This window comes from Spea bombifrons, chromosome 5 (genome assembly GCF_027358695.1).
Source record: "Spea bombifrons isolate aSpeBom1 chromosome 5, aSpeBom1.2.pri, whole genome shotgun sequence".
Taxonomy (NCBI): domain Eukaryota; kingdom Metazoa; phylum Chordata; class Amphibia; order Anura; family Pelobatidae; genus Spea; species Spea bombifrons.
In genome coordinates, this window is record NC_071091.1 from 47,422,708 (window position 1) to 47,494,796 (window position 72,089).

The 72,089-nt window shown below is 40.5% G+C and overlaps 2 protein-coding genes across 4 annotated transcripts; both read right to left on the minus strand.

Moving 5' to 3' along the window:
* Nucleotides 1-8,510: 8,510 nt before the first annotated feature.
* On the minus strand, nt 8,511-47,498 carry TEX10 (testis expressed 10). Of its 3 annotated transcripts, none has more exons than XM_053466096.1 (15): nt 47,454-47,498; nt 47,067-47,267; nt 45,019-45,710; nt 43,557-43,791; nt 39,383-39,492; nt 38,545-38,780; nt 37,816-37,951; nt 34,106-34,281; nt 31,780-31,957; nt 18,578-18,666; nt 18,133-18,266; nt 16,890-16,970; nt 14,585-14,763; nt 13,508-13,718; nt 8,511-9,248 (listed from the first exon to the last, which is right to left on the minus strand). In XM_053466096.1, the coding sequence occupies exons 2-15, from the start codon at nt 47,244-47,246 to the stop codon at nt 9,135-9,137; spliced, it is 2,751 nt and encodes a 916-aa protein (XP_053322071.1). In that variant the 5' UTR covers nt 47,247-47,267; nt 47,454-47,498; the 3' UTR covers nt 8,511-9,134. The 3 variants fall into 3 exon arrangements, with proteins under 3 accessions (XP_053322071.1, XP_053322068.1, XP_053322070.1); XM_053466093.1 differs by having other exon boundaries at nt 37,816-37,954; XM_053466095.1 differs by having other exon boundaries at nt 37,816-37,954; nt 47,444-47,476.
* A 3,605-nt stretch (nt 47,499-51,103) lies between these two features.
* On the minus strand, nt 51,104-57,579 carry LRRC14B (leucine rich repeat containing 14B). Its single transcript, XM_053466099.1, has 2 exons — nt 56,656-57,579; nt 51,104-52,327 (listed from the first exon to the last, which is right to left on the minus strand). The coding sequence occupies exons 1-2, from the start codon at nt 57,558-57,560 to the stop codon at nt 51,682-51,684; spliced, it is 1,551 nt and encodes a 516-aa protein (XP_053322074.1). The 5' UTR covers nt 57,561-57,579; the 3' UTR covers nt 51,104-51,681.
* Between the last annotated feature and the right edge of the window lie 14,510 nt (nt 57,580-72,089).

The following is a 72,089-nucleotide window of genomic DNA, read 5'->3' on the forward strand; positions in this document are numbered from 1 at the left end:
AGACATGGAACATATGTCCAGGGTTAGAAGTGGGGTACACCCTCTTCTCTATTATATTCAGAAAGGAGGAAGTACCTTGACTGAAAGCTAATCCTTGGGTAGAGAGAGAGAGAACAATTATTAAGAGAACTAAAACTAGTCACTGACACTTTAGAGCAGGTGTTAAGGAGAGGAGCTCTCATTACAATCTAGAGGAGGAGCTCCCATGTCTAATATTAAGGCAGCTTCCCTTGGATACCTAACCCACAGCGCTGCGTAGCGCATGCTCCCCATCCCCTAATTGGCCCCACCTTGAAGGCTCTTGGTCATGCAATGCGGGCGGGGGGTCTTGTGTCTGTCCCTTCCCCCTTGCTTCCCATCACCGGCAATCCGGACTTCGCACCGGGTAGGGATATTGCTCGCCTGGCGCCCTTAGCGCTTGCTGAAGTCTCTGTTTTACGGGTGTGCCATGTGACACGCGGCTTGGCTCTTAAACCCTTGGCGGAGCTGACGGGGAATGTGCATAACTCCTTTTTGACCCTTTTCCTCTACCACCAACTTAAGCATTTTCTTTCCTCGTCCGGGGCTCTAGCTGGTGGTGCATGCTCTCCCACCGCTTTTGAACGATTGTGTCTTGAATCCCGGGAGCCCCCTCACTTGCTCTCTGTTCTATACGCCCTTCTTCTTGCGCCGGTGGTCATTACTAAACCTTACTACTTCAGCCTCTGGGAGAGTGATCTGGGACTGGCCCTTTCTATGGAGGATTGGGAGAGGATGCTCATGATTGTACATAAAGGGACTGTGTCCAGTAGGGTGCAGGAAACCCTTTTCAAAATTGCTACCCGGTGGTATAAGGTTCCCCTTGATTTGCATAGATTCCTGCCCCAGATCTCTCCACTTTGCTGGCGTTGTAACTCCCATCCTGGCTCCCTTTTCCACATTTGGTGGGATTGCCCTGTTATTAAGCCCTTTTGGAATGCGGTGGCTGCGGTAATTCGGGAAGTGTCAGACCCTACATTCATGGCCACTCCGGCCTCTATCCTGTTGCATTATAACAAGATTCCGTACCATACATATAAGGGATCTATCACATTCCATTTGATTAATGCTGCGCTCACCACCCTTCCGAGATCCTGGAAGTCCGTCAACCCCCCTTCTCTTGATGCCTGGTTCAATAGGGTAGAATTTATTTACCAGATGGAGGTCCTTTCAGGTGCCTCTAGGGGGCGGGATCATACGGTGGAGCTCAAGTGGTTCTACTGGCGCTCCTATATTTCCTCTCTGGAGGATCGCTCTGTTCCTCCTCTGCTGTAGGTATACGTTGGCAGGTTCCTTATCCCCCCTCAGGTCTCTGTTCATGAGCCATTTCATTGTTTTCTTATCCTTATTTTGATTTTGTGCCACTCACGGTCTGGTTTGGTTTATTTTTATTTCTATGTTAGACCACTTTGGTCTCCGTTGATGTCCGCTTCGTACGACCATTGCGTAGCTCTATGCCTTTGACACATGTTTTTATGTTTATGTCTGCTCATGGTGCTCAGCTGCTATTTGATACTCTCCCGAAACATCTTATTCGGATTGCATCTGTAACGATGGCTGCTGATTCTGCTGTATTTCTTGTTGATGTACTCTGTACCTTTTACCACTGTGCCTTACTATTACTGTGACATTGTGCATTGTCATGTTTCACTTTCAATAAACGGAGAATTGACAAAAAAATAATATTAAGGCAGCTGTGGGTCAGGTTCCCTTAAATACTAACGGAATTCCACTATGGCTTGATGACAGAACACATGCATTAGATGCGATATATCCTACACCTATACCTGCACATAAAGAAGCTTTAGATTGAGTACCCCATTTAAAAGGTTTCATGTGGCTTCTTTATCAAACATTAGCATTAGCACATTCTTTGAATCCCTCATAGATTTAGAAAAACAGATTGAAGAACTTCCTACTGGGAATGTAGTGAAAAAGTCCCAGAAATAATAAAAAAAAATACCTATAGTCTTGTAGGTAAAGATTTAACTGGTGAAGGGACATCCAGTAATAGACAGAAGAAAGAAGGAAAAAAATGGTAGTTTCTTTACTAGACAGTCTGACTCATGGAGACACAGTATCAGGCTCCAAAAGTAGACACTCTGAGGAAGCCTATTTAGTAGGTAAAACGCGTATGTGCTATTTTTATTGACCTTTTAATGGTTTTTAACCAGAAAGCTGAAAATAAATAAGTTTTTTTAAAAACCATTCTTTTCTGCTCCTGGTGCCAGCCACATATTATACTACTGTGACTTTCTTCTCGTCTATGCGCAACCACTATCCCCTGTGACCTCCACAGTATCAGGCTCCATTCAGGCTGCAGAGCTGCTTCTCTCTTGTTTCCCCCGTCTCGCTAGAGTTTCCCCTGTCTCGCCAAAGTTTCCCCTTTGCTGTAATCCATTCCTGGATTTCCATATGATCTGCTCTGTGCTTCTGATTCCTTATTTCCGGTTTTGCCCTTTGCTTCAGCTCTGTTTCCTTTATAAGGTGTGCCCCACCCATTTGTTATGTTTGTCTCAGTCTGCAGTCTAAAGGTATGTCCTTCTTGGTTCTGTGTTTAGGTTCCATGTTTAGTTTTAGCTTATTCGTAATTCAGTAGGCAGGCTTTAGTGTTACTTTGGAGTACTTTGGTGTAGTGGTGGCCTAAGCATACTATGGCCATAACATGTGACTAAATCTTCAATTGTTATCACATACTCCTAGGCTAGTTCCTGTATTTTTGTTTGTCTGTCTCTTATGTACCTTTGCCCTCTTTTCCCTGAATCATCTGGATCTCGGTTCCTCTGTCCTCTCCCTATGTTCCCGTTAAGATTTCCTATCCTTGCTTAAAGGAGGAGCATCTGAGGATCTTGGCTCCCCACTCCATCCCCTGTGTTCCTTGCCTTGTTCCCTTTTCTTTGTTGTGTCCTGTACAATGTATGTATTGTCTGGCTATGTTTCTTGCTCGGTCTCCCTGTCCCTTGCTTGCTCTGCCCCCCTTGCTTGCGATGTTCTGCTGTTACTCTGCTTAGCTTCCCTACTCCCAGCCTGAAGCATCCTGTACATTCGTCTATTATGCTATGTCCAACTCCGCTACTGCGCAATAACGCCTGAGCACCATCTGTGGGCGCTCTGGGTCATTACAGTTGTCTGTATGGATCCCGTTCGTGACACACAGTTCACAGTACAAAGATAAATGCCTGACAATCAGCATAGAAGGGAAGTTCTTCCATCTAGACCACCAACTGAGGAAATAAGGAGACAGGAATCCCAAGATCGTTATGGTTTGTGCCCATTCATTCATATCCTTGATAGATATGGGCAGACTTCCCAAGATGTGAGACCAAGGTAGAGATACCAAATTGGTAGCCTAATATGAGAAAAACAGTATCATGTATGATGGATCATTGTAAACCTTGGTTGTTAGTTAATAATCCTAACCATCAAAAAAGAAACACTTATTGTTTAGAGCAATTCCTAATAAACCTTTTGATCTAAATTATCTTGATCATATTGATTCACTGCCACCTTCTCAAAGTTATGGAAATGTTTTAGTATGTGTTGAAGAACACAAGTTGTCTCAATTTACACCTGGACCGTGGAATGCTGAGAAAACCCAATAATGGGCCCATTCCTTAGGTATCAAATGGGAATTTAGCATCCTCAAAGTAGTGGGTTTTGAAAAGGAAACATACCAAAATAAAATGACTAACCAAGCTGTTGTATTCTTGTCCCACACAGTGGTTCCCATTGTTACGTGAGATATAATTAGGTATTAATAATATTTCTGCTTCAAATTCAGGTAAAACACCTTTTGAACTGACATATGGCGTTTCAATGAATGCCAATTTTATTAACTCTTCTATTTCTGCACCAGGGAGACCTTTTTACAGAAATTGAGGGGCGCTTTGTCTCACACTGCAAACGGACCAGGTGTCACAAATGCGTGGACTTCACAGGTAAGCCAGTTTGCCAAGGAGAGGGTACAAACTACTAAGCCCTTACAACCACATTGAAAGCCTCCAGCAGAAATTAAAACTATTATTAAACTGACTTTCATTATAGTTGATAAACAAGGCCTTCATAGAACTGTAAACATGTTGCTTTATCTTGTGGTATTCAGCATGAAGCAGAAAACACCTCTCATTTACTCTCAATGGCTGACCATGATAAAAGTGGTGATGCAACAAGGCTGTCAGCAAGACACTCCGTCTAAATATCAGTCATGTCTCACAGAAGATGGACACACATTCCATTGATATACTGGTTTGCACTAATATTCCTTCTCTGAACCAAAAACATTTCTGTGGGTTCTATAATAAGACCCCAGTAACTCTTAGGAGACTGGGTTACTTTCTTCTTGTATTTTTCTTTTGTTGTTGTTAACTACTCTATATGTTACAGCTGTCCACATTCAGTTGCATTTCATTACACAACACCCTGGGACCCTTCTGGCATGGAATCAGACCCAAGTTCATTTAGGTATTCAGAGAGCTAGACACGTACAGTCACTGGCCACTTTACTAGTACTGGGTGCACCTTACTAGTACTGGGTTGGACCCCCTTTTGCCTTCAGAACTGCCTTCATTCTTCGTGGCATACGTTTTACAAGGTGCTGAATACATTCCTCAGATTTTGGTCCATATGGACATGATGGCATCCCGCAGTTGCTGCAGATTTGTCGGCTGCACATCCATGATGCAAATCTCCCGTTCCACCACATCACGAAGGTGAAGATGATGTGAGCTTTGTGACATGGTGTATTATTATTAAGTAGCCATAAGAAGATGGGTACACTGTGGTCATAAAGGGGTGGACATGGTCACCAACAATACTCAGGTAGGCTGTCATGTTTAAACAATGCTTAATTGGTACTAAGAGGCCCAAAGTGTGCCAAAAAATGTCCCCCAAACCATTACACCACCATCACCAGCCTGAACCGTTGATACAAGGCAGGGTGGATCCATGCTTTCATGCTGTTTACGCCAAAGTCTGACCCTGCCATGTGAATGGCGTAGCTGGAATCAAGACTCATCAGACCAGGCAATGTTCTTCCAGTCTTCCACTGTCCAATTTTGGTTAGCCTGTGCGAATTGTATCCTCAGTTTCCTGTTCTTAGCTGACAGGAGTTGCACCCTGTGTGGTCTTCTGCTGCTGTAGCCCATCTGCTTTAAGGTTCGATGTGTTGTGTGTTCAGAGATGGTATTCTGCATACCTTGGTTGTAAGGATTGGTTATTTGACTTCCTGTCATCTCAAAGCCATATTGCTTTTTAAGTGGTCTAATTCTTCTATATCTGGTTAGATTGGCTAAACTGTGGTAATGTATTTGTTTAACTTGTAATAAAATACTCTTCCAAAATTATGAAGCACTTCCCTCAAATCTGAAATTGGATTAAGATATTGTTGAGATAGCGAATAGTTTGAATTCTAAGTCTCGATAGCTATAACACTCTTTCTGATGTCTTTCTTTTATCTGTTTGATCATTAATACAATAATTCTGAGAAATACCAGGTCCAATTGTTCTCGCAGTAGGTGTATAGATTTGTTACACCGGTCAACCATAACATTATGACCCACTGACAGGTGAAGTGAATACCATAATATTGGTATCGTTTTCTTTTATCTCACATGGATGGCTGGGGGGTGTGCGTCGCTTACCTGGAGAACACAAGGCACCAGGATGCATCCATGGAGCCCCCACCTTGCAATTTACAGGAGTTGGTGTCAGATGCCACTGTGCACCTTCAGAGATCTAGTTAAGGGGGGGGCAAAGGGGGACCTATGTAGTATTAGGCAGGTGGTCATAATGTTATGGCGTTTTATTCCAATAATTCCCAATTTACACTTTTTCCGTGTCCAATGATAGAATTAAAAGTCGGGTATTTTTCTTTTGTGTAATGTCTTAGAAGGTAATTGTCTTGTGAAGGTTAGTGTTATCCTTTTGTGTGTTATTAATAAAAATTTTAATTATTGCCTTATTTTTGTAAAAGTTTGAAAACGGCACACTAAGGTCTGAGAGATAATGTAATAAAGATGTGTGCTCTTTATCCCCCAGATTTAGTGGTGCCAGTTATTCTTTTTTATTGTTAATCCCTTTACTGCCCCTGTTGTCTCTGGGATGCAGATTAAGGCGGCGGTTTGTATCCCATTATCTTGTTTTATGTTAATGTATGTTTTGCTGGATACATCCAGCCGTCTGTGTCTAAAATAAATCAGTTCTCCTCTTGTTGTATCTAAAGACTAGTCTTGCCTGGTTATTTGGGTGCTGGATAGCGATATCTCCTAACTTTGCTTGGGTATATTGCCCAGGATATCACAAAATCAGCCCAAATCACAAATCTGATCAGAACAATCGATTATATACTTACATCACCGAGAGGCTAGCACGTCATCTGTCTGGAATCATTAGCTGGGGAAGCACCGGCGACCAGTCAGAGAACCTCGTCAGGACCAACACTGTACAGGTGTGCACTCCTATACAGGTAATCGAGGCTTCTGACTAATCGGGATCCTCCCCTTGCTTTTATACACAAATTTACGTGTATTGGCCTCGTGTTGTTTACTGCACGAGTCACAATCTTGCGAGTGGCCAACTCCCAAGGATACGAGCCATACAGTTACAAGACGCTTCAGACAATACGGGCAGTATGCCTGGTACTTGCTATTTTTTGTTCTGATTATATTTTCGGATATCTTGTCCTTGCTTTCTAATAAAACAGCTTGTTCTTGCACAAATAACACAAATAATTCTATGATTTGTACATTAGGTTACAAAGAACCATTCGTAAAATTTATCTATATAAAAATCAGTTTCCAGGCCCTCCTGAGAACTTTGAGCTACAGGTACAGCAGGCAACCATGCAGGTTAATGGAGCCCAGCTCTACTGTGCTCAGTCAAATTTAATATAAAAAAATTAAAATGTCCAAAAATTGTAAAAATAAATAAATAACATTTTTATCAGCAAGCCCTAAAATAGTCACTGTATCTTTTCAAAAAGCCTGTCATGAAGAGTTAAAAATACGTCGAAATATTCATCTCGATGTAAACAGGATTATACGCAATCCATTTCCGATCTGACTCAACGTCTCACAGCTTTGGAACTAGCTAATAAGACTTTGTGGTCTGAAGATACTTACCGCCAACTTACTGCTGTTAAGTCAGATATACTCCATCTTCAACTACAGCGTACGGAATACATGCTCCGCAGACTTCAGCAAACCTATTACGCTAAAGGTAATAAAGCGGACTCTTTGCTTGCTAGGAGGCGCACTACCTTCAGGTTCCTGATGGTCGACGGCTCTATAACCCTAAAGATATCGGGGACAGTTTCGCGGACTATTATGACTCTCTCTATAACTTGCACTCCCATCCACATACTGCCCAGCCGTCGCAAGCCTCCATTTCCGCCTTTTTAAATTCGCTTCCTATCCCTGCTCTGCCAAGAACACAGTGGGACTCTCTTGTTGCTCCTCCGTCGATTGAAGAGATAGAGGCGGTCCTCCAAGGGCTCAAGCCTCACAAAGCACCTGGGCCAGACGCCCTTCCAAATTCGTATTATCAGAAATTCTGCATTCTACCCTCGTCCCCTTTCCTTATGTCTCCCCTGTTGTGTCCTTCCCTTATGTGTGTCCTTGTCATCTCTCTGTCTTGTGTGGTGTTTTTTCGTATATTTGTGCCTATATCTTAATTTGTTTATTATTTTTCTGCTCATGTGTCATTATGCAATGCAGTACTGAGAGTGTTAGGGAACTCCGGTTCCGTTTGTTTGGGTTTTCATTTTTATTGTTATATCTGCGATCTCTGTACACATCGCTTATCATTTCTCTGCTTGGTCTATTGTAAAACTTAAAAAAAACAAAAAAAAAAAACCAGCATTTTAAACACTGGGGTGTCTAGTTTTCAAAAAAAATTTGTAGGTTTTTTTTCATTAGATATTGTAGATGAGTCAAATATTTATCAAATGAAAGCAATAAAAAGTTTGAAGCCTTGAGCATTTAAAAAGTTCTCAATCTTTTTGGCATAATATAATCCTAGGACTGAACTCTCTTCTCAAGTGCCAAATATATAAAAATACTTGTCCTGTCCTGACATAGAAAAATGTCTTATATTTAGACCAAAAATTCCATTATGTTTTTTTTACACCACAAAAAAATATATAATTAAAATCACATCCACATCATTGGATACAAATGCATACATCACATTTATCTGTAAGCAATGGTGTATTCTATAACAGTTATATTACATGCATCTGGTTGAAAACCATTTGGGGGTTTCTGGGTTTTTTCTTCTTCCATTGTGAGAACTGATGCATTAGTGTTCTGAATGTATTCTTCCTGCTTTATAATGTTAAAAATCATCTTTGTCATCAGTACATGCGGTATTTGACAAAACCATTTACCAAGCCCAGAATACCAGGAGTCTCATTTCTTATTTATTGAAAATACAGAAACAGACATACTAAAACATTATTGTGTATTTTGTTCTGTTTATGGGGAGACAGGTTAAACTTGTTTTTTATTTTTGCTTTAGTACAAAATATGTAGGACCTATTCTCATATGGTTAATGTATTGTATTGTGGCATATTTCCCAAACAACTAAACTTTAATTGGTTTATCACCATTTAAAAAAAATACCACCTTAAAAACAAAGTTATAAAACAAACACTATTCTATTAGATAAAACACTGCTTTCCAATTATTAAACGAAGGGGGGGGGGAACAAATCAGGATCATATCTACAGTGACATTAAGATAATTCTGTACCTATAAAGTTTGACATTTTAAATGATAGTGACAGGAGATTTTTCTGAAATCTGTATTTTGTTAATGTCTTAATCTTAACACAATGTGAAATATTAATACATGTAGTTTCATGGTCTATAGCAGTTCTAACCACTGCACTGATAAATGGTATTTATAGTGTTAATGTCAGCATATTGTTTATTCGGTGAGATTTATTATAGAAAATGTAGGATGTTGCACTCAAACCATTATAAAAGCAATCAACACAACCATCACCAAATAAATAAAATACTTTGCATCCTTTTGTTACAAGTTGATAAGCAATGTGATTTGCTTTACATAATTAAACACTGTGCCAGTCTTTCATGTCGTTTTATTAAAGCCCACTTTCAGTATGCAATTCCAAATGCAGATGACTCCGGAGGATGCTTTGAAAGGTACACATTAAAGCAATACTGAAGATCTGTCAGCCATTGCTCTTGAATTTCACAACTCTTTAGATTCTACAATTGCAAGAAAATACAAAACAGTGTTAGAAGAATAAAAATAGTTATATAAACTGTAATATCTTGTGTCTGCTGAGAATTCCTAAATTGTACTGAAAACATTTTACTTTTTTTCCACAACCACTAGGGCACAATAGCATATCCTAAATATTTACATTTCTGAGCCGATACATGGGAGTCCATGCTGTTTAATGGTAACAAGGAGTATACTGTGTGGACCAGCCAGTACAACTGTGCTTGGGACAAAATTTCTTCTGAAGGTGTCAATGCCAGAAACACTAACTATACACCGATCCTGATAAATCTTGTTATCATGGCACCTGTCAGTGGATGGGTCATGGGCAGCCAAGAGTCATTGATGCAGTTGGGGGGAGGGGGTTTCACAGGGGTAAAGGATGGCCCCGTGTATTCAAATGAGCAAATGTAATGCTGGTTCTGATAGAAAGGTGGCAGATCACTAACAGTGCATTCAGGAATACATGTGTGTGTGTGTGTGTATATATATATATATATATGTTACATATATATATGTAACATTTAATTTAAAACATAAGGAAATTGTAATTGTATTGGGAATGGTAAAAGAACTTAACTTTAGAAGAGTAGATTTTTTACTTGGGGGTTTATTTGCACTGGCAGTACTGAAATCTGCCTCTTCCTCCAGGCAGTTGTAAAATCAAAATAAGTTTCCCTCTCAAACACGCTCTCAGTGAAAAAGCCAATGAGAGAAAATACGCAACCAATAAAAACTTTGGGGAGGGACTAAATAATGCTGCCAGAGGATACACAAGGAGAAGAAATTTGCAGGTAGGAGTTTATATAGGAGACGATATAGACATAATAAGGTGAAGCCTTATAGACATCAAGTCTATAAGGTTTCACAAAGGTATTAAGTGAAGACCAAGCAGCTGCATATCTGAGCTGAGTAGGTTTGCCACCCGTCAATAAATTATAGCTCCATATTAGGCGAAGAACCCCCTAGATTAGTACTCTCCCCCCCCCCAGCTGCAGGACCAATAAACACAATGCCATCTAAACGTTCTGGGGGCCCCATGGGGAATCACATTGCAGACAGCAATGTGATTTACCACAAAGTCCTTAAGAGTAGCGTGTTTATAGGGGGAGGGGCAAGCAGAGAGGCCGCTTACCCTGGGCCAGTCTTCAGGACCTTGCCGAGGCAGGTATAAGATTGTGATCTCCCCAACCAGCCCTGATCACAATCTTATACCTGCCTCGGCAAGGTCCCTCTAACCGGCCCAACATCAGACCTTGGCTTCCGTGCTTCCACGGCAGGATGGAAAAAGGGGTATAAGGGCTGCGTGTGTGTGTGTGTATAATATATATATATATATATATATATATATATATATATATATATATATATATATATATATATATATATATATATATATATATATATATATATATATATATATATATATATATATATATATATATATGTTTGTAAGCTGGTGTGTGTAAGGGCAGTGTAGGTACCTGTGTGTTTGTAAGCTGGTAGGTGTGTGTGTAAAGGCAGGGGTGTACGAGTGCAGTGTGTGTGTGGACAGGCTTGTGTAAGGGCAGTGTGTGTGTGTGTGTGTGTGTGTGTGTGTGTTTATGGGCAGGCGTATGTCATTCCTGGGACAGGACCAATGGGTATCTGAATTTGACAAGCTTGTACAACAGGAGGTAGAGCTGGACAACAGATATCAGGCTCTGCAGTAGTTGTGGGAGAGCCTCTGGATTGTCGTGGGAGAGCCTCACCGATTTTTTTGAATTCGGCAGTGAAGGGGACTCTGATCTGGAGGACATTGGAGAATACAGAGAGGCTATGCTTAGTCTCGGAGAAGTTTCAGAGCTGAGACCTGATCTGGACTACCGGTTTATGAAAGAGTGGCAGCTGGAAAGGGCATACCGACAGCTGCTAGACCGCGTTTGGCAGACTGCCCCAGAGCCAGAGGATATTACAGCACCAGCAGAAGCGCTGGCATCAGGGCAGAGTACTGCTGGGCTCTGCCCACTTCTCTCTGTGGCTCCAGACACTGTGGCAGTGGATGGGACTGCGGTCTCCACTGGCACAGTGCCAGCAGAAGCACATGCATTGATCTTTCAGCTAAGGATGTAAACTCAGAAGGGGTGGATGGGACTGCGGATAACCACTCCCCAGCAGAAGTGCTGGCATTAAGGCAGAGTGCCACTGGTCTCTGCTCACCCCTCCTTCTTGCCCCCAGTCTGACCATGGAACTCCCGCAGTGCCCGCTGAGTATTGACAACAGGAGAGGAAGGACGGCCCCTCTCTACCCCTGTAGAAGAGCTTTCTCCTGGTCAGAGTGCAGCTGGCCTCTGCCCTCCCTCACCCGAGGTCCCTCCACCAGAGGATGGTATAAAACAACCACTGGAGCTCAGATCCCCAAACCTGGATTGAAGGGGCCCCCGCCACCCTGTCGTCTCCTCAGTGGCAGAGAAGACTCCAGAGAGAAGGTGCAGTTGGCAATTCTCTCCAGCGGCAGTTATTTTTTTCCAGGAGAGGCAGAGGTCAGGCAGGTGAGTACTGCCCTTGGAGGGGCAGATTGTTTAGAGCAACAGTTTAGGGAGGGCATTGATGGACCAAATGAACTGACTGACCATGGAGTCAACCTGATTGGGGTCTCCTCCTGGGTCAGTCCCATTCAGAAGGGGGGGGGAATGTGATGGAACCCTTCATCACTGTGGCCCCTGGAGAGGCCCGAGAGCCACCCTCCTCCCTGCCGACTATGGGCCCTGGCCTTGTAAAGGGTGTGTGTGTGTGTGTGTAGGTACAGGGGGTCAGTTTCTAGTGATTTTCCATATTTCCTAAATATTAGAGGCTCTGGGGACTGTGGAGCGCTGATATTGATTTGCGATTAGTCCTGTACTTTGCCAACACAGCTCATGTCTTGTAATAACTTTTCCCTGCGTCTCCCCATGTTTTCAGATACCCCCATAAGTATATTATCTCATCACTTGAGATAATAGGAGATTATTTCTGGCAGACAGCCAGACTGCAACCAGTTTCAGGGTAAAACTAGAGGGTCAGAGGTTCAGATTTAATGCAATGATGTTTTACTTACGGTGGTAGATAAATGGAACAGCCTCTCTTAAGAAGTTGTAGGGACTAATACAGTGATGGAATTTAACCCCTTCACGCCCGGTGACTTACCAGATACGTCATACCGAAGTGGTTCTGTCACCTACCTGGTACATCATGCCAAACAAATGCCCCCACATGTCACAATTGTGGTGATCGCAGGGGCACTGCTGCTGTCTGCCCAGGTATCTGAGCAGACCAGCAGAGCCACCCTGAGACCCCCCCCCCCAAGCCTTTGATAGCTCTTACACAGGCAGCTTCAGGCTGCCTGACTGCTCCAAGCATTAAAAAAAATTAAAATAACAGAACTGACCTGGAAATCAAGTGTGCTTCCAGGTCAATTGCTGTGAGTTAAGAATCTGCTGCAGCTGAAACTGCAAGCAATCAAAAATAGGCTGATGATGATCACATCAATCCTGGTTAATAGGAGGGATCTGATCATTATGGCAGCCACTGAATGAACCTGCCCTAATAAGAGAGAGGGGTCATCTAAGGTAGTAATAAAAAACAAAAAACACAAGTTAATAAAACATGAAATACTAATGACGATTTTAGGCAATAACTACCATTTTAGGTCATAATTATGACATTTTAGGTCGCTCATTATTGATTGTTCAGTGGCCTAAATTTTACGCTTACAAGTCATCTGATAGCTATACATTTAAAAAAATAAATATATTATATAAAAATATAATATATATATATATATATTATATTTAACCTAATAAAATTCTATGTGACCACTGACACTATACAGTACTGTAACCTAACATCTACCTATAACTATTCACCAACAGGATCCTAGTGTTAGCCCTTGCTATCAGCTAACCCCTGTGCATTGTGCTTTCAGGGAATATATAGTTTATGGGGTTCTTTTGTTGTGTATGTGTAGTTTTGCCCCCAAAAGTATGAGGTGAACCAGGTTCAGCTGTTAGAAAAAGTTGAAACCTCTTTGCAAGCATGATTTGAGGTGGCTTGTGACTTTGTAACGCTCACATACCACACATCGCTTTCACAAACAAATAACAGGATATAAAAAGCAAAGGCACTAAATGTTCTTAGATACACCACTGGAGGATTACTAAGAATGTAAGTTGTTATAATTTGACTTGCTTAAATTCTGAAAATAAATGAGGGAAAAAAAACATACCATAACATCTTGAAGAGTTTGTTGCACAAGGAAAGCATTGGCCATCATATAACTCCTCAGCTGTGCATTTTGCAGTAGGAGTCGCAGCAACTGAGCAATAACTGGCAGCTCTTCTTGACAAGCCCTGCTTACTTGAAGACTCTGTAACATCAGTTTCAGCACATTCGGAAGCATAGATAGTAAAGTAATACATGCTCCCCATAAAGCATCTCTGTAAAAACAAGATAATTGATAATACATTTCCAAAATGAATTACAATTTGACAAGGTCAAAAAGTCTCCAAAAAACAAAGTAACTTAAAACGCGGGAGTAATGGGCAGGTTACTTTCCCTGACAGCCCTTTTATTGAAACTACTTATTTGTAGAGAGAGAGCCCGATGGCCGCAAACAATCATGTTAAACATGCCTCTTAAAATATCCCCCAGATAGGTACAGAGAGAAGTCATTCTATTTTTCTCATTAACACTGCCTGACACTTAAAGACTGCATTTAAAAAGTTTGAGATACTACAATTGTCTAGGGGACCTGTATCATCCTCTGTGGCAGCCGGTGGACATCTGCTTGATGCATGCAGACAACCTCCACACATCGCACAGATGTCCACAGGCTGTCGGGGGCAGAGTGGCATATCGGGGGGGGGGGCAGAGTGGCATATCTGTAGGGGTATAAAGCATATCTAGGGGCCAGTGCGACACAACTATAAGGTGCATTATGAATTAAGGGGGACCTTAAAATGGCTATTGGTTGACTAACTGCATAATAGATACCAAAAATGTTACAATGCATGTATTCCTGTTCATTAGATAAAATAGCGTTTTACCATTCCACTAATGTGTATTGTTTCTTTAAAAATATTTTTTTCTTTAAAACTGCACCAAACTATAAATCAGGCCAATACGGTATGTTAGTAGATCGAGAAAGGTCCTTGTTTTCCATAAAAAGCCTAAGTGACACCAAACTTTTGCACAGTAGTATATATATATCTGATATAAAAGAATATACTTGCTTAGCTGTTGCACCCCAAAATATGTTAATTAGGATACGATTTAAGGACACAATTCCCAATCTTATTCTTACCTTTTCTGCATGTGCTCAGCATCTTTTTCCTTTGTGAGCAGGAAGTTGAAAATGCTGTAGCAACAGGAAGCTAAGAATTTGTTCAGATTTTCATTAGGAATGCAGCACTGCTCATGCAAAGTATTTATGGCACACAGTATAGATCCAACAGTGCTGTCAGGTATTACTACCAATCCCCCCTGTTAATAAAACACACAAAAAACAATAGCTAAAACAAAGCATGTATCAGAAATATATCAAAGCAAGATACATATAAACAAAAAAGCATGCAGATAGTGTGTTTACACATGCAAGAGTGGTTGTTATAGAAATACATAAACATATAAAAACCAATTAGGGTTGGAAGCTGACCAAAGTATAAAGACATTTTTATATTTAACAGAAATTGTATTTGACGCTATGCTTAACAACTATGCCAAGTATTGAAATCATTATGTCATGTTTCATTAGATTTGGTATGATGCGCATCATCAGATTTGGTATGATGCGCATCATCAGATTTGGTATGCTGGGACTGCTAAACAAAAGTATATATTTTTCAAAGTTGACATACTATAGTATTTGACTGGGGGCATTTTAACACAATGTCTGTCCTGAACATTGCAGTAAAATTTAATTTTTCCATTTTTAACAAACCAATTCTATTCATCAAACAGTATTTCACTTATTTGTTTCCCCTGGGTATGTGAAATTACCCCCCCCCCCGAGTACAGGAATACCCCGTATGCATGGGTAAGGCAAGTCTCTTCAGCCCTGTGGGTTAAAATTGGAACATGCACATTAGGTTTTCAAGCATGGAATTTTGATAGATCAGTTTATTGGGTCTAGGTCTCATTTGAGACATGGTAGAGGTCCCATATTTCATTTTACCCCCATAAAACCATGTATTTCCACAAACTAGACAGCTCAGGGAATCTGCCCCATGCAGCCGATTCCACTGCTGCAGATACTCACAATTGACCTAGAAGCACCCTCAACTCTCAGGTCAGTGCTGTTAATTTTTTATTTTATTTTTTTACTCTTTCAATGCTGATGCTCCATAGGAGCACAATATTGACTGATATTTATTCACAAGCTTGTTATAAATATTAACCCGCATACAATGCTGTGATCGTGTCATACACAATTGTGGCATCGAAGGGGTTAACACTGCATGATTGCTCTTAATGAGTGTGGGTCAGCAAGGGAGGGTTGGGGGCTAGTCTTCACACTCATATGGAAACCGAATAAGCCTTGGCCCCCTGTCCCTGAAGCTGCCTCTGGCAGCTGGGACACAATCGCCGGTAAACCTTGTGGGGCTCGTTTTTGCTGCTGGTGGTCTGCCTGGGTTAAGAAATTATTGTTCTTTTAAAACTAGTGTTTTTCCTCTGATTTCATTTAGGGATTGTGTTATAAAAGTACTGCATATCTCCAAGACACAGCTGGAATTAATTTCTTTAAGATAGAACAGAGTACTTCAGTTTATTTAAATTTAAAAACCAATTTTAACTTGTTATATGCCATCTGTAAAAGCAGCATGATTCACTCACCTGCATTCTTGTCCCTGTTAAAGTTTCTACATAATATCAGCTTCCAATGTTTAGGTACAATATATTAACAGGGTGTGATTACTATGCAACAATGATAAACATGGATTCTCCCCGAGATATACCATATTGGCTCGAATATAGGCCGCACTTTTTCCCCCACTTTAAGTCTTTAAAGTGGGGGTGCGGTCTGTATTCGAGGTCTAGCGGCCGACGCCCGAGAACATGCAGTCCCGGGCACCTGGCAGGCGGGTGCCGGCAGGGGAGGTTGTCTAAACCCATCGTGCGGACGGTCGCCGGCTGCAGCGATGCGGGTAAACAGCCGCTGCCCCCAAGACTTAACAGAGCAGACTCCCGGGTGTCTTGCGGGGCCGACGGGGATGTGCCGGCATCGGAAGTTGTATACGCGTATTGCGCAGACGTCCCCCGCCGGCCCCGCAAGACACCCGGGAGTCTGCTCTGGTAAGTCGGGGGGGGGGGCAGTGTGGCAGCATATCTCGGGGGGGCAGTGTGGCAGCATATCTCGGGGGGGCAGTGTGGCAGCATATCTCGGGGGGGCAGTGGCAGCATGTTTTTTTGGTGCTTTTTTAAAGAAAAAAACTTTTTCTTTAAAAAAAAACAAACTTTTAGGGTGCGGCCTATATACGGGGGCGGCCTTTATCCGAGCCAATGCGGTAATAGATCAATTTTGATTATCCTGTTAAATAGTTACAAAAACCCAGACTCAAAAATAAAACAAGACTATTGCTAAGAGAGTTTAAAGAAAACGAATGTCTTACCAGATGTTTATTGATAGCATTCTGGAGGATATCAAAACACTGCCGCCTTGCTCTTACCGACGCCAAACTATGACATATTGCCTGCAAAAGAGAATGTACAATGTACAAACACTGCTACTGGGAAATGTAACAAAAATATAAATAGCAGCTATAAAAGTGGAATGAAAGGTAGTAGTAGCCAATGTAGCATCATTAAAGGCAAATATCTATTAATGGAAAGCTGAAACACAAATCAAATGAATGTCAATGTAATACACAAATTCGCATTTCTAAGAGACAAGTTAAACCATCTCATACACTGAGACACTACATTATTCAATACATTGGCTTTATTATTCAGCACAATATGCAGAAAAAGTATACAACCTTTATTTTCTGGTGTTAGTCTAAAATAATTTCCATAGTCTCCAAAATGTAAGCTACAAAGAAACCAGGAAATGCTGGAAATGCTTGAATTTTCAGAAAGCAGAGAGAGTGCAGCTTATGTATTATATATATATATATATATACATACACACACACATACATATATATATATATATATATATATATATATATATATATATACATACACACATATATATATATACACATATATATATATACATACACACACACACGTCTATGTTCACTGCTGCCATGAAGGTGAAGCTTTTAGGTACCCGGGTAGACTGTAAAAAAGCAATTTTATTGTATCGCTGCAAACTATTTCTTTAAAAAAAGTTTGCTGGCGCAAACAATGAAAAGAATACTTCTGAACTTTCTTTGGCTAGATGGATTCAGTCTGCTATATCATTGGCCTACGAACCATGGATGAAAACTGCACTTTAGGGTATCAGAGCTCACTCCAGAGGATGCATTGCCACATCATGGGCCGAGGCAGCCAATCCATAGGAAGGACAGATTTGTAAAGCAGGAACTATTGCCAATGTGTACCATATCAACATGGTTCTTCAGGCTTGTTCCACACTTGTGAGGCAACATTTCTTACCGTAAACGTATCTTACTATTTATTCTGTTATTTTAGAGGTAGTCTTGCTACTACACAGTAAATAAGGGGAGGGGGTTCTGTCTTATAGCCAATTCATTGCAGGCACCTCTATAATCCGCTCAAGGGGATGAGTAGATTATACCAATTTGTAAGGCTGCTGCATGGAAAGAAAAACACATTTACGGTAAAGCATCTTTTTCCAAAATCACACTATACCTCGTGTGAGCTTCTCCTCATTACAAAATATATTACCTTTGTAACAGCCCAATGATGAACGAATTGCGACTGGTCAGTCAAATAAAGACATATACGTGAAACGCGTGTCCTGCTAAGACGATTACATACTTTGCTGTTTTGAATCCATGCCAATTTCTCTCCTGAAAAACCTAAACACAAAAACATTAAAGACAAAAGGAAACCTTTAAGTTGTCATTAATGTCAATTCATCGAGTTTGCTATTGTAATAATTACCTATGCCAGTTATGTAATTGAACAGAATGATAAGATAAGCAGTACCAACACTTAAGTTTTATTGTTGTCAATTTTAAACAGGATCATAAAATACCATATAGTTTTAAATTTCACATAGCCATAATAGATTAAGATTGATCAGATAGATTAGTAGAAGTGGTAGGTAAGGACATTGAAATCTTATTCTGATAATGCATGGACATTTATATTCGAATAAATACTTTACCTATTAATGTTGAGAACAAAAAACTGAAATAGTCTGTATCATTCATTGAGCTTTCTTGCGTGACTTGTGTCCAATGAGCAAAAGGGGACCTGTAATAATAATAATAAAATCTTAAGACCTTTTTTTTTACATTTCTTGATCATGTTTTTACACTCAGTGCGCTCAAGTTAAGTATTGAAAATAGGCACACACTTCCACACTGCTCATTCACAATTAGGGTGACCACAATTTATTTCTGCCATTCAGGGACACTATGAAGCGCATGAGATCACACACACAGGTGTGTGTGTATACACGTTAGACATGCATTTTTAACATAATATTTACTTATTTCTTTAAAGTGAAGACTACAATTGAAATATGATTTCAAAATAACAGCTGAACTGGCAGTTTCTTTATGAGCCCCTGTTGCCAATATATATCATCCCATTGCTGCCAATACATATATAAATATTAGACCATGCTGCCAATATATATATATATATATATAAATATTAGATCCTACTGCCGATACATTTTATATTGAAAAAATTGGACCCTACGCAAGCATTTCCTTGGGCACCGCTCCACAGCATGCAATCACTCCCTCCGCTTCCGCACCAAAACATAGGTATAGATCAAATAAACACACAAAACAGCACTTGCATGTATAGATCAACTGAATAAGACATACAAACCCTGTATTTGTAGGTATCAGGGGCGTACCTAGAGTATTTGGCACCCGGGGCGGATCCTGTAAGTGGCACCCCCCCCCCCAAATATAAAAGTTTAAATAACATTTAACAAGCATAATAGTGCTTTCTTTAATAACCCTAACAAATGAGTGACAAACATTACAAATTAAGTACTGGCTAAGCAGCTAAAGACACTATAAACTAAAAATTCTGATATTATAATCAGGAGTCACCATAACATTGTTCTCTTTTTATTTAAGCATTTGCATATATAGTGGTGTTGCCATGTCGACTCATGATTATATATACCATATGAACCAGACACTGACTGTGGTATAGCATGACACATATCACTATATACTGAGCCAGGCAGTGACGGTGGTACAGCATAATGCCTATCACTCTATACTGAGACAGACATTGACGGTGGTGCAGCTTAAGTAATTTCATTATATATTGAGGCAAACATTACAGTGAAACAGCATAACTCCTATCACTATACACTGAGCCAGATACTACAGTGGAACAGCATAACACCTATCACTGTAACTGAGCCAGATATTGATGGTGGTACAGCATAACCGCTATCTTTATATACTGAGCTAGACACTTATAGTAGTACAACATAACTATCATTATACACTGAGGCAGACATTGACAGTTGTGCAGCACAACTGCTATCATTATATACTGAGACACGCGCTGACAGTAGTACAACATAACTGTTTCCATTATATACTGAGGCACGCGCTGACGGTGGTACAACATAACTGTTAATATATACCGAGGCCCACATTGCCGGTGATACAGTATAACACCTATCACTTTATACTGAGCACACATTGACGGTGGGGCAGCGTAATCCATATCACTATACATTGAGCCTGACATTTACAATAATGCAGCATAACCCATATCACTATATACAAAGCCATTGATGTGGTGTAGGCCTACCACTTCAGTGTCTGGCTTAGTATATAGGGGTAGGGGTTATGCTGCATTATTGTAAATGTCTAGATCGATGTATAGTGATAGGGATTATGTTGTACTGCCCTCAACTGCAGATCAGGGGAAGACTGTGAGAGTCAGTACAGCCTTCCCTTCTTCTGACTGCACCGTGACATTGGGAGGTCCTCTCCCCGTAATCATCCCCAAAGTCCATTTGTCCCCTACGTCACTAAACCACAACTCTCTTTTAATTACTCCCTGTAGTTCAGGTATAGATCAAATAAACAACACATGGAAACAGCACGTGCAACTGAATAAGACATAAATATCCTGTATTTACAGGTATACATAAATAATGTATGGAAACATAGCATTGCAGGTATAAATCAACAGAACACACAAACCCAGCATTGCAGGTATAGATCAACTGGAAATCACTCAGCACTGAAGGTATAGATCAAATAAACAACACATGGAAACAGCACCCCAGGTATTGATCAACTGAATAAGACATACAAATCCTGTATTTGCTGGTAAACATAAATAATGTATAGAAACATAGCATAGCAGATATAGACCAACACATTAACACACAAACCCAGCTTTGCAGGTATTGATCAATTGGAATTCACATAAAAACTCAGCATTAAAGTTATAGATAAAACACCCTAAATTACAGGCATAGATCACAGATTGCACACCCCAAAGCCAGCGTCCACATTGCCCACATAGAACCTGACCAGCACCCTGCGGTGGGGGTGCAAGGCCTCTGTCTCCCAGCTCTGCCACTGTATGGAACAGTATAGAGTGATGGGAGTTATGATGTACTTTAGAGCATAATTATAATGAAAAAGACATTGGAAATGGTACAGCATAACACCCATCACTCTCACACATTTACCAATCAACACTTACAATCCACAGATTCCACACATACCAATCCACAGATTCCACACATACCACACATACCAATCCACAGATTCCACACATACCAATCCACAGATTCCACACATACCAATCCACAGATTCCACACATACCAATCCACACATATACCAATCCACAGATTCCACACATACCATACCACAGATTCCACACATACCATACCACAGATTCCACACATACCAATCCACACATATACCAATCCACAGATTCCACACATACCATACCACAGATTCCACACATACCAATCCACACATATACCAATCCACAGATTCCACACATATACCATCCACACATTCCACACATACCAATCCACTCTCACTGTCACTCAGTCTTAATGAATGATTTCCTACCTTCTTTTCTACTTCTTTTCTTCTTACAGCAGTCTTGTCTTTTTACAGCAGTCTTCCTCTTCGCTCCTCTTCTACTGTCTTTTTCCGGGTCAGAGGGCACTGTGGGCGCGGCTTCAGTGCCGCCGGGGTTTGTTGTCAGATCCCGGCGGCACTGAAGCCGCGCCCACAGTGCCCTCTGCACAGCAGCAGTTGGCGCGCGGATCGCAAGGGAGCAGAATCGGAGGTCTTTAACAGACCTCCGGCTCCCTTGAGTGATTTTAAGCCGGTTCAAGGGAACCGGCTTAAAATCACTCAAGGGAGCCGGAGGTCTGTTAAAGACCTCCGATACCGCTCTCTTGCGAGCCTGCTCCTCCAGCGGCGGACATTACTGTCCGTCTCTGGAGGGGTGCCGGGTGCCGGCAAGTTGGCACCCCCTGATGAGCGGCACCCGGTGCGGACCGCCCCCCCCGCCCCCCGCTAGGTACGCTACTGGTAGGTATACATATATAATGTATGGAAACAGAGCATAGCAGGTATAGATCAACACATTTACACACAAACTCAGCTTTGCAGTTATAGATCAATTGAAATTCTCATGTGAACTCAGCACCGAAGGCATAGAAACAGACGTACAAATCATCGATTTGGAGGTATACAATAATAATGTATGGAAACATAGCACTGCGGGTATAGATCAACACAACACACAAGCCCAGCATTGCAGGTACAGATCAACTCAAAATCACATGTAAACTCAGCACTAAGGGCATAGATTGAATAAACACATGGAAACAGCACTGCAGGTATTGATCAACTCAACAAGACATACAAATCCTGTACTTGCAGGTATACATAATGTATGGAAACATAGCATAGATATGGATCTACAGAATAACACAAACCCAGCTTGGCAGGTATAGATCAAATGGAATTCACATAAACTCAGCATTAAAAGGTATAGATAAAACCACCTAAATTAGAGGCATAAATCACAGGTTGCACACCTCAAAGCCTGGCGTCCACACTACCCACATAGAACCTGACCAGCACCCAGATAACACACTTTGGCACCCTACTTGTGCCCTCTTTGCTTTCCCACAAATCAATTATACATCTATGATGCACACACTTTTACAGACACTTACGAATTCACACAAATCATCCACATATTAATTCACTCTCACTCGCACAATTCATCCACACATTAATTTATTCTCTCACTCACACAATTCATCCACACATTCATTCACTCACAATTCATCCACACATTCATTCATTCCCACATAATAATTCAATCATACTCACTATGTATTTCAATATACTTACTACCCTCTTTTTCACTATGTACCCTCTCTCCCTCTTTGTAGTTCACTTACCTTCCAGAAGTCCTGCGGTGGGAGCATGAGGCCTCTATCTCCCTGCTCTTCCGCGGTGCGCGTTGCTTCACTGCTGAGCGCCTGAATATGAAGTCATATTCCGGTGCTCAGCATGACATGCCGGCACTGCCACCGAGCTAGAGGCCTCGCGGAAGAGACTGAAGGGCGCCGAGCGGTTGCTGAAAACTTCATGAGCGACCGCTTGGCGCACATCTCTCTCTTCAGCGCCAAAACAACGTTTTCCCGGATTGAGGCTCATTTTCTTCTCAGGGTTAAATGTTGTCACATTTTTATAAGCAAGGCTTTCTGTAGTCTGCATGCATGTGTATATCTATGCGTGTGGATTAATAGGTAGGTGTGCTAACGTAGAGGTACATATGTTCGTTTATGGATGGTAGATGTGTTTTGCGAGATATGGGTTCTTGCACTTGATGCAAGATAAAATGGAAATTTTTTTGATTGTGTTGCATGTGTGTAGTTCAGCCCCAACGGGGTAATATAGAATCAAGTTATTTACTGCTCATTTAATAGGCAACGTAAACATTTAATGATCTCACTACTCTTCAGATACAATGTGATAAGGTAATTGTTTAAAAAAAAATCCATACATACCATCCAAAGAAAAACACATCACACAAATTTGCTTCAAAACATCTGCCCAGTGAAATGTGAATGACTGGTAACATTCATATAGAACAGGGCTTGACAAATTTGTTTTAAATCTAGGAGCCAGCTAAAAAAAAAGTTAGGAGCCAGGACTTTTTTTTGCCCCAGCCCTCACACTTTGCCCTGCACTCAGTCTCACACTTTGCCCCAGCACTCAGCAATCACAGTCCTGCCCAGACATACCCAGGTTCCAGCATGTACTGGCTGACTTGGCATGATGGGAGTACATGCTGAAACCTGGCTTGCTGCCCTCCCTTGTGTATTGATGCTGCACATCACTCAGAGCCCCCTGTGCCATGCCCCTCCCCCCCACTTACACAACCATGCCATCACACACACTCATTCATACACCCTCCTTCACCCCCTTACCTGCACTGCAGATCTCTCACATGCATACTTCCATAGGGGCCCTGCTGATTCTCTCTCTGTACGAACTTCTCTTGTCCCGCCCACTGGGAGGAGGAATGGAGCAGTCATGTGATGTGAGAAGAATTCATGTGACTCCTCTGGTTTCCTGCTTCCTGTGGCCAGCACAAGAGACGCTGCTTGCACAGTAAGACACAAAGTTAAGCAGTGCGGCCCTATTTTCAGCCGTTTTTTTTTTATTCCGGCATTTTGCCGAAGATGTGTTTCGCCACCGGTTTGGCTCACATACACCTAGGCGCAGGACAAAAATATCAGTCGCCACGATGACCTGGCGCCTGGGATTTGTCGAGCCCTGATATAGACTAAAACAGAGCAAACCCATATGGATTAAGGAATTGTCTCACATGAAGTTGCTTCAAGAATGACAGTTAATCACAGAGGTACATTGATATGGAACAGTACTACAAAATCAGAAAACAAAACTAATAAACCCCCAGCCACCCAAATCGACAGATTGTCAGGGTGAATCACTAGCATTAAACACAAGCCTCTTTATGTTTGATCTACTCCTGTACATAGATTTAAATGTATTCGTTGATCTAAGGAAACCATATGGCTATAAACTTTTGGTATTTGTCTCTATATTTGCTCCTCAGCATTAAAGAGTGTTTGGTCTACTCCTTAGCATTCAAATAAGAGGTTTCAATATAACATCATCTAATAAGGCATTCACTCTGAACCAGGTGGGTAATATAAGTAGGTCCCATACCTGGCACAAATAATGTTAAAGTTATTAAACAATGGCATACAAGGAGATAGGAAGTGGGTAGTTCATACTGGGCTGCTCAAACCCACAAAGTGGCAGAGATGATACAGTGAGAGGATAGCAACCGAGACATAACCTGTTTGTGCATTCACATCATAGCTGAGAACAGGCAAGTAGTCCAAGTATTTTCAATGGAGGACCAGATCTTCCAATGAGGAAGTTTATTCCACTCTTTAACGCAAGACTTATAGTAAGTAGTACATTACATTTATTAATAGAGTGCCAACAGTATAGCATTACAGAGTCAGTAAAGTAATTTAAAATCACAAACCGTATACAAACTGGTACAAAAGAAGAAGAGGGCCCTGCTCTCGTGAGCTTACAATCTAGTTGGTGGTTGAGGGGGAAGTGAACAGTAGGAAAAGACTGCTTGGATAGGGATAAATTGATCGAGTCAGGATGATCTGTAGAGGTTGTTGGTCATTCCGATGGCTTGATTAGAATGATTGTTAGGAAGAAAGGTTGGGGGGGAGGTTCAGGAAGCCTGACAGAACGGGGTAAGGAATACTAGAGTGGAAGGAGGTAATGATGGTAGAAGAGAGACACAGTTTATAAGAGGAACAAAGGAGGAGTCTATTAGCGGTGTAATTGAATAACAGGGTAGAGATGTAGAGGGTGCAGAGCTGGGGCTCTGTAGGTCAGGGTAATATCTTAGGCAGGGTAAGGATAACTATAAAATCTGGGGTTTTCCCTTCTTCCAAAAAAATAAATAAAAAATCCTACGACCAGCCTCTGAAAGTACTACCATATTTGCTCGAGACATATTTATAAGACGACCCCCCCCAAATTTGAATATTAATGTAGAAAAAAAAAAAAAAGACCTGAAGACTAACCTATGAGAAAAGTTATTCGTAAATATGTATTCACATGTAAACTATTTTTTCATATTAAAAAAAAAAATCTGATTGAGAAAAATGCATCTTTTTTAAATTTTTGATTTGCCAACCTGCCCCCCAGTTATGCCCTATACCTCCCTACTTGCCAATCTGCCCCCTGATATGCCTCACCCCCCTTACCGATGCATCCCTAGACTTGTCTCCACTGCTCCAGACTCCCTTGTGTCAGGTGAGGGCAGCCTGTGGATGTCTGCACGATGCGCACAGGCAAACTTCGCCGCTACGCGGGACTTCTGTCTGGCCTTCTATGGCTAAGCACCGGAAGGTCACCGGCTGCCAGAGAGGAGGACCCAGGTCCCCTGCAGCTCTGCGGGGGAACTAGATCTTAGTCTTTTACTCAGACCTCTATTTGAGGTCTGATTAGAAGATGACCTCGAATATAAGACAAGGGGTATTTTTCAGAGCAAAAAACCTTGTCTTATAAATCGAGCAAATACGGTATAATTGTCAAAATGTTAATCCTTCCAAACCAAGAGACATTCAAGGAATCCCATCTTTTCAATTTCCACTCCACTCGAAATACACTTAAAATATGATTTCCACAAAGTTAGATAATCTGTCAATCAATATCATTTCTGAGGTACCAGAAGGGAGACGTGTGGATAAGAGATAAAAATAATGGATCATCAGCATGCGTTTCCAGTTTGTAAGGTCTGGGTCGGCCTGCATAGACAAAAGGAGGGGCTTCAAAGCAAGAAATGGTTCAGAGACATAGGCATTCAACTGAACTCTAGCAGTTGGCTGGGAGTAAAGACTCTCGATCAAGCAAAGCATACACCCCCCCCCACACACACACACAGTCCAAGGAACCGAGGACCAAACACTTTCTCAGCATCAAGAGAGTAAAACAGCCTATTCCCTTAACCTGCTGCTTCAACTAAAATATCCAGAGTTCGTAATACATTATCATTGGCCTCTCTACCACCAACAAATCCCACCAGATCCTTATGAATGAGTCAAGGTAAGAGCAATTTGAAGCATAAGGCCAAAAATCTTGAAAATCATTTAAGCTCTGCATTTAGCAGAGAAATAGCCCACAGATACCACAAAAGACTGTCTCTCCCCTGCTTAGACAACATGGCAAGTGTGGCCTCCTAGGCAGCATCAAGGTACACCCCTCCCCATCCCTCAATGCTTTACAAAACTATGGTGTAATGATTTCCTTAAATGCCTTGTAATATGCAAGGCAAAATCATCAGGGCACAGGAGCACTCCCGCCAGTTTTTGTTTTATCACCCTAGCAAGCTCCTCCACAATAATCTTCAATTTCCTTAGCGTTTAAAGTCAATACACTGCAATATCTTCTCCTGTCTGTTGGGAATTGGACTGAGACAGATATTATACAGCCTCTCATAATAGAGGTGGAAACCCTCCGCAATTTTTGGTGTGAATAAGAGAGCTTGCCATCTAAAATCTTATGAACACAAGATTCCAGTCTAACTTGCCTCAGTGTCTCTCCAGGATTATGGTCATGTTCATTGAAAATGCTATATTAGATCAATAAAGCTTGGGCTTGTGAGCGCAACAATATATTACTATTCTGATCTCTGTTAAATCCTGAAACACTGAGCCAGATTTAGATCAGGCGCACAAAGCTTCTTCAATCTATCATCTTGGCCATGAGCTGCACGCTTTGTTTTCTGCTGGATTAAAAAACCCTTAACGCATTTGTGTGCCTACGCAGTATTAGCAGCTTTTACCTCCTCATTCTCATGAACATTGAAAAACTTCAGCCACAGCCACGCATTCATCTTCCACGTAAATGCTCTAGGCATGCAAGAAGGGAAAGTCTGACCATATTGCTGGATCGCTGTGTCAACTAGTGTACGAGTGGTATGAAATAAAAATATAATCAATACTTGAATATCTTCTATGTGTGTGGGAATACAATGTGTAATTCTTATGTTGGGAATGGGGCACCCTCCAGCAGTCCACCAGAGATCCTCAACATTCTACATCGGCACCTCAGCAGAGCATTTGTCTCGCCTGCTGGGATGCCAATCTTGGGTTCTAAAGGGACATTGAGATTGCCAGCCATGATTACCACCCACTCAGAGAAGGTAAAAAGCTTTGCCATTAAAAGCCTAAATGGCAAACGCTGATAAGCAATAGGTAAACTCAAATGCAATGGCATAGGTTGATTGTAGTATACAGTCATTTAAAACACAAATCATCCCTCTGGATCAATTAAGTGACCCTGAACATGGAAAGATGTTAGCACAGAAATACAGCTGTACCCTCTTGTTTAGCCTCAGGGGTTATTGTCAAAGAAATCATCAGATAAAATTGTGATTAGATAGTCTAGGATAGTCTCTTGGATGCATGCAATAACATGTCAAACATAATGCCAAATAGGGCTGCAACAACTAATCGATAAAATTGATAATAAATCGATAATGAAATTCGTTGCCAACGAATTTCATTATCGATTAGTTGAATCGATTATTATCGATTATAAAATGAGGATTTTTTCAGAGCAAACACTCTGAAAATACCCCTCATTATATAATCCGTTTAGTATGACTCACAGCAGCAGCTCCTACTTACCAGTCCCTCCCTGTAATCACTGTGACAACTGGCCCCGCCCCTTCCTTCTCCCAGAAGGCCAGAACCACATGGCTGTGACACTCGTCTAACTGTAAGTATAAAATTAATATTTGGGCTGCTGAAAGTTAGGGGAGGTGGGGGTTAATTTAGGGGCAGCTATGGTTAATGGAGTGTTTAGGGTTAATTTAGGAGCAGCTGTGGTTAATGGGGTGTTTAGGGTTAATTTAGGGGCTGTTGTGGTTGACAGGGTCTTTAGGGTTAATTTAGGGGATGCTGTGGTTAATGGGGTGTTTAGGGTTAATTTAGGGGCAGTTATGGTTAATGGGGTGTTTTGTTTTGATGGGGTATTTAGAGTTAATTTAGGGGTAGTTATGGTTAATGGGGTGTTTAGGGTTAATTTAATGATGAGAACTAAGGGTTAATTGGATTAATTTAATAAAGTTAACTTAAGGTGCAGTTAGAGATAAAGGGGGGGGGCAAACTAAGGGGAATCTAAATCCTGGGGGCCATAAAGATTAACCCAGTACTTATTTAAAAAAGTATGGTGTCAGTGTGATGCGAACGGGTCTGTGACTCTATGAGGGGACTATGAGATATGTGGGAGGCAGCGTGGAGTGGCATGTGTGGGAGGCAGCGTGGAGTGGCATGTGTGGGAGGCAGCGTGGAGTGGCATGTGTGGGAGGCAGCGTGGTATATGTGGGAGGCAGCGTGGAGTGGTATATGTGGGAGGCAGCGTGGAGTGGTATATGGGGGAGGCAGCGTGGAGTGGCATATGGGGGAGGCAGCGTGGAGTGGCATATGGGGGAGGCAGCGTGGAGTGGCATATGGGGGAGGCAGCGTGGAGTGGCATATGGGGGAGGCAGCGTGGCATGTCGGGGAGGCAGCGTGGCAAGCCTGGGCTCAAATGTGCATAAATTGGGGGGGCTGGTTGGGAAATACAGACAAGAAATGCATTTTATTAAAGTTTTTTTATTCTGCTGTTTGTATTTAACATCATTTGTTTATTAAATTATTTTAAATAAATGAAAAACGTACATTCATTTTTTTATCCAATTAATCGACAAAATAATCGGCCAACTAATAGATTATGAAAATAATCGTTAGTTGCAGCACTAATGCCAAAAGCCTCCCCAATGACAGTGAAGTGAAAAGGCAGAGGAGTTAGCCTACATTGCCTCATGCCTCCTGTAACTGTAAGCTGGGCTACTCGCCAGCCTACTCATTCCACTAAGCTGTGCTCCACAGGGTGACTTAAGAAAACTAAACCAGTGTGACCTTTATTTACCATCCTTAGGGTACAAGAGTAAGTCTGTAAACCCACAAAAACATACCAAATCCAGCTGGCGTAGTAAATAAGCAGTACTTAATGTACATAATAGCAATAATTCTACTGACTTTACCATTCTATGAGACTCCTCACTGGGACATGTAACCAAGGCCAGTCTCAACTAGCATTAACCCTTAGCTTTGACCCCAATTAGCTGTTTTATAATGGTGAAGTAATGATTTGAGACTGTAAAACAGACTAATAAAATCAGTTTATAATATGTACATATCTAGAAATAAATAGCAATAATTATGCAGTAGCATGAGTAAACATGATTTAAAGTGGGCCATCTCACGGAAAAATACATTTTCTCCTTGAGCATAAATATATTGCTTTATACAGTATCAACAAAAACATTTTATCACATTTTGATTCAATAAACTTTGTCATAGTTGTCAGTCATGTGATATATTGGGTGGGTTTGCCTATTCAAACACCACTGAGCAAATTCTTTATGGCAGGGCTCGACAAATCCCAGGCGCCGGGTCGACAGAGAATTTTGTCCTGGCGCCTAGGTGTTTGTCAGCCTCTTACATCCACAAAAAATTTCCCCCGCGTCACCATGCGGGGGCGCTGCTGCTGCTGTCTGCCCAGGCAGACCAGCACAGCCACTCCGAGCCCGCCCCCGAGCCTGTGATCACTCCCACGGAGTGATCCTGTAAGCTGAAAACGCGGTTGCAGGGGACTAAAGCTTGTGGGGACTAAATATCAGTCAATGCTGTGCTCCAATGGAACATCAGCATTGAAAGAGTAAAAAATAAATAAATAAATTAAAAAAAAACAGCACTGACCTGAAAGTCCAGGGTGCTTCCAGGTCAAACACTGTGAGTTTAGTAAGTGGGCTGATGATGATCCGATCACTCCTGACCAACTGTTAGTTTTAATAAAAATCCTAACTCCTAACTTTTTTAGCTGGCGCCTGGATTCACAACAAATTTGTCAAGCCCTGCTTTATGGCAATACTAATGAGGCCTGTCCCTCCATAGACTTTGGGAGTATTTCGGCTGGGTGATTATGACTGAGCTATTCTTTTGTTTACCACAGACAGTATTATAAAGAATCGGTGTGTGCCTAGTAGACTATGCTAAGATAACACAGCCAGAACAAATAACTCTTAATGCAAAAGCAAGAACTGCTTATTAAACACTTTGTAAAAGCAAGATCAGTTTAAAAGAAAAAACAATACAATACTATTGGTTTGATTTCAAAACCAGTAATAAAAAAAAGAAACTGGTGCAAGTTCCCTTTTTAACCATTAACCCCTTCGTTCCCCCTATAGACGTACCGGGACGTCCAAAAAACGCCCACAAAGAAACCCCTATGGACGTCCCGGTACGTCCAGCCCTTCGTGCAGCGTCAGGGACACATCCCTGCCGCTGCACGGGAGACCAGGCTGTCGTTTGACAGCAGAAGCCGGCAGGGGGATCGTGGGGAGGGGAGTGAGAGACCATCTCTCTCACTCCCCCTCCCGTCCTGAAACGGAAAAGCTGAAAAAAAAAGTTAATTCATTTAAAAAATAATATTAAATAAATCGTTAAAATAATAATATAAATACTAAAAAAATTATAATGTGAGCTGTGATGTCACTGTGACATCACTGGCATGTTTAGGAGGTCCCTAGGAGGACCTCTTACCATTACTGTGTAAAAAAAAAAAATATATATAAAAAATAGAAAAAAATGTAGAAAAATTAAAATAAATTTTTTTTAAAAAAATATATAAAAAAAAAGATAAAAAAAATTCTTAAAAAAACCTTACATCCCATTGCCCTAGCATAACATCTAGCCAGTATAACCCTCCTGCCCCCGTTCACAATCCCCAAACCGGTTAGGCCATAGGCATAAAAATTATACAAAATTGTACACCTAATAGTATGCTCCCTGGTGCTGGGAAAGTCTGGAAAATCTATATAAATTAGGTATTTCTGAAATCAGGACACCTGAATTGATAAACTTGGAGGGGATTTTCCATCACTTTACCTAATTTTGTGAGGATTCAGAGGGAAAATGTAAAAAAAAAATTTTTTTTCAGCTAATCATCCAACTATGGTATCAAACGAAAGCTCTATCTCTCCTTGAAAAAACAATATATAGTTTACATGGGTACACTATTCACAGGAACAGAGAATAATCGCTAAACCGACATACCCCCAAATTGCTCTGGGCTTTGGAGGTACCAAAAACCCCTGGGATTGAAGGGGTTAAACTTATGCTGCATGTTTGTAAACACATTTATTCAAACACCAATAAATCATCTATAGCACAAATATAAAAAAAAAATATGAACATGACTACTTGGACTTACCTTGCATGTAATATCCCAATAAGCATAGATGAGAGATTATATGGAAGTTTTTCAGTAACGCAGCAACGATTTAAACAAACTAGTAAATCTGAAGATACGAACGGCAAGAAGTACAACAGTTGTACCAAAATTTGTTGCAACTCTACTGGAAGAAGCACAAATGCACCATCCTGTGGATCTAATTAAAGAAAATATATTTAGTATTGTAGATTATTTAGATAATTTTATGGTATTAGAGTATCACTGAACTAGATAACATTTGAAAACCTTTAAAATTAACATATACCAAACAATTCTATACAATAATTTAAATACACATACTTTATGATATGCTGTATCATTAAAATTACCCTTCAGTGTAACTAAGGGGCCAAGCACCAACTCTATAAAACAGCCCCAGACCATTGTGGTCCAGTACATAGCATTCTACTGGGATCTGCCATCCATCATACTACGGTGCTGTCAAAAAGTATCTGTTCCCTTCCTGATGTCTTTTATTTTTGCATATTTATCCCATTTAACTGATCATCCAGTTAATTTTAATATAAAACAAAGACATGGTAATAAAAGACAATGCATCTTTTAAGTAATTCCATATATTGAATGTAAAAAGTTAAATTACAACCTTTATCAGCCATGTGAAAAATTGTGGCCCTAAATTTAATAACTGGTTGTGCCGCTCTTGGCAGCGACAACTAATGAAAGGTTTGTGATAACCAGCACATCACTGTGGAGGAGTTTTGGCCCACTCATCTTGACAAAATTGTTTTAATGTAAGCCAACATGAACTGCCTTTAAGGTAATTCAACAGCATCTCAATCGGATCGAAGTCAAGACTTTCACAAGGCCACTGTATTCAAAGATGGACTTGTTTGTGTGTTTCGGATCATTGCCCTGCTGCATAACCAAACTGCAATTTAGCTTTAGGTCACAAACTGATTCTTTCAGGATTTTCTGGACAGGAAGTCACCCTGGTCCTAAAGCAGCAAAGCACCTTATTGTGTAATGCCATGTTAGTTGTATGCCAAATGCCTTCCAGAAAAATTGGGGGTCATCAACATGTTTTTTGGCAAACGTGAGATGAGCCTGTGTGTTCACTTTGGCCAGCAGTGATTATCGCCTTGCAATTCCCCCATGGATGCTGTTTTTGCAGACACTTTCTTACAGTGGAATCACAAACACTGACCAATTTCTAGATAATGTCTCTCGCCGTGATTCGCTGGAAATGCCGAGAACTTAGAAATGACTTTGTAACCCTTTCCAGACTGATGCATATCAATGACTATTCCTCATTGGCTATTGTATTTCTTCAAGATCGCAGCATTACATGTTGCTTTTTGAGACCTTGTAGCCTACGTCACATCAGGTTCTATTTAATTGATGTTTAGATTCAACAGGGCTAACAGTAATCATTCCTGGGTGTGTCTAGTGAAATTGAACTCGATTATTACATTTGGTAAGATTAAGTAACTTAGGGGGTAATGTAGGGTTGGATAGTTTTCTTCCTTTCATCATTTTTCCGTAGTTATCTTTGTCTAATATTAAAATTAGTTGGGTGATCTGAAACAATTGTGTCACAAAAATGCAAAAACAGAAGAAATTTGAAAGCAGGCAAATACTTTTTCACAGCACTGCAGACAGTGAAGCATGATACATCACGCAAGAGAACATGTTTCCAATACACCAGAGCCCAGCAGAAGTGTGCTTTACACCACTCCAGGCAATGCTTGGATTTGCGCATAGTAAACTACAGCTTCTGGGCAGCTGCTCAGTAATGGAAACCCACTTCATGATGCACGGTGCATATGGTAATGTTGCTTCCAGAGAGCAATGCTACAGAGGACAGGCTATTTTTAAGTTCTACGTGTAGCCCCGCTCTGTAAATGTGCGTGGTTTACAGTTCCGCAGCTGAGCTGTTAAAAAGATGCTTCAATTTAAATGACAGCACCCATTTAAAATCACTTGGCTCTTCAGTACAACCCATTCTACCGCCAACGAATTTCAATAATTACGAAGGGTGTCCACATATTTTGGTCATATAGTGCACATACACACAGAAAATTAAACACTCCAGAAGTGTCTAGCAAAAAAAAACAAAACAAAAAAAAAAACACTATTACAAATACCGCAATATCTCAACATATCACACACATTTTCCATGACCTTGTGATTAAAATTATCTGAACAATAAGACTGCCAACTTCAGCAAAGTGATAAAGGGGAACTTTAACCATTAAATACACTTAGTGCACTGAACTGCTTAATACAGGACTTGGTAATCTGAAAAATTCTGTTTAACACCTATGAGAAAAAATAAATCCATCACCATAGATCTGGCAAGCTGTGAGTTGTAGGCTCTGTAGTATTCCTTTGTTTGCGCGGGCTGCAGCAGTATATATTGTATTAATCATTACTGAGGAAAGATGAGCATTTCGGGAGCCAAGCTGAGCAAGTTGCAGTGGAAGATTGGCAAGCCAACGACATAAAACCTTGCTTCTGCTTCTACAAAACAAAACAAACAAAAGACTTAAAAGGTCCATTCATTTAATTTGCATTCATTTAGCATCAGCATTTTTATTCTTGCCTGAGACTTTTAGTTGCTAGATGTGAGAATTTTTTTTTAAAAAAAAATCTTATTTAGGAGAACCAAATTAAATAGGTTGGACTGGGATTAAAACTATAACGGCAGTAGGGCGGCAACTAATGATTATTTTCATAATCGATTAGTTGGCCAATTAATTTTTTTTATTAAACCAGATAAAAAAAAAAAAAATGTAAATTTTTCATTTAAAATAACTTAATAAAGCAACATAGGATGTTAAAAACAAACGGCAGAATAAAATAAAAAAACTGATAAAAATGCATTTCTTGTTTTTATTTCCCAACCTGCCCCCCAGTTATACACATTTGAGCCCAGGTTTGCCACACTACCTCCCAGATGTCACAAACCCCCAGATATGCCACATACCTCCCAGATATGCCACTCCACCCTCCCCACATATGCCTTATATACCCTATATGCCAGTCCATCCTCCCCTGATATGCCATAGTGCACTCAGTCACAGACTCGTTCACAGAACACTGACAATACTATTATAAATAAATATCGGATTAATCTTCACTGCCCCTAGGATTTAGATTCCCCTTAGTTTTACATCTAACTGCACCTCTAATTAACTATTACCGTATTTGATCGATTATAAGATTTTTTTTTTCAGAGCAAATGCTCTGAAAAATACCCCTCGTCTTATATTCGGGGTCGTGTTATAATCAGACCTCAAATAGGTGTGACTATGAGACTAAGATCCAGATCCCCCGCAGCGCTGCAGGGGACCTGGATCCTCCTGACTACCCCCCCCACCCCAAATTACCGGTGCTTCTGATTCCCCGGAAGGGAGGTCCATCTCGCACACCTTCCCCGGCTGTCAGCGAGACTTCCGGTGCGGGGAATTCTCACTGACAGCCAGGGAAGGTCTGCGCGATGGATGCAGACAACCCCTGCTGCTAACCGCACCTCCTTCCGGCTGCAGCGGAAGTTGTCTAATTAGTAATTACTAAGTAGTAATTTTTTTTTTGGGGGGGGGGGCTGGAGTGTTAAATGGGGGGCATAAGGCATTTCTGTAGGCAGAGTGCTCTATGAAATGTCTTTTAACCACCTTAATGCCACTCTGCCTCCAGAAATGCCCTTTAACCCTCTATACACCACTCTGCTTCCTGAAATGCCTTATACCTCCCTATATGCCACTATGCCCCATAATATGCCTTTTAACCCCCTAAATGCCAGAGTGGCATATAGGGATATAAGGCATTTCTGGAGGCAGAGAGGCATATAGACTGTTAAAAGGCATATCATGGGGCATAGTGGCATATAGACGGTTAAAAGGCATATCATGGGGCACAGTGGCAAGCCTGGGGCAGATGTGAATACCCAGGGGGGCAGGTTGGAAAATAAAAGGAAATAAAAACAAAATATTTTTCTCAATCATAGCTTTTATTTTAAAAAATAGCTTACATAGTTTACATGAATTAACATTTACATTAAAACTTTTCCTATAGGGTCATCTTATATTCAGGCTTTTTCTTTTTTCCTAAATTAATATTCAGATTTGGGGGGGGTCGTCTTATAATCGAGGAAATATGGTAGATGAATTAACCCTCAGCATTAATCCTACAGACCCCATTAACCATAACTAACCCTAAATTAACCCCCACCTCCCCTAAGATTCAGCAGCCCAAATATTAATTTTATATTCACAGTTAGATGAGAAAGGGACGGGGCCAATCGACAGTGTGACTGCAGGGAGTGACTGGTAAGTAGTAACTGCTGTGAGTCACACTGAATGAAACAGATTTAAAACTAGGGGTATTTTTCTGAGCATTTGCTCTGAAAAAACCCTCATTTTATAATCGGTTCAACTAAATCGATAATGAAATTCATTGGCAACGATTTTCATTATCGATTAGTTGTTGCAGCCCTAAACAGCAGACCGTCTATATCGCAATGCATAGATATATAGTGTCACAGAGCTGGCTAGTCCGACCGACTACCTCCGCTGACTTGTGCTCCCTTAGCCTGGGACACCATACTTTTCCCGGTTCCCCAGTCACTAGGTGAGACGCAGTGTAGGGTAAAACCAAAGAAAGACTGATTTATTTCTCACACACAGAGCTGGATATATCCAGCAAAAAACAGACATTAACATAAAACAAAATATTGGGATACAAACCACCTCCCAGAGACAACAGGGGCAGTAACGGGATTAACAATACAATAGGGTCCCAACCTCCACTATTACTGGCCGAAACCAGTTCCAGGGATGGCCAGGGTAAATGTCGGTAGTAGTGAAACTGGGGGGAAGGGAGGGGTCAACATAATAATGCACTATGGGGTGGAGGGGTCTAATATTTAACTAAAACAATGGCGGTCACTCCCTGCTTGCAGACCCTGGCTGCCAGAGATAATCCCCTCAGCAAGTGATGGGATGATATACTGCTGGGGTAGCCACAGAAGTCTTCACAATGTCAGGGCCCATAGTCAATAGGGAGGAGTCTGACAGTCAGGTCTCTCCAGCAGCCCCAGTGATGGAAGGTTCCGTCACATGTAGCTTTCCTGGAAAACGTGCAAGAATGTGGAAAATATGTGGAAATTTTGCATCTCTTAATGGGTTAGTTTAATATGCCCCTGACATCACATCAAAAGAAAAATGCATATTAAAGTGCTCAGAGTCTGGAATGTCCCTTTAGTTATGAAATCCGTAATTTCAAAAATACAAGAACACATGAATATGGGATCACACTGAGCAGTAAATCTAGATATTCGATTAAAAGAACATTCTGATCACCTTTTTCTCCATTCGAGAAATCTGTCTATTAGCACTGTATCTTCACACAAATCCTGACATAGAAACATTTTAAATACTGGCATTTAAAATACTCATGGGGTGTATTTATTTTATTTTTTTAAATGTATTATTTGATGGGGTTCATTGATTCTTTGTATTGGCTGGGTTCAAAGATGTCCCAAATAACACATGTGCACAGACCGACTAGCTGTCAAAATCCAACCGCTCCGCAGATGCGACCCTCCCAAATGTGATCTTTTAGCTCCCAAAAAGACAAACCCATGCATAGGTGGTATCACTGCAGCCAGGAGAAGTTGCTGAATGTTTACTGAGGTGTTTGACAGTAACAGACCAGGAACTGTAAATGCATGCTTGTAGTTAAATGTGTGAGAAAAAAAGCACACTCAAAAAACTACTGCAAACTTTGACTAAAGCTGGTGGTAAAATGTAGGCATAGAAGGAGTTAAACACATTTTGTATTGTGGTTTGGAAGTGGCATATACCAGGAACTGTAAATTTATACCTGAAGTATTTTTTTTTAAACCCACAAAAAGGAAAATACAAAAAAACAGTTCTGTGAATTGTTTTCTCTTTAGCATAAATGCAGGAAGTATGGATGCAAGAAAGATTAGATTTAAGCGACAGAAATCATAGAAAATGCTTACCAAAACGAACTAATATGAAACAGCCTTACCTCCCCAAGTTGAGACAAATTTCTTCTTCTTTTAAATAAAGTTTACTAAAAAAATTTAGAAGCATTGCACGCACTGAAAAGAGCAAATCCTTCTGCTGATACATCATGTAAACTGCATAGATCAGTTTTTCTGTAGCTGCTAATAATAAAAAAACATACTATTTAATGAATAGTTAACCAGAGTATACATTTATATTATAATTTCAATGTCTAGATTATTCAAATACATTTTTGAAACATAAAAATATAATATATACACACACTTAGGTACATTTTCCTCAAAATATCATTGAAATGAATACGCCACCTCCAGCTTAAATATACTGCAAAATCAACATTACCAATTGATACCTCTCTCTTATTTGCACAGTAAAGAAGGGAGGCTTGTAACATACAAGCTCAGTCTGGAGAAGGCTAGGTTGATAGTCTGACAACCAACAACTAAAAGGAGGTTAAAATACCTAACCTATGCTAAAAGTTAAAGTATAACCTTTGTTATATGTGCATTAAAAACAAACCTAGGAGGTAACAAAAAAAACCCTAATATGCAGATAGAGCACTCATTACCTAGCCTGGATGAATAGAGGCAGAAAAATGCATGGAAAATGTACAGATCAGCCAGCCCAAATGGGGAGTGAACTGTTCATTTAAAAAGTTTCCATGTAATAGGATTTATATTTCAATAATAAGATGTATTAAGTAAAAACATTACAAGAAACATATGCATACCTCTGTTCCTTTGAATATTTAAAAGTCTGCTTGTTACATCAAGTAATCTTTTTAATTGCTTAGCATTTAGCTTATATCCATGCATCAGTTTGTCTGTTACAAATGTTCGAATTGTGGCAAGCCATCCCGAGTCTTCGTCCAGAGTTGCAGGACTAGCCAAGGACACCATTATGTCACATAATGTTAAATTCAACAACAGACTATCGAGACCGTTGCTTGTAAGTGAGAAGTCTTTGCTGAGGGGAAAACAAAACAAATATATATCATGTTTCTGTAATTGTTATATTATCATGTCATGTTTACGCTGCAGAATATGATGGCTATGATGTATTGAAATTTTGCTTACCTGAGCTTGAACAGACTTGTAATAAGACCAATATGGTATGTGTATAATATACAAAGCGTATAAACAAAAAATACAACACATAATTAGGATACTGTAGCACCCAAACACTGAGAAGGAAGAGTAAGAGTGGAGGCAGTTCTAAAGCGCTTCAATATTGATATGGAGAGTGATAAGCTGCTTAACTGTTCACCATGAAAAGGGTCGTAAAGAGTTTCCAACAGATGATAAAATGTTTTCATTAATGTTGAGCAAATTACACCATTAATAAGTAAGCAGATTGTAATTTAGGAGCTGAATGTGAGGATATATTATATATACTAAAATAGTGCTTCCAGTAGCTCTTGGCCCACTTACAAAGATACATACATATCTGTTTTTACTTTATTTGTGATCTTAGCATGTCAGAAGCATATGTTAACCAAAGGATGGGTTGGATGCCAATCAGCAAATTTGTGTTCATTGTAGGCATTTATTAAAAAAAAAAAAAAATACCCTCTCTTTGTTTTCTTCTTCTGTTTCATTGCCTCAGAAAAGGAGTAAGGAAAATATTTCATGAAATGATGCTTGAAATCTTTAAGATAACTTTTTCTAAGCCATCCATCCTATGGAGAAAAAAAATAAGAAAACCCTTTAAAACTTTCAGTAACGTAATTTTAATTAAACCAATAAAAACAAATGTTAATGCAATGCTATGCCCGAGGTAGTAAACAGGTAGTTTTACAATTGCTGCTAAACTACAGCTCCAATGATCCTCTGCTACCCTGGGAATAGTTAGGTGCTTCGAATTTCTGAAGTGGATGGGTAAAACGTGTGATACCGACGGTTTAATACTAAAGCTCTAAAACCATTATCACCTTTTCTTCATCTCTTCAGTTTACTATGCATATACAGTGATATTGTTTAGGGCATATTTCCATGTAGGTCTGTCTCATATATTATGCTACAAAAGGTAAAATCTGGTAGTAGTAAAAATTATTTTGGAACCTTATTCAGACCGAGCTAAAGCAATTAAAGAGATGGTTGAAACAATAAGAGTGTAAGCTCGTTTGAGCGGGGCCTTTTTCACCTGTTTCTGTAAGTCAAATTGTTATGTTATATACCGTATTGGCTTGATTATAGGCCGCACCCTAAGTTTGGTGCTATTTTAAAGAAAAACTTATTTTTAAAGAAAAAATACACCTTAGTGGAATGGTAAAACAGTATTTAACCTAATACACAGGAATACGTGTAACATTGCTGGTATCTATTATGCAGTTAGTCAACATATGTTATATACAAACAGAAAACCAATAGCCATTTTAAGGTCCCCGCCCTTAATTCATAATGCACCTTACTAACAGATATGCCACTCTGCCCCCCCCCCAGACTTACCAATGCACCCCCAGACTCCCTGATGCCTAGTGGGACAGGCCAGTGGACTTCTGCACTGAGAAGCACTGCCGGAAGTGCTGGCAGCTGGTGAACATGTGCGCAATGCGCTTAGACAACCTCCACTCCCGGCACTTACGTTGGGGCTTCTATAGTAGAGCACCGAAAGTTTATGTCACGCCGGTGCTCCACCAAAGAAGCCTTGGCGGAAGCGCTGGCAGCGGAGGTTGTCTAAGCTGCCGGCACTTCCCCACTTTAAAGGCTTAAAGCAGGGGGAATAAAGTGCAGCCTATATTCGGGCAAACACGGTACACTACTTGTTATATCCTACCAACCCGTTGAACAGCGCTACAGAATACAATGGCACTAAATAAAACAATTAAAAAATAATAAATCAGTTTATTTGCAAAACATCATACAGAGACAACAACAAAAGCTTATAACATGCTAGAAGCAGATTTCGACTTTTTCTTAATGTTTATGCTCGTTCAGATCTAAATTGAAGCTTTAGTCCATGATCATAATATATCCAATAGAAGCCAACACTACATAAGACCACAACAATGAAAATAATTCAGGATTCACTTGGACGAAACTGAAACCAAAACCGAAAACGACCCCCAAACAAAAAACACACTTATTAAAAGTAACACCAAAATTGGACAGAAAAATTCAATAACAACAATAATATATATATATATATATATATATATATATATATATATATATATATGTATATATATAATTTAATTAACAGCAATCACACTCCTATCATGCCCAGGCAGCCAGTACATGCTATAAACCTGCTGATAATGTCCTTTTCGGCCACCAATATATCGGTGCATCCCTAATAGAAAGTGATACACAGTGCTTCACAACAACAAACGTTTTTTTACTACTGCAGTCTCCACACATACCCACTGGTGTGCAAAAAGTAAAACAAGCAAGATATGGAAAAAAGTACTGCACAGAATACAATTACACACAACTATATAAAAAAAAAAAAATCGATTATCAATAGGATAAAAAAATAACGTACATTTTCCATTTATTTAAAATAATTTAAAGAACAAACTGGATGTTAAACACAAACAGCAGAATAAAAAGAAAAAGCATTTCTTGTTTTTACTTCCCAACCTGACCCCAACCCCCAGTTATGAATATCTGAGCCCAGGCTTGCCACACTGCCTCCCAGATATGCCACTGTGCCCTTTGATATGCATTATACCCCCAGATATGCCCCTCCACCCTCCCCAGATATGTCTTATATCCCCTGTATGACATAGTGCCCTCTGATATGCCTTATAGCCCCAGATATGCCACTGTGCCCTCTGATATGCCTTATAGCCCCAGATATGCCACTCTGCCCACCCCAGATATGCCTTATAGCCCCAGATATGCCACTCTGCCCATCCCAGATATGCCTTATACCCCCTATATGCCTTGTCATGATTAACTCATGATGTAGTGGATGCATGGAAGGGTAATCCAGCAGAGGTGGTTAATCCCTCCGTGTTAGCATTCAATGGAATCATCTGATGTCCACTTAAATGTGTTTCTTTGTGGATGCCCTCTGTATCTGTTCTGGCAAGAGGTGTCATCTTCCCAGGACCCCTGTGGTGATTCATGGCCTAACTGATAAGGATCCTGAGTTATAGGAATTCCATTCCTAGGTAAAGTGGAGGAGTTTTTCCCATCACCTTTACCCCAACATAACTTATTGGCAGATCAAAGATGGGAACCAATTCTTGGAAAAGGTGTCATAAGTTGGTCATGTGGCCAGAGGGGTGTTCTCTTGAAAAAGAATCTGATTTAGGGGCAATGCAGCCACCTCAAAGAAGAACTCCACAATTGACTGTCATTGGAACATCGTAAGAAACCATCCGGACAAGAGAGTGAGCGAGTGAGTGAGCGAGAGAGAGAGATGGCAGACTACCTGGGGGGATACAGGCAGGATTTGGGGGTTAATGTGGTATAAGTTATGCCTTGTTAAGGGGTGACGCTAGTAAATCCAGAGGCCTGGTGCTATGAACCCCTTCATACCCACTCCCTCCACAAAGTCACAGCTTGGCAAGTAGTCCTGCCTGTGACACCTTATACCCCACTATATGCCATAGTGCCCTCAGATATGCCATAGTGCCCTCAGATATGACACTCTGCCCACCCCCCCCCAGACTAACCCCCCATGCTCCAGACTCCTTGGTGTCTAGTAGAGGCAACCGGTGAAAGTCTGAGCGATGCGTGTAGACAACCTCTCTTGCTGGCCAGCACTTCCGCTGGAGCTTCTATGACTGAGCACCAGAAGGTCATGTGATGCCGGTGTTCTTTGATAGAAGCCCCAGTGGAGGTGTCGACAGTAGCGGAGGTTGTCTGCGTGCAACGCACAGACGCCCACCGGCTGCCAGAGAGGAGGATCCTGCAGCGGATCCTCCTCTCTGGCAGCTGGCGAATGTTGCGCAATGCGTGCAGACAACCTCCGCTGCTGCTGGCCGGTACTTTCAAGGCGGAGCACCAGAAGGTCGTGTCACGCTGGTGCTCCATCATAGAAGCCCCGGCGGAAGAGGAGGGCAGTAGCGGGAGATGTCTGCGCGCAGTGCACAGACCTTATGACAAATAGAGTTCAAACACTAAGATCCAGATCCTCCTCTTTGGCAGCCAGTGAAGGCTGCCAAAGAGGAGGATCTGGATCTTAGTGTTTGACCTCTATTTGTCATAAGACAAGACGGATTGTATGAAAAATGGTGTCACTCTATATACATGTTGTGTTTATTTTTTCAAGTATAGTAACAGTATTATGAAGAAAGACAGAAGACTATCACAAATACATTTGTTGTGTGGCTTGTGGTCATACACAAAGCAAATATACCACTTAATATTTACTAGTTATTTTGTTTTATTGAGACAATTATTTTTTCTATTTTATGTCTATGGATTTTTCTTGGTATATTATACTTGCTTTAAGGTTAGAGTTTGGATACCACACCTAGCATTACATCAGTTTGAGCTTTTTGTCTCTCTGTATGTTTTGTTCTTGATTACCCAGCTTTCCTTTTTCATTTAGGGCAGATTGCTATTTGTTTCTTTTTCAGACAGGCAGGATTTTCTTGTGCAAATTGAGAATTCATAATTATGGATTTTCAAAGCATATTACACGCATGCAATGGTACTATTTAGTGGTTATACGAGACCTGAATCATCTAATTTGCATATGCTAGGCATCATCCAGGCATGTAAAATAATTATTGGTCACAGAACACAACAGAAGAGTTAACTGTTCCATAAAATGCTGTTTTCCTACCATTTTGTGAGATTCATCTTGATGCTCGCTAAGCTTCCATAGCAGAGAAACAATGCTTAGCACCTGCTGTAGTAGATTATGTGATACAGGATTAAGAGGGTTTCCATATTCAGCTTCAGGAAATTCTTCAACCCAGCATTCAATCAACAGTGGGACTATTGCCTGAATGAATACCTTAAGGTTAGTTGCTGAAGACAAACCTTCATCTGAGTTGCCCGTTATTCCTATCAGAGTCCTTATGAAAACAAAAGAAAAATATCATGACAAGAGAAAGTAGTACATGGCATCATACATAAAAATACTTACGATGGGCAAGTATAGAAATGCAAGAATGCATTATTTATTTTTTTCCCCAATGAGTGTTCTCTTAGCTTAACTAACAGGTCCCAAATCCAGATTTTCAGCAGAGCGCACTCGGCTCAATCACTTAATGGCCAAAGAAGGAAACATTTGGAAGACACAAATGCGGACTCCCGATGCCTATGAACATAGACCGGTATCCATGGAAAAGAGGTGGTAGCAAACACTATTACAGTAAACAATCATGTCAGTTTCTAAGTGAAAGACTACTTGTTTCTCTACCTGGTATTATAGTCCTTTTACATTGTGATCAGCAATATTCAGGAAACATATGTCATTAAAAAAAAGAAGGATTGGTGTAAATAAGTACTGATATTCCAAAGAAGGTGGCAAAAGGAGTAAGAACAAATATGTTTTTTAGGTTTTAAGAATACAGGTTTATGGAGCAAGAGAAAAACATACTAGTAGCTGGAGGTGAACAAAAAAGAAAAAAAGAAAAAAGAAACAAGCAGAGTGTTACAACAGGAAGGGAAAAAACACGTAGGTGGTGGGATGAGGGCTGAATATATTTTCCAAATACAATACAAAATGATCAAGCGGCATTGTTGAAATTGCCCAACTGGGTGCCCCCAAAAAAGGCTATTAGGATAGCTTGGAAAAACATGGAAGCTTCCTATAGTATACCTAGACACATGCAACTCTACTTTATTTCTTCACATTGTACTCCCAAATAAACGAGGATAAACAAGATAAAGAAGTACATTTGAGGTTTTCTCAATACAATGTAGAAACATGGAATTTGATGGCAGATAATAAGCCGTTAGGTCCACCTAGACTGCCCATTTTTCCTGAGCCAGAGAATCTGTCCTTGTCCTGGATTCAGGATACTGTTATGCCTATCCCATACATCCCACTGCCATGGATACCATTTCATCTCTATACTTGTGAGCACAATGTATTATTTTTTTTTTAATTGAGCCAATCTGAAAAGCAAAATCGTTTTAGTTTGCAATTAAGAAAATTAGGGAAAGTGTTCATAAAAATCATTCTTCTCCAACGTGTTTGAAGACTTTGCTCAATGACTTTGCTCCATGACCTTCACTGAGGATTTTAACCTGTTTACAGGAATACTAGCTCAGCAAACAAGCTGTACAAACCTTACCTTAATCGGAAAGATGATTGTTGCTGTTCACCACTTTCATATAATTTAATAGGTTGTCTGCTACGTGTATGTTCAGTCCAAACAACATCTAGGCATTTTCTAGAGGAAAAAACATTTTCCAAGTTTTCTGTGTCTGGAAACTTTTCCATAGCTTGTCTCACCAGTGCTTGAAGGAACTTCTTTAATCTATTCAGAACACTTAACCTCCACTTTTGAGAAGTAATTTTTCTGTTAGGATTTATAGACAAGGTCCAGGCAGATGGTTTTTCTCCACCTTTTTCTTTTGAGTTGTTTTGGTGAGAAATAAGTTCCAAGAAATTGTTTAAGAGCATGCTGCTACGATCAATTAGTAGGTCAGGATATTGTTCCAAAAGGATATCCAATATCTTCAACGAGTCTTCCTGAATATCAACTATGATATGAGTCATAGCGCTGGAGAGGTGAGCACTTACAAGCGGGAAAAAAGGTGCAACTTTTTCCTGCGGAATCAAGGGAGCCAAGCATTTCAGGAGAGAAACAGCAGCTATTCTTACAGTTGGCTCTTTATCTGTAAAAACCGCAGCCACTTCTGCTATTATGCTAGAAATATGTGTATCGATCACTGATGGGTGAGCAGACAGGAGTTCTTGCAGGCCTACCAGAGCACTATGTTTAACGCCAGTATTGTAATGGTGAATCTGGGATAGAAGATCCTATATAAAAAAAAAAACAAAACAAAAAAAACTCAGGGTTATACGAAGCAACAAAGAACACTGCATACACATTAACAAAACATTTTTATTTATCTAGTATCTATGAAATAATGGCAAGAGTTGTTAAAGGAATCAAAACATTGGTATTACAAAATTCATATATTCAAATATATACATAGCCCACATTAGGAGCAACTATGAATGAAAGCTATACAAATGTGGTCCCACCCAAAGTTCACCACTTAAAAAAGTTTGCAAAAATATTCTGTTGTTTTTAACAGTTTTAAACTTAATTACGGAAATTTTAAATGATTCCACTAATATACAAAGTCCTCCATTATACTATTAAATTCTTACGTTCTTCTTGCGGGCTACGGATTTCCTTCTCGCTTACCACCTCTCGCTTTTACCTTTCACTCTTGCTCATCAATATTCAAGAAAATCCTCAAAGCCCACTTTTTCAGAAGAGTACCATCTTTGCAGCTAAGACTTTTGTGCCACTAAGACAACTCTCACATTAATTGTTGGCACTCTTGCTACTTGTTTCTGTACATTACTTTCACTTTAAAGATTGCAGCAGCATATTTACCTAATGCCTTTGAATATTGTATTATAAGATGCGCTAAGTAAATTGTTGGAACTATGTAAAATAATAACGTATTAACACAGCTGCATGCTTCCAGGTCGTATGCGTCTTGGAACAATCTTTTCTACAAAACACGGACTACTTATACTACCTTGTTGTACACAATAGAATGGCTCTGTTATAAACTAACAAACGTCAATAAAGGAAACCTCTTTAGCACCATCATAAGAAGTCTGCTTAGCTTGGTGTTTGCATGGACTGAGTCACCCAAACTTCTAATAGAGCTGCAACCAGGTCTGCACATAAAGGAAGTTGATTTGATCTAAATTAACTAAAACCCGCTTTACCCCCCCCAAGCGAAGCTACATTGTTTTATATGCCACTATTACTAAAAAGTAACAGAACGATAGAAAAGTATAAATTTTCCATAGAAATGCCAAAGGCCAAAATGTATTGTAAGAGTCAGGAACGCTTGTATTTATGTAGATTAATACAAGAATATTAACATTTTGTACATGAGGTATGCCCAGCCTTTACACATTTTAAATACTTATGCCTTCATGTATATTCTAGCCCTGACAAAGTCTAATATAATCTATACTATAATGTATAAAAACCTCTGTAAATACAAAGTCACATTAAGTCAGTTAAGAACCAAACAGTTGTAAGAGATATTTATAAACATATCACATTATAATGATCACATTAAAAAACGTATCTATAGCCGCCGAAAACATATGATGAACATTCAGCATAGGAATATGACGTACTGTGATGTTGAGCTTTCTTTTCGTAGTGGGCAGCGAGGTGTCGCCTTTTAACTGTTCACTCAGATGAACAGACTTAGAACGAAAGTTGACTTCGGTAGCATTGTCTGCTCTGGGTTTTTTCTTTCCAACTTTTAGCTTCACTTTCTGGAAATCTTCCTGCCGCTTTCGTTTATTCGACATAGTAAGTCTGAAAGTATAAGCCTACCAAAAAAAAAAAAAAACAGCTTGGTTACCCCAAACAAATCCTATCAAAAGACGTCGTTAATCGGTGTAAAAGAAATGTCAGATGCGATCCCTATTTCCTAGAATAAACCGAGGGAGCAATTTGAACGCTTCTAATTTAACATTTTAAACATTTTGCCGCGCTTGGTTTATACATAAACTCACGCCGCAGCCTCGACAGCAATTTGTGTCAGGAAGGAGTTCCGCAAAACGAACTGTTTCCGGGTGACAAAGCGAAAACATAAGAATACACGCCCTCCCATTAGACCTCTACGGAAAGTAATTCCATCCAAAAAGCAAGGCTGCGGTGGTGTTTTGGATAATGTGATTTTAACCGTTTGTGGCTCGAAAGGCTGAATGCTTCTCTTGCGCTGTAGCTGCCATATAAATAATTGATTTGGATGAATTATGCATGTCCGTTAGGTAGGACAAATCACTTAAACTAGTCTAGATGAGGTGGCTGTTTTCTGTAATTCTGAACGATGTGTTATTATGAGGAATCTTGCTGGAAAAACCGTAATTTCTGCACCGAAGCAACCTTTATTGAAAGGTCGTTGCAACTTCAGTCGTAAATCTCTCTTCCCTCGTTTCCTTCCCTCTTTTACAGTGTTTCCAGAATGTGTGTACGGTGTGTGTGTCTTGGTGAGTCCTTACAGCCAGGATCAGTAATGTATACACAGTGCGAAGCAATGCGGCAATGAGAAGTATAGTATCAACTACAAGCCCAAAACCCAACAAGCCCTTGATGTTTATCCCCCATGCTAAAGGTAGAGTCTACCCCTTCCTACGGGCCTGGTCCACTCCATTAATGATATGCGCTTTAATGCATTATAGCGTCGTCTTATTTTTCAGCCTTCCCCAGATCATGTACAAGGCAATCTAGACACCTGTTTAGTGTGTGGGGCGCATATGTAGTTGGTTACCCTCTGTAGCTATAATAGCGTCCGCTCTTCTGGGAAGGCTTTCCACAAGATTTTGAAGTGTTTCTGTGGGAGTTTTTGCCCATTCATCTTACTACCCCAATGTTTTTTTTTTGCCTAAAGGACTAATCGATATATAATGCCAGCAAAATTGGCTCATGTAAGGGCTTGGTTGGATCACTGAAGCAGGTTCTGTATGTGGTTCACCTACAACCAATGCAGGCTGCTTACATTGAAAGCTCCAGCCACAAACTCCATCCCAGCCAGGAAACAAGCTTAAAGAATTGGGTCTTTTACTGGAGTGATAGATTACCTCTTTCCCTCCCAACATTCATGAAACATCTCAAAACTCACTTCTTCAGAGAAGCAAACCACTTTAGCTGCTAGAACTTCCCTGTCACTGACACAACCACCACACTACCTCTCACCTTTTCTCTGCTCCTTATGTTTGTCACCCCATTCCTTCAAGATTGTAAAATTGCGAGCAGGGCTCTCTCCACCTAATGTATCGGTTTGTCTTAGTCTGTCAATTCTCGTCTTGTCAGACCCCTTGAATATATGCATTGTAATAAGCGCTGCATAAATTGTTGGCGCTATATAAATAAAAGATAATAATAATAATAATGTAAAGTGATTGGGAGCTGGGCTCCAATAATGAATATGGAATGTCTCCAGAAAACAAATAAATACCACATATATAATCACTGGCATAACTACACAGGGGGCCTGGTGCACCCCCGGCCACCCCTTCACCCTGTCTCCTCGTACCGGCTCAAAAGAGTTTAGAAAGGGCCCTTCCAACCTGGACCACACTGATCCTGGAGGGAAGGGCCCTTTCTAAATTATATATATATATATGGATGCATGTGTACTTGTGTGTGTGTGTGTGTGTGTGTGTGTGATCGTAGATGTTTATTTGTGTGTATGTGTGTGTGTGTGTGCGTGTATGATCGTAGATGTTTGTGTCACACCAACTTGTGTAATACGTACATGGACTTGCTACCCGGTAGAGATGGTATGGCCAATTTCAGTATGAGAGGGGTTAATTTGATTGTATAGGCATGTGGTGCCAAAAGGTCTTTTAAGATAAATTTATCTTAAAAGACCTTGTGGCACCACATGCTTCTTTTGAAGCTCGGACTCCAACAAGGGCCTTCTACAAGGTGTGAAATCTTACAGTGGAGATGCCGCTATATCTACTTGATCCACCATATGCCTGTATCCCCTCATAGATACTGGATTCTTTGAAATGCTAAGTGACCGCTAGCCATAACTGGCCCTAAATTAACCCTAAACACCCCATTAACCATAACTACCCATAAATAATTAAATAAATAAAAAGGGGCTGCTCAGTCTTAAATGCCATATGCCTATTTTTTGTCCCAGTCCAGGCCTATATATATAGGCCTGGACTGGGACAAAAAATAGGCATATATATATATTACATGCGTGTGTGAGCATGGATATTAACTTGTGTATGTGCTTGATCATGGATATTTCCTCAATTACCACCACTAGATAAATAAAGGAAATAGTCTAAAATCAGTTATCTGAACGGTGATAGATTATGGCCTGCCAGGCAAAAGGGTTTAGCAATATTTGCTATTTCTTCAAATCTCTGGGTAAAAGTGAGAATTGACTAAAGGGAATGGATTCTTTCTGGACTTGAGTCAATAACTTGACTTGAAGTGACAAAGGCAATTACATCAGTATAAATCACAAATGAAAAGTAGCTAAGTATAGAAGTCAACAACCAGAGCCGGCTTTAGGTGTTCTGGCGTCCTGTGCGGACTACTCCTCTGGCGCCCCCCATCCCAAAAAAAGAAAGGAAAAAAATCTTGTCACAAAACTCCCCCTTCTCACTATCTATCCCCTCTCCCCCTTTATCACTATCTACCACCTCTGCCCCTTCTCACTGCCTTTCCCCACTCTGCCCCTTCTCGCTATCTACCACCTCTGCCCCTTCTCAAATGTCTGTTCAAGTACATGCTTTTATGTAATGGGAATTGTGTAATATTGATGGACCTTTTTGGAAAAAAATATCACTCTTTTTTTCTAGAGGATTATACCCAGTCCACCCTGAACTTATGAAGCAAACGATCATACATTATATCTACTGTAGGCCATCGAGGGTAAATCCATTTTTTGGTAGATGATGAGAAATGTATGGTCTCTGTTACTATTCCAAAGAGGGCCCCAAGATGCTGTCAATTGAAACATTTATTTAAGAATTTGTTTAGACATGTACTTTTCTGCAGTAATGAATAATCACTGGACAGAACCAAAGGCAGTAAAAAATATCAACTGTGGATAATCCATATTTAATACACTAAACATTATCAGTTGTACTTTTCAATCATGACTATTCTCTATGGTGTACAAAGGTTTCTATGGATATGATCTCACTTAATCACATAACATTTTGTAGTAACAAGAGTCAAACATTATGACAAATTCAATATCAATATTTTCATTTTATGGAAACCTCATAAAAGACATTAAAGACAAACTCTGACAATCTCTGTGCATTGTCTGCACACTTATGGCTTATTAATACATCATTGAATACAATAAATACATTGTATAATTTGTATTATATACATTATTTAATATTCAAACTGTGTGAAGTCGATCCTGTTGAGCCTGATTTTACCTTGCTCTACACATTTCTGCTTCCTCCTGACACCCGCTCATTTGCCCATTTGAATGTCAAGAATGGAGATGAAGCGAGTCCAACTGTGTTGTGCCTCCTGGAGGAGCGCTGCATTAGCATTTGGGGCAGATGGAGAATGGCCAAGATTTGTGTGAGTCTACATTATTTAACACTAGCTTTTATTTAATCATATCAATGATTTTTCTGTCACACACACAAAAAAAATGTGACTGTTCCTGTGCTCTCCCTTCTATGCCAGCAGCACCTTAATTTTGTGGTTTCCCCTCCACATACAGCGAGAATATCACATGAAATAGTGCAGATAAAGTATTAAGTGCACTCTAGCATAAATCTGTTGGTAATAAGCATACATTTACATAACCTGTATATATGTTCTGGATGTAGATGGCTTCTTAATGCAATAAGTCTTAAAGTAAGAGAAAAAAGGAGCAAAAAACACAATTAGTGTAATACAGCTAGGGTACAATCCACCTTTATAAATTGGGTGTTGCACTCACATATTCCATGGAGCACACATTAACCATTGAATATGTGAGTGCAACCGTGGATTGTACCCTAGCTGTAATACACTATTTTTTAGACTGGTCGTTAAGGTCATCAACAATAAGGCACAACATTAGTATTGTTATACCATACTGTTATTACTTACTGTATAACAATCACAGGTGATCGGTTAGATAATTGAAGCTGCTTTCAACCAGTTTTTGTTGCAGATTGATTAAAAGTGGGTTAATTTTGCATTCATCTCCAAAACTTAAAAGAGAACTTTTATATTACAAACACTTGCATGATTGTGGGCTTATTTTAACTTTTGCAATGATATTGTAATATTATCTAGTGCTTCTTTAAAAGATGTAAGTAAATGGGCTCCAAGTTCATTGCTGGTCTCTTGGATTGCTGGATCGTAAGTTCCAAAAAGGGGTGTTACAGCTAATATGTCTTCGCGGTTAGCTTGTGTCAAAATCAATAGAAGGGATTCCTTTATACTGTTATATTTTTGGTGGTCAAATTTAGTTAGAGTTTCTTCATCTAGAGGGTAAAGGACGTCATAAGGATAGCAGTCTTTTGGTACAGGAAATTCAATGTACTTCAACATAGGAAGATCAACAAATATGTTGAATAAGTGCATAAGAGCTAGTGATGTCATAGGGTTTCCAAGAAACTTAAACTCCTGCAATCTGCAACAATGTGACAAACCCAACGCTAGCAGATCGACATGCATATCACCAATATCACATTCTTCAAGAACCAACATTTTCAGTGTCTGAGAAGCCTTAGAAAGAAGCTTATAGAACATTGATGGAAATTGGCTTGTGACATTGTGTCCGCTGAGATCCAGTACTTCCAAATGATCTGCATGGAGGCTATTAGCCAAATACGCCATGTCTATATTGTTCAGAGAGCAGTTGGCGACTTCCAGTGTTTTTAGAGGTGTATTCATGACACTGAAAAATAATACAAATACATTAATATTTTAAAAGTAATATTTGTATGTATGTATGACATGTTATATTTTTTTATTCGTTACAGCATTCAAATGCTGATTAACTTGTCTAAATTGTTACAGAAAAAGACTGCAGCCACATACATATACCGTATATACCGGTGTTCCTAAAAAGAGCCAATATGTCTGGTTTACAGGCTAACAGCCATGAAGAAAGACTAAGAGATCTCAATATGTATAGCTTGTAGAAGAGACGAGAGACTGGGTAAATGATAGAAACATTTACCGTATTTGCTCGATTATAAGAGCAAATGCTCTGAAAAATACCCCTCGTCTTACAATCGGGGTCGTCAAATAGGTCTGACTATGAGACGACTAAGATCCAGATCCCCCGCAGCTGCAGGGGACCTGGATCCTCCCGTCTCCAAAGCCCCCCCCGCCTCACTTACCGGTACTTCTGAGTCCCCGGTGTGTAGCTGGGGCAGCGTGTAGATGTCTACGCAATTCGCGTAGACAACTACCGCTGCAGCAGGAAGGAGGTGTGGCTAGCAGCGGGAGTTGTCTGCGTCCATCACGCAGACCTTCCTCGGCTGTCAGAGATCAGAGTTCCCCGCACCGGTGCCGGGAACTCTGATCTCTGACAGTCGGGGAAGGTCTGCGCGATGGACGCAGACAACCCCCGCTGCTAGCCACGCCTCCTTCCGGCTGCAGCGTAAGTGTGTGGGATCTACACGCTGCCCCGGCTACATGACAGGGAAGTCAGAAGCACCGGTAAGTTTGGGGGGGGAGTGTTAAATGGGGGGGGCATAAGGCATTTCTGGAGGCAGAGTACTCTGTGAAATGCCTTTTAACCCCCTTAATGCCACTCTGCCTCCAGAAATGCCTTTTTAACCCTCTATACGCCACTCTGCCTCCTGAATGCCTTAAACCTCCCTATATGCCACTCTTCCCCATAATATGCCTTTTAACCCTCTAAATGCCAGAGTGGCATATAGGGGTATAAAGCATTTCTGGAGGCAGAGTGGCACATAGGGGGTCAAAAGGCATATCATGGGGCACAGTGGCATATTGGGTTAAAAGGCATATCATGGGGCACGGTGGCATTTAGAGGGTTAAAAGGCATATCATGGGGCACAGTGGCATATAGGGGGTATAAGGCATTTGTGGGGCAGATGTGCATAACTGGGGGGCAGGTTGGAAAATAGAAGGAAATAAAACCAAAATATTTTTCTCAATCATAGCTTTTATTAAAAAAAACTAGTTTAGATCAATTAACATTTACTGGTAAAACTTTTTTCCTATAGGGTCGTCTTATATTCAGGCTTTTTCTTTTTTTCCTAAATTAATATTCAGATTTGGGGGGTCGTCTTATAATCAGGGTCGTCTTATAATCGAGCAAATACGGTAATTACATAAAAGGATTTAGCAATGGAAAAGTGAGGTAAATTAATGCAGTGAAGCGATACAAACATGCATGCAGGACCGCCGTCAGAATTTGAGTACCTATCTCCCAATCCGCAGGAAGAGGGCCATCTGGGTCCCAAAGCTCGCAAGTATCTGGCTATGTGAACCAATAAGTGCCCAGACCTCATATACGAGTACTGGATATACTCCTCTGATGGTGACCCTACATGCATGGGATAGGCAGGGCTGGATTAATGTAGGGGCTGATGGAGCTGCAGCTCCAGGCCCCTACCTGAAAATAGGCCCAGTCAGGGCCAGAATGACTGGGCCTATGCGTGGCTGAAGCGGCCTCCAGGGCCGTCTTTAATGCAGGCAAAAGGGGCAGCTTCCCCTTGAGCCCGCGGTTACGACCGGGCCCGCTACTTACCCGTGCGTTGCTCACATACTATGCGAGCAACGTCTCTTGTACCGCCAAGGGGATGCAGGAATCCAGCAGAGTCACGTACGTCACGTAGGTCACATGACCCTGCTGCGCGTCTGCATCCCTTGTGTAGTAAACAGAGGTTGTTCGCACAGAGTGCGAGCAACACAGAAGGATGCAGTGGGCCCCCCAAGCAGCACAGAGACATCTGCTGTTCGGGTAAGGGGTGGGGGAGGCTGAATGAATGAGTATGTGATATTGAGTGAATAAATGAGTGAATTGAGTACATGAAGGAGGGAATGAATGAGTATCTGTGAATGAGTGAATTAATATTTGTGAATGAGTACATGTTAATGAGTATTTGAATGAGCGGATTAATGAGTATCTGTGAATGAATCAATATCTGAATGAGTATCTGTTAATGAATATTGGTGAATAAGTGAATAGCATGGATATGTAAGTGGGGAGCATGGGACAGGGAGGCTGTTTTGGGGGCATGATGCCACGTGGGGGTGTTTTGGGGCAAAGATGCCACAGACAGGGGCAAAGTTTTGGGGAAGAGATAGCAAGTCCTATGCTTCCAATCTGGGTGCTAGGCAGGTCCCGTGGACACAATCTGGGTGCCAGGGCTGATTTGATACTAAAGCTGGATGGGTGGCATAAATACACAATGTGGGGCTGGCTGGGAGCAATACGCAAGGGTGTGGGGGCATAAATTCACATGGGGTGCTGGCTGGGACATCACATAAATCAATACTAAAGGGAGCCTGTCTGGTGGGATAAATATACAATGTGGGGCTGGCTGGGGGGCATAAAGACACAATGGGTGGCTCGCTGTAGTGCACGAATACATGTTGGGGCTGGTGGCATTGATGCAGCTGGGGCCATCACATAAATCAAAACCAAAGGGAGGGGCAGGCTGGGGGCGATACACAAGGGGGCAAAAACACAAAAGACATAAGCAGTGTGGAAAATGTTTTAAAAAAATATTGTTAACCCGTCCTGATGTGGGTGTCAGTGTGGCAAAGCCTGTCCTAGTGTGTGTTTGTGTGTAGGTGTTGCAGAACCCGTCCTGGTGTGTGTGTTTGGGTGTTGGTGTTGCAGAACCCGTCCTGGTGTGTGTGTGCTTGGATGTTGGTGTTGCAGAACCTGTCCTGGTGTGTGAGTTTGGGTGTTGGTGTGGCAGGGCCTGTCCTGATGTGTGTGTTTGGGTGTTGGTGTGGCAGGGCCTGTCCTGGTGTGTGTGTTTGGGTGTTGGTGTGGCAGGGCCTGTCCTGGTGTGTGTGTTTGGGTGCTGGTGTGGCAGAGCCTGTCCTGGTGTGTCTGGTTGGTCATCTGTTTCCTGGCACTTTACTTATTGTAGGAATAAATTGAATTATTTAATTGTTACTTATCCAGAGATAAAACGCCTCCTGAATTTGTAGTCACTTCAGAGGACTTCTAGACCCAGAAATCCATGAGAAGAAAAGTAAAGGATTTGTGTTATTTACTCTTTCAATCTGCAAATTTTATTAAAAAGGATTGGTGGCGCCAAATGGTGGCTTCAGGTGTATGATGACATTTTTAGTTTACTGATACTGCCAGTCCCATCACGTAAGATTCTATCCTATATTATCTGCCTAGCACTGATGTTCTCTTTATTCAGTACACATGGATGCCAAGGAGTTAAGATTCTGTCTATTTTATTTCCGTAAAAAGGCCCACCAAATTCCTTGGCACCAGGCCCATGATGCTATTAATCCGGCCCTGGGGATAGGCATGACCTCAGATACAATTTACAGTCCATCTGAAAAATTGTCTTCTCTTGTAAGTTTTTTTTAAAATGTATCTTACATCTCAGTTTGTAGTGTAGCAGTTCCGTACCCATTGACGATATAAAACGCAAAGGAAAAAGCAATTGCCATCACGCTTAGAAGAACCCTAACTTTTAAGGCGAACCGTGTCACAAACTGGGACCGGTGATTCAATTCCATACAGAATTTCGTAGAGACTGATAAAACTTTCTTTTAACTTTCTTTTAAGAATATAGAACTGTTGCACCACACATTGAGCTGTAAGATACTACATTTCAATAAACCTTTGCACAATTTACAATTATCCTAAACATTTGTCTTATATTTCTGACGTCAAGGTTGCAGTTGTTTCACCATTTGGAGATATTGCTTGGCCCATTATATCTACTCTGTCTGTTACTGCAACAAAATAAACACAATTCATGCATATTTATAGCACAGTGTATACTACAATATAATTCTTCTTTTTTTTACACGTCACCAGTTGTTAATCCTTAAATAAAACACAATCGTGTTTTTATTTACTTGAAGCACTAAGCACATTTTGATATTTTGTATTTGGGTTATTTATTTCACAAATGTGCGTTTCGGGGAATAGCACACCGATCTTTGTTTCTCCTGGTGTACATCATTTGGTGCTGGGTTTCATAATACCTTGTTCAAAAAAATACAATAAGCCTAATGCTACTAAAAAACATCAAACATCCTTACCTTAGTAGTTTTCTTATTTTCCCTGTCAGAGTAGAAAATGAAAGGCTTAGTTCAGTCAGTTGTGTCATGTTGCTTAGTTTCTCACCAATGCTGCTCAAAACAATGTCATCTTCTGTTGTATACCTAGGAACATTAAATGTTCTGGCAGGAAAAGTAAGGGAAAACAGTTTTGGGAAATTTATATTATTAAGAAGAACTTTGAGATCATAAAGATCTAGTCGAACATTGTGAACTATTTCTAATTTATGTAGTGAGTCTGGTTCAGCAAGCTTTAATATATAAAAAAGTCTTTGTGAGGATAGACTATCAGCTCTGAAATCAACACATCGAATCTTGAGAGGACAATGATGTCTCATCAGTAAAGCTTGAACCACAACCTCATAATTCCTTTCCGTAACAAAAAGGTTACACAACACATCAATGTCAAGATTAGATATAGATGCACTGAGTTCCCCATTTGCCATTTCAATCAGAAGATCAAAACAAGTCTGTGAGAGCAGCTCTGTCCTTGCCCATCTTCCCAAAGTCTTCTTGCACTTGCATGGCTGACATTCAATATCCTTTATACCTGTAATATCCACCGATTTAAGTTTCTTTGAATACAACGAAGAAGAATTTAACACGTAATTCTTCAAGCCCCTTAAACATGCAACCAAACTTAGTCGACATGACCAATGAGTGAGATCTTCAGGACAGTCGATAGTTTTACCTAGTATTTTTCCAAGAATAAAATCTTCATGTGGCCAGTTTTCTACCAATGTGTGGATTACTTCCACTTTCTCGTTTAAATAACATGCCTTCAACAGAAGTGGGTAAAGATTGTGAGCAACAGTCTTCATGTTTTTCTTGGCATATTCTTCATTAAAAATAAATGCTTCAGCCCCAATAAACTTAAGTGTCTTCATCCTTTCACGATGAAGCTTACTTCTTGTCTGCTAGTAGGAATGAACAAAATAGTTCGTAGAAGCTTTTTTATTTTTAGAAGCAGCTGACGGCAACGGCTGAGTCACAGGTCTGTTTTATTTTTATCTGTGCTATGGCAATTATTTTTTATGATTTGCACTAGCAGCGGGAAGTTCTTAGTTCTTTGTTCAGCATGAGAGCAATATGCCTACTATCTAATAATACAGTTACATAGTAATTATTGAAAGCAATAGTAAATATTGCCTTTAATAATTAATCTTAAATAAATGTTCTATTAGTTTCTTAATTTTTTTTTGCTTTGCGGCAGTCAAATTTCAGGTTCCTGGTCAGAATTGGGTAGTATCTACAGAAACCAAACTACAGATTTTTTTTCCGTATGGTGCTAGGAGAACATTGGTCAAAACTACAGCCAAATCCTGTGGACAAATTGCCAACAAAATCACCATAAAGAAGAAGTAGGCTGTGGTCTAGTCATTTTTGTCTTGGCTACCCGGATTTGAACGAGTTATATGAAGCCTCACAAATATCTTTCATGTTAGCCTGGAACTTGACAAATGAGAAAAATGTTCCAGGTTGGTACGATATAGAGAACCATGTGTGTAAAAAATCAGATCCTTTCCTATTTTTTTGGATGCCTCAAACTCAATTTAAAAAGAAAAAAAATTCTAGTCTTATTATCAATGATGTCTTATCTACTTTCTTTAAAATTAAGAAACGCTTGGAAGATGGGATTATATTTACTAAGTGTTGTCCGATTGATGTCCTTTCTTTTTTCATCCCTGACCTCTCGCTGGAAAGCTGGAGATTATTGGGTGTGGAAAAGATAGGCAATCTTTTTATCGGATCCCAAATGGCCCCTTTCCCCTCATTGATTGAAGTATATGATATACCAGCTTAAGACATTTTCAAGTATATTAGACTCAAGCATTTCCTTACTATTCATTTGCCAGTTGAGTCTACTCCTTGGTTTAAATTTGTTACTTCTAGTACCCCTAAGAATTTAATATCCAAAATTTTGAAAATCTTTAAGGTTAACAAAAATTATGAGAAGAGTAAGGCACAAAAACAATGGGAGAAGGATTTTGATTTACCTATTTCCTTATCTAACTGGAACAAAGCATGGCAAGTTACTCGAAAAGCGTCTCACTGTTTGAACCTCCATGAAAAGTTTTATAAACTCATGCATAGATGGTATATGGTACCAGTCCGCCTTGTTAAATTTCAAACATCTAAAAGTGCTCTTTGTTGTCGATGTGATATTGAAACAGGTACACACAAACATATTTGGTGGGAGTGCTCGGGTTTAAATCAGATTAAAACTCAACTAACCAATCTCTTTTTAACGTTATTTGGATTTAATTTAATACTTTCCCCACAGGGGTTTCTTCTCCATTTAGATCTACCTGATATGAACAGAAATGATTTAACTCTCTGGCTAAACATCCTACTAGCAGTTAAAATCTGCTTAGCCAGGAATTGGAGAAATTCGACTCTTCCTATATGGCCTGAGATTAAAACTCAGATTAATCAACAATGTTCCGCTGAAAAATACTTCTTTAAGAGATCTAATGCAGAAGAGAAATATAAGACAATTTGGCATAGGTGGCTTCTATATATTGGATAATGATTCCTGTGCATTGTAAAAAAATTAAAATACTGATAATATACCCATATTTATCTCCATGACCCTTCTTCTCATTGAATCTGTGTCTATACTCCCTCTCCTCCCTCCTCCGAATCTCTCTCACGCAAGATCGGTATGATTGTTAGTAATTTGAATGAGAAATCCTAATATAGATTATGTTGGGTATATTTATCATCATGTGATATTACTTCTATCAACCCACTTTTAATACTGTGAAATTATTGAATGTCTTTGTTATTTGTTTAATTTTTATTTTTGAAAAATATTCTTAATAAAGATTGATATATAAAAAAAAAAAAAAAAAAAAGACCGGACAGGGTGGGTTTGAAAGGGAATATGGGTAGGTCTGTAGTCTATATAACTAGGTGACTTAGATGACCGTCCAGTGATTTGTATTAGGAATCTGCTATGACCTGATTTCTGTCGTCATTCAGGGCTATAGAAGAAGATGTCTGCAGTGGAGGCATTGTAGGAGAAGCTGCGGGCCTTGAAAGGTCATCAGGAACTCTTGATTTGGTTCCAGCCATGAAGTAGGTCAGCAGAACCATAGCTATCTTCATATGTACCAGACGCAAGAAGAGAAAATTGTGCCCCTCGCTATATTTTTACAGAGGTTACTTTATTTACACTGCCTTTAGACACACCTGGCCATAAACATACATATACATGACTTCCCATACATATAACACACATATAAACATACACTGCCCTTACTGTTTTTATTTATGTTGGGGTGGGATGTCACTTGAAATTAATGATATATACAATCATCATGTTTTACTCCAGTTGGCGTGTTGGCTGTGCATGCATACTAGAAGCTGATCAGACTCCCTCTGTTAGGCTGTAAAGATTCACTATCTCTACCCCCTTAGGTGACCTTAGCCCTTTATCTTTCCGGCTTGCCCCCTTTAGCTACATTAACCCTCTTACCTGCTGTCTTAGTACTCAAATAATTTACCGTGGTTCTCTTGCAGTCAGTAAGCGAACTCATGTGACAAGTTGGGGGTGAAGGAAGTGACCGAAGCAGCTGAAGAGTGCAGGTGGTGAGTCAGGGTAAAGATAGGGACTGAAGCAGGCAGGTGAGGGTAAAGATGTGGGAACTGTTGTGGTTGAAGGGAGCAGATGCCACTGGAGAGGCCTGACAGCCAGCCTCCTCCCTACCGACTATGGGCATTGACTTTGTAAAGACTTGTGTGGCTTCCCCCAGCAGTATATCATCCCATCACTTGCTGAGGGGATTAACTCCAGCAGACAGCCAGGATCTGCAACCAGGGAGTGACTGTCATTGTTTTACTTTAATGTTGTATAAGTCATTCTCTTCACCCCCACCCACCCCAGTTCCACCACTACAGACATTTACCCGGCCAAACCCTGGAACTGATTTCGGCCAGTAATAGATAGTGGAGGTTGGGACCCTATTGTACTGTTAATCCCTTTACTGCCCCGTTGCCTCTGGAAGGCAGATTAAGGGGGTGGTTTATATCCCAATATTTTTAATGTTAATGTGAGTTTTGCTGGAGGTAATCGGTAGGACTATCCAGCTCCGTGACAGGGGCTGAGGTGGCTGAAGTGGGCAGTTTTGGGTGTGCAATTTTTTGGAAGTGACGAAGGTAGTTGAGGGACTGAGACTGCAGGCTGAAAGGGCAAATGGGGGCTGAAGGCGGTAGTTGGGATGGCTGGTGATGGTTGAGATGTGGGTGGGTGTGTGATGGGAAACCTCCTTACAATTCTGACATGCACTTAGACTGGCACATGCCATGATAATACTTATCATTTCAGTCTATTGATACATATAACCCCTTAAGGACCAGTGACATAGGGAATATGTGACAAAAAACCTTGAGGGCCAAGCATGTCATGGAGTTTCTGCACTGGCAGAGTTAAACCCCTGCCGGTGAACTGAGATAAGGCTGTCAAATCTTAAGGCTTATTCTCCCCTGACAGCCAAAATGTAACAACATTGTTACATTCAATAGGCATTTAAATGCACTAACTTATGTTCAGACATTTCCTTCCAGCAATGTCATCATTAATGATTTGGCAGGGACTCGCTGAGTCTATAAAGACCCAGATCGGGAGCCCTGCCACTAAATCACTGGAGGAAACCCTCTACTGCACAGTGGAACACTTTAGGGGGACCCCCTAATTGCTGTAATGGTGAAAACAAATTGTAAACAATATACATTTAAAAACAAAACAAATTCCATTATATGTAGCATGTTTACAAAATTTGCAAAATACACTTTCCACCACCTACAGCACTCCTCATTTACCTAAAATACATTTTCTTAAAAATAGAAATATACAAAAATACACTTTGCTGACTACTGTTTTGTGAAAAAAGAATGAGGTAATGTGAATTGTGCATGTCCCAAATGTGGCCTTTTAGCCCCCAAACTACCCAACACACAAATGCATTAGTGGTATCACTATACCCAGAAGATGTTGCTGAACACATATTGCGGGGTCCTTTGCTGAACATATATGTTCTGCTGCTGAACATATATTAGGATGTTGTTTTGAAGTGACATATACCAGGAGCTGTAAATCCATACCTGAAAAATTCAATCCTGTAATACTCTTCATGCATATTCTCATGCACACATTCTGCTTCCCGGTAGAGGGGTCTTGGGTAGAGAAGAGGAAAAAATGGTTGCCACGGAGTTCAATATATAAAGAATTATATCAATGCATAGGTATACTTTATCATTTAGATAGCTATATGTAGCCAACGGTGCCAAATCAATTCATATTTCTCTATTATATTAGCCTCTTTAAAAAAGTACTTTTATTTGATTTTCAATCTCTAACCATGTTGGGAGAGTTTGACTCATCCAGTTCCTTGCCAAACAGATTTTAAAAGCTAATAAGACATTAATCCAAAGAATTTGTTCATTACTTTTGATTCTAGGGAAATCAATATGAAAAAGAAAGTTCTGCGGAGATAACGTTATATTAAATCCAAATAGTTTTAAAAATAAATCAGTTATTTGTAATTTTAATTGACATAGATATACACAGTCCCACCAAATATGTTTATGTGTTCCTGTATCCAAATGGCAACGCCAACAAAGAGCTCCCTTTACACCAACACGCCATGCAGGCATGACCATAACAAGTGTTATGCGAACGTGTCCTTGTGCCAACTGATACAGGTGTGGAGTTTGGTATGAAAATTATGATGATCCTGGTGTCATAATTATGCCAAGCTCAGCCAGCGTCATATTACATATTTGGTGATCCCAGAACAAAGTTGAGAAGATATAACCCCGCCTTCAGAAGGTCATAGTTCTGACCCCCTACTCCCATCCCCTTGCTCACGTAACAGGAAAAGGGCGGTCTTGGGGGGGGATAAAAAGGTGGGCAATTGGTAATGGAGAGAGCCTGTTTTTACCATCACAGAGACAACATCAAGGCTCCAAGGAAGTATGGTATGATACTCTGTTTTATCCCTTTTATTTTATACTGTTTTGTACTTGTACTATTTAAGTCTATGTCTCTTTTTACATGCATTTTTGTATAACAGCACTGTGACCCATTTTATGCTCAGATTAAACATTTTTAATCAGTTCTGTCTTTGTTCTCTAATCGAATTCAGCCTGGAGATAGCCTTTTGTATACATATAGATATGTCACGTTACTAAGCGGTTAACTATATAAATATCAGTTTGGGGATTGTGTAGTTATCGCAGTCAGATTGTTTTTGGGTAACCTAAGACGCCCAGTTTTAAAGTTCTTGGTGGTGGCAGCGTGTTTTACACTGGGAGTTTTGGGGTGACTGGTTGGTGGTGGTTGCTTGGTGCCCTGCGGGGAAAGTGACTAAACGCGCCAGAAGTCTGGTTGCCGTTTGACCCTTGTTACGCCCGTACTCCCACGTCGCAGCTCGGCCAATAGCCCGGTCCGTGACAATCCCAATCTATAATCGTTTGGTTGGGAACTTGGAAGGGAATTAATCTGAAAAGATAAAGAATTTTGGGTATAATATAGGCCTTAAGGATATTAATTCTTCCCAATCATGAGGTCTCGATTTTTCCCCAGGTATATAACATAGATTTTACCTCTAGAAAGAGTTTTTTGTGATTTAGAACAGAAATTTCTTCTAAAACTGCTCCAATTTTAATCCCTAGATAGTCTATCTGTTTAGAATAATCATTAATTTGAAGCTGTGTTTGAATAAAATTTATCTGAGATTCTGATAGATAAAATGGAATTATCTGCGTTTTAGATATATTAAATTTATAATTAGAGTATTGCCCAAATCTCGCAACTCCTTCAAGCAAAGCAGGAACAGATATCGACGGAGAGGACATTGTTAAGAGAACGTCATCGGCATAAAGAGTAATACGATAATCATATTTACCGATTTTTATACCCTGAATGTTCATAGAGTTTCTGATAAACATCGCTGTGACGGAAGCCTCCATCACTGGGGCCATTGGAATGCTGGGCAGTCTGCCCAGATCCCTTAGCCCCAGCTGAAGAGCTGGCAACAGGGCAGAGTGCTGCTGGCTTCTGCCCCCCACCTGCAATGACTACAGGGATCCAGGGAGATATGGCAGCCGGCCCTTCTCCCCAGCGGCAGATCACATGTCCGGGAGCGGAGGAACCGGTCCTCCCTCCCCAGCGGCAGGCCGACCAAGAAGATTCCCTAACCCCAGCTGAAGTGCTGGCAACAGGGCAGAGCATCGCTGGCCTCTGCCCAGCACCTACCAAAGCTGCAGGAATTCAGGGAGATCCAGCAGCCGACCCGCATCCCCAGCTGAAGCAGGGAGGTGGAACAGCCGGTCCATCTCCCCAGCGGCAGAACCTAATTCCGGGACCGGATCAACCTGAACTCCCTCCTCAACGGCAGCAGGAGCACCCGGGAGGGGATGCAGGAGTTATTCCTCCCCAGCGGTACACGGGAGATGGCGCAGCCGGCCCATCTCCCCAGCAGCAGCAGGAGCACCAATTTTGGGAGGGCATTAATGGGCCAAATAAACTGACTGACTACGGAGTCAACCCGTTTGGGGTCTCATCCTATGTCAGTCCAATTCGAAGGGGGAAGAATTGTGACGGAAGCCTCCATCACTGGGGCCATTGGAGAAGCCTGACTGCCAGCCTCCTCCCTATTGACTATGGGCCCTGGGTTTGTAGAGACTTCTGTGGCTACCCCCAGCAGTATCATCTCCTCACTAGCTGAGGGGATTATCTCCAGCAGACAGCCAGGGTCTGCCACCAGGGAGTGACCGCCATTGTTTTAGTCTAATGTATAAATCAGTCTCCCCCACCTATTGTATTGTTAATCCCGTTACTGCCCCTGTTGTCTCTGGGAGGCAGATTAAGGGGGTTGTTTGTGTCTCAATATCTTGTTTTATGTAAATGTGTGTTTTGCTGGATATATCCAGCTCTGTGTGTCTAAAATAAATCAGTCTTCGTTTGGTTTTACCCTACACTGAGTCTCGGCTAGTGACTGGGGAACCGGGGAAAGAGTGGTGTCCCAGGCTAAGGGAGCACAAGACAGCGGAGGCAGTCGGTCGGACTAGCCAGCTCCGTGACAATCGCAAGAGGCTCGATTGTTAGAGCATATAGCAAAGGAGCCAGTGGGCATCCTTGCCGAGTACCATTTCGAATAAGGAAACAATCCGAGTCTAACATGGGCCCTTTTATTTTAGCCACCGGATTTGAATAAAGCGCCATTATTAAACAAAGGCTCGAAGGGTTTCTATTAAGAATCTCCAATTCACCCGATCAAAAGCCTTTTGGGCATCTAAGGTCATTATAACCGAGGGAATTTTATTTCTATGAATAATTTTGATTATATTGAAGATACGACGGGTGTTTTCTTCCCCTGCTCTACCCGGGATAAATCCTGCCTAATCAGGATGAATGAGGTCTCTAATTACTTGTGCCAGTCTTGTGGCCAGGATTTTTGCATAACTCTTAACATCGATATTAATAAGAGAAATAGGTCTATAATTAGAGACCAAGGTAGGGTCATTTCCAGGTTTTGGGATAGTTGATATAGTTACTTCCAGCATTCCTCTTGGAAATGCAATAGAATTGAATGATCTTAGCAAAATAGGAGAGATCACCGGATCTAAGATTTGGAAAAATAAGGCTGAAAAGCCGTCTAGGCCAGGGGATTTCCCTAGTTTGAGTGTACCAATTACATTCGAAATTTCTTGTAAAGAAAGGGGTTTATTCAGCTCTATTAATTTTTCTTCTGACAATCTTGGAAGACCAAGATTCTCCAAAAATTGGTATCGGATGAAGGAACCAGGGGTTCAGATAAATTATAATAGGTTTTAAAAGCATTACTAATTTGTTTTGGTGATATACAAGTTTCTCCATTATATGAAATCCTTTTAATTTTAAATTGTTGACTTTGTGCTTTTAATCTTTTAGTAAGATCTTTACCTACCCTATTATTAATACAGTACCATGGTGATTTCAATCTCTCCATAGATATTTCAGTCTTAAATTTAAGTTTAGTAACTATTAATTTTTGAATGCTCTCTATACGCTTACAAAGATCGTAAGAAAGATTTTGTTTGTTTGTCTTCTCGAGTAATGCCAGGTCAATATAAAGATCTGCAAGCTCCTTTCCTCTAATTTTTTTACCCAAGCTCCCTTTTTAATCAAATAGCCCCTAAGGACTTTATAGTGATGATGGATTGCACCTAAACGGAAGAGGGTCTGCTGTGCTAGGGGAGAGGATGGCTAGAAGGCTGGAGGGGTTTTTAAACTAGTGGTAGGGGGGAGGGACACAGAGATCTTGAAAATGGAGATAGCGCAGAAAGGAGAGGGGCTTCAGATTAGAACAAGGGGGGTGGAGATGGGAGGAGGGGTAAGATCAGAACAGAGGAGGTATGTATTAATAAAAATTTTCATAAAATTCAAGAGACTCAGGGTAATATTAAATGTATGCTTGCTAATGCAAGGAGCCTAAATAACAAAATGGGAGAACTAGAGGCAATAGCATACACTAAGCAATATGATATAATAGGCATAACAGAAACATGGTGGGATGAGACCCATGACTGGGCAGTTAACTTAAAAGGTTATACGTTATATAGGAAGGACAGAAAAAGCAGGAAGGGAGGAGGAGTATGCTTGTATGTTAACAACGAGCTAAAGTCAAATATTAAGCATCTTGAAGGCGACAAGGGATTTGTGGAAGCTTTATGGGTAGATATCAACTTGGGGCAAAAAAAAAAGGAAAAGAACTACTGGTTGGGATATGTTATAAACCACCTAATGTTAATAATGATGAGGAAGAGCAGCTGTTAGCGCAAATTGAGAAAGCTGCACATCTGGGTAACACGTTAATTATTGGAGATTTTAATTACCCGGACATAAAGTGGTATAGAGGGACTAGTAGTTCTGCAAGGGGATTCAGGTTTTTGAACATGTTAAATGACACCTTCATGTCACAACTGGTACAAGCACCAACTAGAAAGGATACTTGTTTGGATCTGGTGATAACAAACAATGTTGATCTTGTGTCTAACATTCAAGTGGGGGAGCACTTGAGTAATAGTGATCACAATATGGTCTCTTTTGAAATAAACTCAAAAAAGAAATTGCCCATGGGGAATACTAAAACGTATAATTTTAGGAAGGCCAATTTCAATAAGATAAGGGCAGCTTTACAACTTATTGACTGGCAAAAACTCTTCAGGGATAAAAATACTGAGGAAAAATTGAGTATTTTCAAACAAATATTAGCAGGGTACACTTCTCAGTATGTACCAATACGAAACAAATATAAAAGAAACAAATTGAAACCGATGTGGCTTAGTGGGGACGTTAAGCAGAAAATTAAAAATAAGAAAATGGCTTTTACAGCATTTAAATCAGACGAATCAGAGGCATCCTATATAAGATATAAGGAAGCCAATAAAGCATGCAAAAAGGTGATCAGATGGGCTAAACTAGAAAATGAGAGGGTGACTGCCAAAGAGAACAAAACTAACCCCCAAAAATTCATTAAGTACATAAATTCTAAAAAAACAAAGAATGAAAAGTAGGTTCATTAAAAACAGAGAGGGGAGTGTTGGTTAAGGAGGACCAGGAAAAAGCAGAAACCTTAAATTACTATTTTTCCTCAGTATATATTAAGGAGGACCCTATGGCAATGGATATACATACGACCACTGAGAAAAATTTTCAGTCAAACTGTGAGTGGATGGCTCAGGACAAGGTGCTGCAGCAACTAAAGAAAATTAATGTTAACAAAGCTCCGGGGCCTGACGGTATTCACCCACGAGTACTTAAGGAGCTGAGTCAGAAAATAAGTGGACCTCTGTTTCTAATCTTTCGGGATTCTTTTCTTTCAGGAATTGTACCAGAGGATTGGAGGAAGGCAGATGTGGTTCCTATTTTCAAAAAGGGTTCAAACTCCGTGCCCGGAAATTATAGACCTGTGAGCTTAACTTCCGTGGCTGGGAAAGTATTTGAAGGGCTGTTTAGGGATAATATTCAAGAATTCCTTGGGAAGAACGGTATTATTAGCAAAAATCAGCATGGTTTTATGAAACATAGGTCTTGTCAAACTCATTTAATTTCATTCTACGAAGAAGTAAGTAGAAGCGTAGATCAGGGGGTTGCAGTGGATGTAATCTACTTGGATTTTGCCAAGGCGTTTGACACGGTTCCACACAATAGGTTAGTATTCAAACTGAAGGAAATTGGTCTAGATGCAAATTCTTGGGCAGAACATTGGCTTAGAGATAGAGAACAGAGAGTTGTTATAAATGGTAAATTTTCAAGCTTGTCAAAAGTGGTAAGTGGTGTCCCTCAGGGTTCTGTTCTGGGACCGATTTTATTCAACATATTTATAAATGACCTGGCAGTAGGCATTGAAAGTCAGGTTTCTGTGTTTGCAGATGACACTAAACTAGGTAAAGTAATACAAGGCGAGCAGGATATTACTGTGCTGCAGAGGGACCTAGATAGACTGGGGGACTGGGCACACAAATGGCAGATGAAATTCAATGTAGATACATGTAAAGTTATGCACTTCGGGGAAGGGAATGCACAAGCAACCTACACCCCAAACGGTAGTGAATTAGGGGTAAAGACAAATGAGAAGGATTTGGGAATTGTTATAGACAACAAACTAGGCAACAATGTGCAATGTCAGTCAGCGGTTGTTAAGACCAGTAAGGTATTGTCGTGTATAAAAAGGGGCATCAAGTCGCGGGATAAAGATATAATTTTGCCTCTGTATAAATCAATGGTAAGGCCGCACCTTGAATATGCTGTGGAATTTTGGGCACCTATTCTAAAGAAGGATATCATAGCACTAGAAAGGGTGCAGAGGCGGGCTACAAAATTAATAAAAGGAATGGAGCACTATAGTTATGAAGAAAGGTTAACTAATTTAAATCTGTTTAGTTTAGAAAAACGTCGCCTCAGAGGTGATATGATAACATTATATAAATATATTCGGGGCCAATACAAACCATTGTGTGGAAATCTGTTCATAAACAGGACTATGCATAGGACACGTGGTCATGCGTTTAGACTGGAAGAAAGGAGATTTAGACTAAAGCAGAGGAAAGGGTTTTTTACAGTAAGGACAATAAGGATGTGGAATTCTCTGCCTGCAGAGGTAGTTTTATCGGAGTCTGTACAGACGTTTAAACTGCAACTGGATGGATACCTGGAAAAACATAATATTCAGGGATATAATCTTTAATTATGGGTAAACAGCTTATTGATCCAAGGAGAAATCTGACTGCCATTTTGGGGTCAAGAAGGAATTTTTTTCCCTGGTTAGTGCAAAATTGGAAAGAGCGAAACCGGGTTTTTTTTGCCTTCTTTTGGATCAACAGCAACAAATTAACAGATATAGGAAAGGCTGAACTTGATGGACGCATGTCTTTTTTCAGCCTATATAACTATGTAACTATGTAACTATGACACATTTAAGTGTACACCAGAGGTTCAGGTCCGAGGTCTCGCTATTGTCATTTTGTTCTAAAAAGGACTTTGTCTGTTCTATTAATTCAACCTTAGCTACCGTATTGGCTCGGATATAGGCCGCCCCCGTATATAGGCCGCACCCTAAAAGTTTGGTGCTTTTTTAAAGAAAAAGATTTTTTCTTTAAAAAAGCACCAAAAAACATTCTGCCACTCTGCCCCCCCCGAGATATGCTGCCACTGTCCTCCATCCCCGAGATATGCTACCGCTGTCCTCCCTCCCCGAGATATGCTACCACTGTCCTCCCTCCCCGAGATATGCTGCCACTCTGTCCTCTCCCCCCCCGAGATATGCTGCCACTCTGTCCCCCCCCCCCCCCGAGATATGCTGCCACTCTGCCCCCCCCCGAGATATGCTGCCACTCTTTCCTCCCCCCCAACTTACCAGAGTAGACTCCCGGGTGTCTTACGGGGCCGGAGGGGGAGATCTATGCACATCGTGTATACAACTCCCGGTGCCGGCACTCAGCGGAAGTACCAGCACCGGAAGTTGTATACGCGTATTGCGTAGGTGTCTTCCACCGGCCCTGCAAGACACCCGGGAGTCTGCCCTGGTAAGTCGGGGGGGTTAAAATGCATTGTGCGGACGTTCACCGGCAACGGCGCATCGCCGCTGCCGGTGAACGTCCGTGCGATGCGCTTAGACAACCTCCCGTGCCGGTACTCCCCCCGTGGAAAGTGCCGGCAGGGGAGGCTGTCTGAGCGTATCAGACAGTAGGATGCAGGTCCCCTGCACCGCTGCGGGGGATCTGTATCTTAACCCCGCTGCCTGCCCGGCGCCCGGGACTGCATGTCCCGGGCGTCGGGCGCTAGACCCCGAATATAGGCCGCACCCCCACTTTAAAGTCTTAAAGTGGGGGAAAAAAGTGCGGCCTATATTCGGGCCAATACGGTATATCTCTTTTTAGAATAGTTTCATTCAGAGTCCATCGAGATCTTATCTTATAGTGAGGATTATCCTTTATAGAAACATACACTGGAGCATGATTCGACCACGAGATATTCCCTATAGATGAGGAGATACATTTTTCTAGATTGTAATTTGGGGTTAGAAAATAATCAATGCGTGAATAGGATTTGTGTACCTTTGAAAAAAAAGGAATAGCCCTTTTCAGCAGGATGTTGGACTCTCCAAACCTCGTATAGATCATGATTCAATAGGCAGGCAGAAAAAGCTTCTGCTTTAGCTTCCAAACATATAATCGTTTTACGCTTTTTAGATGCTTTACTATCTTTCTCTATGTCGGATATGCAATTTAAATCTCCCGCTATAATTAATATCCCTTTTGAAATTTTTTTGATCGTTTCCATTGATTTATTTATAAATCTTGTTGATCCCTCAGATGGAGAATACAAACTAACAAGCGTGTAGGTGACATCATTTATATTACATATAAGAATAAGCCTCCTACCCTCTGATCAATATCGTGAAAAACATATTCAAAACGTATTCTTAGATGTGATTAATATCGCCACGCCTCTTTTTTTTTATCTGATAGAGAGGATGTAAAGATATCACAGTACTTGTGGTATTTCCATAACAATTCTCCCTTAGAGCTTTTCCAGTGTGTCTCTTGGACAAATGCAATGTCCACCCTTTCTTTAATTAATGTATCATATAATAAAGATCTTTTATAAGGGGAATTTAAACCCTGTGCATTGATTGTAAGTAGTTTAAGAGACATATAGATTTGATAACCATAACCTTGAAGCTTCACTCCATAAACATTCATACACATAAAAATCATTCATTCTCTTCATGCTTTGAAGGAAAAACCATGTATCCGTCATTTCATCTATTTTCTACTCAAATATAAATTGTTAATCCTTATTTGACAGTTTTTTGTCTTCCCCATAATATTATTCACCGAATCTTCATATAAGTGTTAATAATTAAAAATATCTATAAATTCCGTAGCAAATAATATAATCTTAAAAACCAAGAATATAAAAGATATAAGATTATTTTAATCCTTGTTCTGTGCTGCTATATATTTATAAAGTCTCCACTTCCATTTAATTACAAGATTCGTAATCCGAATCAGATATTGTAACTTCTATCTTCCCATGAATATTATATATATATATATATTTTTTATATATATTTGTTTCCCTTTTTCTTTTTTTATGTGTTTAGATTAATAGTGTTTATAAGGTTATTTATTAGATAATATTTTTACAAATCTGAATAATTAAATTCAGTGTATTAAATGTGAGTATCTTAAATAGGTATCGATAATCATGTGAGTGTTATATACCGTATTTGCTCGATTATAAGACAAGGTTTTTTCCAGAGCAAATGCTCTGAAAAATACCCCTCGTCTTATAATCGAGGTCGTCTTATAATCAGACCTCATTCTGCTTCGGCCGTGCTGCTTACCAGGCTTTGATCGCGAGCAGCGTCTCTGCTATTAGCAGCAGGAAACAGGAAGCTAGCACAGTCCTCACATAACTCTACCTCCCCCCTCCTTCCTCTGAGGGCGGGGCCAGAGAAGTTGCTCGCACAGCCGGGCCCCTGCAGAAGTCTGCTAGTGGGAGATCTGCAGTTCAGGTAAGGGGGTGGGGGGTTTGAGCGTGTGTATGTGTGATTAATGGAATGAATGAATATTTAAATGTTTGTGAATGAGTGTGTGTGTGTGATAGCATGGATGTGTAAGGGGGGTGGGGGTGGGGGTGGGAGTGGTAGCATGGCATAGGGAGGCTGTAATCACACTTCTAACATCCCCAGGTTCCAGCATGTACTGGCTGCCTTGGCTTGATAGGAGTGTGATTGCTGTTAGCAGTATATATATATATCAACAGAAATGCATTTTAACCCCCTATATGCCACTCAGCCCCATGATATGCCTTTTAACCCCCTATATGCCACTCTGGCATATAAGGCATATCATGGGGC

Bases quoted from the DNA above. Each gene is read 5' to 3' on its own strand.
- TEX10 (XM_053466093.1), bottom strand. From the start codon at position 47,246: ATGTCGAATAAACGAAAGCGGCAGGAAGATTTCCAGAAAGTGAAGCTA. The intron at 43,792-45,018 runs GTAAGGTTTGTA...TGTTTTCATAAG, and splicing joins CAATCATCTTTCCGATTAAG to GACTCTGATAGGAATAACGG. The intron at 37,955-38,544 runs GTATGCATATGT...TTTTATTATTAG, and splicing joins AAATATTCAAAGGAACAGAG to CAGCTACAGAAAAACTGATC.
- LRRC14B (XM_053466099.1), bottom strand. From the start codon at position 57,560: ATGAAGACACTTAAGTTTATTGGGGCTGAAGCATTTATTTTTAATGAA. The intron at 52,328-56,655 runs GTAAGGATGTTT...ATTATTTTTCAG, and splicing joins AAAATAAGAAAACTACTAAG to TGTCATGAATACACCTCTAA.